General features: G+C 47.0%; 1 pseudogene; it reads left to right on the top strand.

Moving 5' to 3' along the window:
* The first annotated feature begins 14,083 nt into the window (after positions 1 to 14,083).
* Positions 14,084 to 63,393, top strand: LOC148136899 (uncharacterized; annotated as a pseudogene).
* The last annotated feature ends 8,696 nt before the right edge of the window (positions 63,394 to 72,089 follow it).

Here is a 72,089-nt window from a genome sequence, read left to right as displayed (position 1 = left end):
GATATCTGTGCACTCGCAGGTATCTCTCAGTCCCCTCTGACTCTGGGAGATATCTGTACACTGACTGGTATCTCTCAGTCCTCTCTCTCTAGGAGATATCTGTAGACTGACTGGTGTCTCTCAATCTCCTCTCTCTCAGGGAGATATCTGTACACTGACATACTGACTGGTACGACTCAGTCCCCTCTCTCTCAGGGAGATATCTGTGCACTGACCAGTGTCTCTCAGTCCCCTCTCTCTCAGGGAGATATCTGTGCACTGACTGGTGTCTCTCCGTCCCCTCTCTCTCAAGGAGATATCTGTGCACTGACTGGTAAGTGTCAGCCCCCTCTCTCTCTCACGGAGATATCTGTACACTGACTGGTGTCTCTCAGTCCGTTTTTATTAAGGAGATATCTGTGCACTGATTGGCGTCCCTCAGTCCCCCCTCTCTTAGGGAGATATCTGTGCACTGACTGATATCTCCCAGTCCCCTCTCTCTCTCAGGGTGATATCTGGAAAATGATTGGTGTCTCTCTATCCCCAGTCTCTCAGGGAGATATCTGTGCACTCGCAGGTATCTCTCAGTCCCCTCTGTCTCTGGGAGATATCTGTACACTGACTGGTATCTCTCAGTCCTCTCTCTCTCAGGGAGATATCTGTAGACTGACTGGTGTCTCTCAATCTCCTCTCTCTCAGGGAGATATCTGTACACTGACTGGTATCTCTCAGTCCGCTATCTCTCAGGGAGATATATGTACACTGACATACTGACTGGTACCTCTCAGTCCCCTCTCTCTCTCAGCGAGATATCTGTAAACTGATTGGTGTCTCTCTGTCCACAATCTCTCAGGGAGTTATCTGTGCACTGATTGGTTTCTCTCAGTCCCCGATCTCCCTTGGGGAGATATCTGTGCACTGACTGGTGTCTCTCAGTCCCCTTTCTCTCAGGGAGATATCGGTACACTGACTGGTGTCTCTCAGTGCCCTTTGTCTCAGAGAGATATCTGTGCAATGATTGGTGTCTGTCAGTCCCCTCTCATTCAACGAGATATCTGTACACACACTGCTGTCTCTCAGTCTCTGCGCTCTCAGGGAGATATGTCAACACTGACTGGTGTTACACAGTCCCCTCTCTCTCAGGGAGATATCTGTGCACTGACTGCAGTCTCTCAGCCCCTTAACTCTCAGGGAGATACCTGTACACTGACTGGTATCTCTCAGTACCCTCTCTCTCAGGGAGATATCTGTACACACACTGGTGTCTCTCAGTCCCCTCTCACCCTCTCAGGGAGCTATCTGTACACTGACTGGCGTCTCTCTCTGTCCCCTCTATGTGTTTGACCTCAATTAGCATTTTTACTCTTAATTCTCTTGATAATGTTTCTTTTTGTAAACCAGCTGTTTAAAATGTAAGAGAATACCTTTGCCATCATTGTCATATCCTGTGGGACATACAGATTAGTGTTAACAGTTTCAGGACAGTGTGAATTGATAATCTATATTTCCAACACAATCAGGTCAACAATTGTTATCTCCAGCCTTGCACTGATTAGGAACTGACTCTGATCTTTCCATCATTAACTGCATTTTACCTCCCCATATATGGTGAGGGTCATTTATCTCTCTTGCTTTTTCTGCTGAAGATAATTGTTATACCAAACTACAGGGGAAAATCTAAACATCTGTCTTTCAGAAGTTGTACATTCATTGTCATTTTGCATCGCAAGATAATGAAGAAGGCGTTTGGTACTCTTGCCTTTATTGGGCAGTGCACTGAGTACAGGAGTTGGGAGGTCACATTGCGGTTGTACAGGACATTGTTTAGGCCGCTTTAAAATACTGCGTGCAATTCTCATAACCCTGTTCTGGGAAAGGAGTTGTGAAATTCGAAAGGGCTCAGATAAGATTTACCAAGGATGTTGCCAGGGTTGGACGATTTGACTTATAGGGAGAGGCTGAATAGGCTGGGGCTGTTTTCCCTGGAGCATCGGTGTCTCTCAGTGCCCTCTCTCTCAGGGAGATATATGTTAACTGACTGGTATCTCTCAATCGCAAAATCATGAGGGGCATGGATAAGCTAAACAGACAAGGATTTTTTTTTCCCTGGGGTCAGAGAGTGCAAAACTAGAGGGCATAGGTTTAGGGTGAGAGGGGAAAGATATAACAGAGACCTAAGGGGCAACTTTTACGCGCAGAGTGTGGTACATGTATGGAATGAGCTGCCAGAGGATGTGGTGGAGGCTGGTACAATTACAGTCTTTAACAGGCATCTGGATGGGTATATGAATAGGATGGGTTTAGAGGGTTTTAGTGCTGGCAAATGGGGCTAGATTTATTCAGGATATCTGGTCAGCATGGACGAGTTGGACCGAAGGGTCTGTTTCCATGGTATCTGACTCATTAGAAGCAATTCCCTCGTCATTTCAAATCCTCTGAGTTAATTCTCGTCCTTGTTTCATTTGGAACGTAAGTTGCGAGGAGGGCGTGAGGAAGTTGACAAGGGGATGCAGCTGGATTAGGAGAGCACGGGGAAATCATGAGGCTATCCACTTTGACGGGTGGAGTGGAGATGCAGTATGGTACTGCCGTGGAGAGGGAGGTAAATATAGAGAGATCTGGACATCACTATATCATCACAATATCACAGAGGGTGAGCATGCAGATACAGCCAGTGATGAGGGAGGCAAATGGACCAATTCTTGCTCTTCTGTGAGCCGAGCAGAATATAAATATCAGGAATCTTTTTGGAGTTGTACTCAGCATTGGTGAGAGGGGAATACCATGTGTAGCTTTACCATCTTTATCTAATGAAGGATGCAAATACATTGGAATGGGTGCAGATAGATGTCATGCAGCCAATAGTCACAATGAAGAGGTCAGCTTGAGAGAAAGCATGTTGGGCTTTTGTTCAACAGAGTTTCAAAGCATGAGGTGTACTCTTACAGGCACAGAGCCCTATAGCACCAATGCAGACCCTTCGGCCCAACCAGTCCATGCTGACCATAATCCCAAACTAAACCAGTGCCACCAGCCTGTACCTGGCCTATATCCCTCCAAACCTTTCGAATTCATGTACTTATCCAAACATTGTCACTGAAGTTCATTCCACACACAAAAAAAAGGATTAGCTAAACCTCTCTCTGGTGAGGAGATTTGGCTGGGCGGAGTTTCGTGTTGTGGAATGATGGGAGGGGTTTAGTCTCTCACCTAAATCAACCTGGGTGTGCAGAATAGACAAGGTTTTCAGTTTTGGAGCATGTGAGACAGTGCCATTGACAGGGGGGATGGGGTGATGAGAACCATGGACAATTCCTCACACATTCTCTCTCTTTGTTTCTGGAAGCGAAATATCTGAGCAATCAAGAACAAATTTATCCAAATCAAAAATATTTCCCACGTACCGTAGTCCCCTGTGTGAGAGAGGAAACAGAATTGTGTTATTATTGTCTGCGGAGATTAAAGAGGGAGACCCACATGTTCCCCACAATGGGTTCAGGATGTGAAACACTGAGTGTGACAGTTGTTTGAGTTTGGTGTGGGCCTTTGAGACATGACGTGTCAAAGACATTGCATTTCAGCTTTGCACCGCCACACTCCGTCATGTCAACACTATCACCGCGCACCTTAAGGGGTCATTGAAATAGACACTCATTCCCACATTTAGCAATTATATCTTGATTTCATTGTTGGCATACACAACAAAGCTGACCATTATAATGCAGCTCAGTGAAATATTGTAACATGTCTGCCTTCATGTAGAATAAAGCCTTCAGTTTATTGGTGAGATACAAGTGTTGCGCCGACTTTTATCCAGATTTCTGCACAAACTCAACAATTAATAAGCTAGAACATGCCTCTTGCCGAGAGCAATAAGTTACCTTTACACTCAGGGAGATATCTGTGCACTGACTGGTGTCTCTCAGTGCACTCTCTCTCAGGGATATGTCTATACACTGACTGGTGTCTCTCAATCGCCTCTCTCTCAGGGAGATATCTGTTAACTGACTGGTATCTCTCAATCACCTCTCTCTCAGGGAGATATCTGTACACTGACTGGTGTCTCTCAGTTCCCTCGCTCTCAGGGAGATATCTGGACACTGACTGGTGTCTCTCAGTCCCCTCCTGTCAGGGAGATCTCTGTGCACTGACAAGTGTCTCTCAGACCCTCTCTCTTAGGGAGATATCTGTGCACTGACTGGAGTCTCCCTGTCCCTGCTCTCAGGGAGCTATCTGTACACTGACTGGTGTCTCTCAGTCCCCCCTCTCTCAGGGACATATCTGTACACTGATTGGTGTCTCTCAGTCTCCTCTATCTCTGGGAAATATCTCTGCACTGATTGGTATCTCTCAGTCCCCCTGTCCCAGGGAGATATTTGTGCACGGACTGGTAAGTGTCAGTCCCCTCTCTCTCTCACGGAGATATCTGTACACTGACTGGTAAGTGTCAGTCCCCTCTCTCTCTCACGGAGATATCTGTACACTGACTGGTGTCTCTCAGTCCGTTTTTATTAAGGATATATCTGTGCACTGATTGGCGTCCCTCAGTCCCCCCTCTCTCAGGGAGATATCTGTACACTGACTGGTATCTCTCAGTCCGCTCTCTCTCAGAGATATATCTGTACACTGACATACTGAGTGGTCCCTCTCAGTCCCCTCTCTCTCTCAGCGAGATATCTGTAAACTGATTGGTGTCTCTCTGTCCACAATCTCTCAGGGAGTTATCTGTACACTGACTGGTGTCTCTCAGTCCCCTATCTCTCTTGGGGAGATATCTGTGCCCTGATTGGTGTCTCTCAGTCCATTCTGTCTCGCAGGGAGATATCTGTGCACTGACTGGTGTCTCTCAGTCCCGTCTCCATCAGGGAGATATCTGTGCACTGACTGGTGTCTCTCAGTCCCCTCTATCTCTGGGAAATATCTCTGCACTGATTGGTGTCTGTCAGTCCCCTCTCTCTCAGGGAGATATCTATACACTGACTGGTGTCTCTCAGTCCCTTAACTCTCAGGGAGATACCTGTACACTGACTGGTATCTCTCAGTACCCTCTCTCTCAGGGAGATATCTGTGCACTGACTGGTGTCTCTCAGTCCCTTAACTCTCAGGGAGATACCTGTACACTGACTGGTATCTCTCAGTACCCTCTCTCTCAGGGAGATATCTGTACACACACTGGTGTCTCTCAGTCCCCTCTCACCCTCTCAGGGAGATATCTGTACGCTGACTGGCGTCTCTCTCTGTCCCCTCTATGTGTTTGACCTCAATTAGCATTTTTACTCTTAATTCTCTCGATATTGTTTCTTTTTGTAAACCAGCTGTTTAAAATGTAAGAGAATACCTTTGCCATCATTGTCGTATCCTGTGGGACATACAGATTAGTGTTAACAGTTTCAGGACAGTGTGAATTGACAATCTATATTTCCAACACAATCAGGTCAACAATTGTTATCTCCAGCCTTGCACTGATTAGGAACTGACTCTGATCTTTCCATCATTCACTGCATTTTACCTCCCCATATATGATGAGGGTCATTTATCTCTCTTGCTTTTTCTGCTGAAGATAATTGTTATACCAAACTACAGGGGAAAATCTAAACATCTGTCTTTCAGAAGTTGTACATTCATTGTCATTTTGCATCGCAAGATAATGAAGAAGGCGTTTGGTACTCTTGCCTTTATTGGGCAGTGCACTGAGTACAGGCGTTGGGAGGTCACGTTGCGGTTGTACAGGACATTGGTTCGGCCGCTTTAAAATACTGCGTGCAATTCTCATAACCCTGTTCTGGGAAAGGAGTTGTGAAATTCGAAAGAGCTCAGATAAGATTTACCAAGGATGTTGCCAGGGTTGGCCGATTTGACTTATAGGGAGAGGCTGAACAGGCTGGGGCTGTTTTCCCTGGAGCATCGGAGGCTGAGGGGTGACCTTATAGAGGTGCAAAATCATGAGGGGCATGGATAAGCTAAACAGACAAGGATTTTTTTTCCCTGGGGTCAGAGAGTGCACAACTAGAGGGCATAGGTTTAGGGTGAAAGGGGAAAGATATAACAGAGACCTAAGGGGCAACTTTTACACGCAGAGTGTGGTACATGTATGGAATGAGCTGCCAGAGGTTGTGGTGGAAGCTGGTACAATTACAGTATTTAACAGGCATCTGGATGGGTATATGAATAGGATGGGTTTAGAGGGTTTTAGTGCTGGCAAATGGGGCTAGATTTATTCAGGATATCTGGTCAGCATGGACGAGTTGGACCGAAGGCTCTGTTTCCGTGGTATCTGACTCAGTAGAAGCAATTCCCTCGTCATTTCAAATCCTCTGAGTTAATTCTCGTCCTTGTTTCATTTGGAAAGAAAGTTGCGAGGAGGGTGTGAGGAAGTTGACAAGGGGATGCAGCTGGGTTAGGAGAGCACGGGGAAATCATGAGGCTATCCACTTTGACGGGTGGAGTGGAGATGCAGTATGGTACTGCAGTGGAGAGGGAGGTAAATATAGAGAGATCTGGGCATCACTATATCATCCCAATATCACAGAGGGTGAGCATGCAGATACAGCCAGTGATGAGGGAGGCAAATGGACCATTTCTTGCTCTTCTGTGAGCCGAGCAGAATATAAATATCAGGAATCTTTTTGGAGTTGTACTCAGCATTGGTGAGAGGGGAATACCATGTGTAGCTTTACCATCTTTATCTAATGAAGGACACAAATACATTGGAATGGGTGCAGATAGAAGTCATGCAGCCCATAGTCACAATGAAGAGGTCAGCTTGAGAGAAAGCATGTTTGGCTTTTGTTCAACAGAGTTTCAAAGCATGAGGTGTACTCTTACAGGCACAGAGCCCTATAGCACCAATGCAGACCCATCGGCCCATCCCAGTCCATGCTGACCATAATCCCAAACTAAACCAGTGCCACCAGCCTGTACCTGGCCCATATCCCTCCAAACCTTTCGAATTCATGTACTTATCCAAACATTGTCACTGAAGTTCATTCCACACACAAAAAAAAGGATTAGCTAAACCTCTCTCTGGTGAGGAGATTTGGCTGGGCGGAGTTTCGTGTTGTGGAATGATGGGAGGGGTTTAGTCTCTCACCTAAATCAACCTGGGTGTGCAGAATAGACAAGGTTTTCAGTTTTGGAGCATGTGAGACAGTGCCATTGACAGGGGGGATGGGGTGATGAGAACCATGGACAATTCCTCACACATTCTCTCTCTTTGTCTCTGGAAGCGAAATATCTGAACAATCAAGAACAAATTTATCCAAATCAGAAATATTTCCCACGTACCGTAGTCCCCTGTGTGAGAGAGGAAACAGAATTGTGTTATTATGGTCTGCGGAGATTAAAGAGGGAGACCCACATGTTCCCCACAATGGGTTCAGGATGTGAAACACTGAGTGTGACAGTTGTTTGAGTTTGGTGTGGGCCTTTGAGACATGACGTGTCAAAGACATTGCATTTCAGCTTTGCACCGCCACACTCCGTCATGTCAACACTATCACCGCGCACCTTAAGGGGTCATTGAAATAGACACTCATTCCCACATTTAGCAATTATATCTTGATTTCATTGTTGGCATAAACAACAAAGCTGACCATTATAATGCAACTCAGTGAAATATTGTAACATGTCTGCCTTAATGTCGAAAAAAGCCTTCAGTTTATTGATGAGATACAAGTGTTGCGCCGTCTTCCATCCAGATTTCTGCACAAACTCAACAATTAATAAGCTAGAACATGCCTCTTGCCGAGAGCAATAAGTTACCTTTACACTCAGGGAGATATCTGTGCACTGACTGGTGTCTCTCAGTGCACTCTCTCTCAGGGATATGTCTGTACACTGACTGGTGTCTCTCAGTGCCCTCTCTCTCTCTCAGGGAGATATTTGTGCATTGACTGGTGTCTCTCTGTCCCCGCCCTGTCAGGGAGATATCTTTCCACTGACTGGTGTCTCTCAGTCCCCACCCTGTCAGGGAGATATCTGTACACTGACTGGTGTCTCTCAGTCCCCACTCTCTCAGGGATATATCTGTGCACTGACTGGTGTCTCTCAGTCCCCTCTGTCTCAGGGAGATATCTGTGCACTGGTTGGCGTCCCTCAGTCCCCCCTCTCAGGGAGATATCTGTGCACTGACTGGTGTCTCTCAGTCCCCTCTCTCTCAGGGAGATATCTGCACACTGACTGGTGTCTCTCAGTACCTTTGTCTCAGAAATATATCTGTGCACTGATTGGTGTCTGTCAGTCCCCTCTTATTCAAGGAGATATCTGTACACACACTGCTGTCTATCATTCTGTCCTCTCTCAGGGGGATATGTCAACACTGACTGGTGTTACACAGTCCCCTCTCTCTCAGGGAGATATCTGTAGACTGACTGGTGCCTCTCAGTCCCCTCTATCTCTGGGAAATATCTCTGCACTGACTGGTATCTCTCAGTCCCCCTGTCCCAGGGAGATATCTGTGCATTGACTGGTGTCTCTCAGTGTCCTTTGTCTCAGAGAGATATCTGTGCAATGATTGGTGTCTGTCAGTCCCCTCTCATTCAAGGAGATATCTGTACACACACTGCTGTCTCTCAGTCTCTCCGCTCTCAGGGAGATATGTCAACATTGACTGGTATTACACAGTCCCCTCTCTCTCAGGGAGATATCTGTGCACTGACTGGTGTCTCTCAGTCCCTTAACTCTCAGGGAGATACCTGTACACTGACTGGTATCTCTCAGTACCCTCTCTCTCAGGGAGATATCTGTACACACACTAGTGTCTCTCAGTCCCCTCTCACCCTCTCAGGGAGATATCTGTACGCTGACTGGCGTCTCTCTCTGTCCCCTCTATGTGTTTGACCTCAATTAGCATTTTTACTCTTAATTCTCTCGATATTGTTTCTTTTTGTAAACCAGCTGTTTAAAATGTAAGAGAATACCTTTGCCATCATCGTCATATCCTGTGGGACATACAGATTAGTGTTAACAGTTTCAGGACAGTGTGAATTGACAATCTATATTTCCAACACAATCAGGTCAACAATTGTTATCTCCAGCCTTGCACTGATTAGGAACTGACTCTGATCTTTCCATCATTAACTGCATTTTACCTCCCCATATATGGTGAGGGTCATTTATCTCTCTTGCTTTTTCTGCTGAAGATAATTGTTATACCAAACTACAGGGGAAAATCTAAACATCTGTCTTTCAGAAGTTGTACATTCATTGTCATTTTGCATCGCAAGATAATGAAGAAGGCGTTTGGTACTCTTGCCTTTATTGGGCAGTGCACTGAGTACAGGAGTTGGGAGGTCACGTTGCGGTTGTACAGGACATTGGTTCGGCCGCTTTAAAATACTGCGTGCAATTCTCATAACCCTGTTCTGGGAAAGGAGTTGTGAAATTCGAAAGGGCTCAGATAAGATTTACCAAGGATGTTGCCAGGGTTGGACGATTTGACTTATAGGGAGAGGCTGAATAGGCTGGGGCTGTTTTCCCTGGAGCATCGGAGGCTGAGGGGTGACTTTACAGAGGTACAAAATCATGAGGGGCATGGATAAGCTAAACAGACAAGGATTTTTTTTTCCCTGGGGTCAGAGAGTGCAAAACTAGAGGGCATAGGTTTAGGGTGAGAGGGGAAAGATATAAAAGAGACCTAAGGGGCAACTTTTACACGCAGAGTGTGGTACATGTATGGAATGAGCTGCCAGAGGATGTGGTGGAAGCTGGTACAATTACAGTATTTAACAGGCATCTGGATGGGTATATGAATAGGATGGGTTTAGAGGGTTTTAGTGCTGGCAAATGGGGCTAGATTTATTCAGGATATCTGGTCAGCATGGACGAGTTGGACCGAAGGGTCTGTTTCCATGGTATCTGACTCAGTAGAAGCAATTCCCTCGTCATTTCAAATCCTCTGAGTTAATTCTCGTCCTTGTTTCATTTGGAAAGAAAGTTGCGAGGAGGGTGTGAGGAAGTTGACAAGGGGATGCAGCTGGGTTAGGAGAGCACGGGGAAATCATGAGGCTATCCACGTTGACGGGTGGAGTGGAGATGCAGTATGGTACTGCAGTGGAGAGGGAGGTAAATATAGAGAGATCTGGGCATCACTATATCATCCCAATATCACAGAGGGTGAGCATGCAAATACAGCCAGTGATGAGGGAGGCAAATGGACCATTTCTTGCTCTTCTGTGAGCCGAGCAGAATATAAATATCAGGAATCTTTTTGGAGATGTACTCAGCATTGGTGAGAGGGGAATACCATGTGTAGCTTTACCATCTTTATCTAATGAAGGACGCAAATACATTGGAATGGGTGCAGATAGAAGTCATGCAGCCCATAGTCACAATGAAGAGGTCAGCTTGAGAGAAAGCATGTTGGGCTTTTGTTCAACAGAGTTTCAAAGCATGAGGTGTACCCTTACAGGCACAGAGCCCTATAGCACCAATGCAGACCCATCGGCCCATCCCAGTCCATGCTGACCATAATCCCAAACTAAACCAGTGCCACCAGCCTGTACCTGGCCCATATCCCTCCAAACCTTTCGAATTCATGTACTTATCCAAACATTGTCACTGAAGTTCATTCCACACACAAAAAAAAGGATTAGCTAAACCTCTCTCTGGTGAGGAGATTTGGCTGGGCGGAGTTTCGTGTTGTGGAATGATGGGAGGGGTTTAGTCTCTCACCTAAATCAACCTGGGTGTGCAGAATAGACAAGGTTTTCAGTTTTGGAGCATGTGAGACAGTGCCATTGACAGGGGGGATGGGGTGATGAGAACCATGGACAATTCCTCACACATTCTCTCTCTTTGTTTCTGGAAGCGAAATATCTGAGCAATCAAGAACAAATTTATCCAAATCAAAAATATTTCCCACGTACCGTAGTCCCCTGTGTGAGAGAGGAAACAGAATTGTGTTATTATGGTCTGCGGAGATTAAAGAGGGAGACCCACATGTTCCCCACAATGGGTTCAGGATGTGAAACACTGAGTGTGACAGTTGTTTGAGTTTGGTGTGGGCCTTTGAGACATGACGTGTCAAAGACATTGCATTTCAGCTTTGCACCGCCACACTCCGTCATGTCAACACTATCACCGCGCACCTTAAGGGGTCATTGAAATAGACACTCATTCCCACATTTAGCAATTATATCTTGATTTCATTGTTGGCATACACAACAAAGCTGACCATTATAATGCAGCTCAGTGAAATATTGTAACATGTCTGCCTTCATGTAGAATAAAGCCTTCAGTTTATTGGTGAGATACAAGTGTTGCGCCGACTTTTATCCAGATTTCTGCACAAACTCAACAATTAATAAGCTAAAACATGCCTCTTGCCAAGCGCAAGAAGTTACCTTTACACTCAGGGAGACATCTGTGCACTGACTGGTATCTCTCATTCCCCCTTCTCTCCAGGGGATATCTGTGCACTGATTCGTGTCTCTCAGTCCCCTCTCTCCAGGGGATATCTATACACTGACTGGTGTCTCTCAGACCACTCTCTCTCAAGGGCATATCTGTGCACTGACTGGTATCTCTCAGTCCTCTCCCAGGAAGACATCTGTGCACTGCCTGGTATCTCTCAGTCCCTCTCACTCGGGGAGATATCTGTGCACTGTCTGGTGTCTCTCAGTCCCCTTCTCTCCATGTGATATCTGTGCATTGACTGGTGTCTCTCGGTCCCTTCTCTCTCAGGGAGATACCTGTACACTGACTGGTGTCTCTCAGTCCCCTCTCTCCCAGGGAGATATCTGTGCACTGACTGGTGTCTCTCAGTCCCCTCTCTCTCAGGGAGATATCTGTGCACTGACTGGTGTCCCTCAGTCCCCTCTCTCTCTCCAGGAGATACCTGTACACTGTCTGGTGTCTCTCTATCCCCTCCATCTCAGGGAGATACCTGTACACTGACTGGTGTCTCTCAGTCCCCTCTCTCTCCAGGAGATATCTGTACACTGACTGGTGTCTCTCAGTCCCCTCTCTCTCTCCAGGAGATATCTGTGCACTGACTGGTGTCTCTCCGACCCTTCTCTCTCCAGGAGATATCTGTGTACTGATTGGAGTCTCTCAGTCTCCTCTCTCTCAGGGAGGTATCTGCGCACTGATTGGTGTCTCTCAGTGCCCTCTCTCTCCAGGATATATCTGTGTACTGATTGGAGTCTCTCAGTCCCCTCTCTCCCTGGGAAGTATCTGTACACTGATTAGCGTTTCTCAGTCCATCTCAGTCCCCTCCATCTCAGGGAGATATCTGTGCACTGACTAGTGTCTCTCAGTCCCCTCTCTCTCAGGGAGCTATCTGTACACTGAATGGTATCTCAGTCCCCTCTCTCTCAGGGAGATATCTGTGCACTGACTGATGTCTGTCAGTCCCCTCTCTCTCTTTATGAGATATCTGTGCACTGATTGGTGTCTTTCAGTCCCTTCTATCTCAAGGAGATATCTGTGCACTGATTAGTGTCTCTCAGTCCCTTCAATCGCAGGGAGATATCTGTGCACTGCTATCTCTCAGTCCAGTCTCTCTCAGGGAGATATCTGTCCACTGACTGGTGTCTCTCAGTCCCCCCTCTCTCTCAGGGATGTATCTGTGCACTGACTAGTGTCTCTCAGTCCCCCCTCTCTCTCAGGGATGTATCTGTGCACTGACTAGTGTCTCTCAGTCCCCCCTCTCTCTCAGGGATGTATCTGTGCACTGACTAGTGTCACTCAGTCCCCCCTCTCTCTCAGGGATATATCTGTGCACTGACTAGTGTCTCTCAGTCCCCCCTCTCTTAGGGAGATATCTGTGCACTGATTGGTATCTCTCACTCCCTTCTCTTTCAGGGATATATCTGTGCACTGACTGTGTCACTCAGTCCCCCCTCTCTCAGGGAGATACTGTGCACTGACTGTGTCACTCAGTCCCCTCTCTCTCAGGGAGATACTGTGCACTGACTGTGTCACTCAGTCCCCTCTCTCTCAGGGAGATATCTGTGCACTGACTGTGTCACTCAGTCCCCTCTCTCTCAGGGAGATACTGTGCACTGACTGGGGTCACTCAGTCCCCTCTCTCTCAGGGAGATACTGTGCACTGACTGGGGTCTGATAGTACAGTTAGGGAGAGTTATTTCATATTGTTACCCACAGGAAGTGAAGGAATGATGATGTATCCCGATGTCAGGATAGCATGTGGCTTGAATGGAAACCTGGAGAGATTGGAAGGTGCGAATGAAGGAAGGCTGATTAATGATGGGATTTCCCACTGTCACCTTGTCCCAATCGTCCCTGTGCCCTCCCAGTTACATTGCAGTCACAAAGTGAGAGGGTGGAGTTGCCAGGGCAGGATGTGAAATTTGCTTCCTTCTTTTTTCATTGAGTGAACTGAATGTCCAATCATAGACCAGGATTAGGGAATGCCGTTTCCTGTGGAGCCTCGTACTTCCGAAGGACACATTTCATGCTTGACCTGTAGTGACCTCCACAACAGGGAACTGTCTTTGTAAGCAGACAGTGACTCTCCTCGTGCTCAGTGTTGGTGTTGGATCACAGTTGGGTGACATTGAGAACTTCACAATTCCCTCCCTCTTTTAACCCTACTGTCCCGAAATGAGATCTCGAGAATTAAAGAGAATACCTTCGTTGTAATCATCGTATCCTGTGGGACAAACAGATTCAGTGTTAACAGTTTCAGGACAGTTTTGAGCTCAAAACTGCATGAATTCATGTAAAACTCTGTTATCTCACTTTTTAGATTAGAATCAATCTAAACATCAGGGCATAGAACACAGGGGGCTAACACCTTCAACATATTGTCTAGCTATCACCATTGTTAACAGCTAACCCGAGAATGCAACTTTAAAAAAAGGTTTTGTGATTTACACATGAAAGAAGTGAAACTATCACTGTATTCAAACAGATGAAAGACTTAACAGACAATCAATTTATCAATGTATAATTTCAGTTATATCACACTGTAAATTTTTGCTATAAATTCTGTGTTACGTTCGAGCCCTCTATTATCACCTGATGAAGGAGCGTCGCTCCGAAAGCTAGTGTGCTTCCAATTAAACCTGTTGGACTATAACCTGGTGTTGTGTGATTTTTAACTTTGTACACCCCAGTCCAACACCGGCATCTCCAAATCATGACGACTATCGACACCACTAACCGCCGGCTTAAAGTGGAGAGGATCTCCAAGAAGATCGCACATATCGACACAGACATCAAGTTTCTAAAGGAATGCAGGCAAGCGGGAAAGATCCCGAAAGGATTACGGATCACGAACCCACTTAGGTCGACCTACAACACAGACTACACAGAGAGACTTTGCCACCGCACCTCTCGTAAACTTCTCAATCATCTCGTGCACCAACACTACAGCAGGCGCCACAACCTTGAAATTCAGATGGAGTCCACACTCACAGCCTGCACACAGGATACATTAGCACAATTACGTGACATTGCCAAACAGACAAGGCAAGAAAACTACACCACGTACATGCACGCCAAGAACAAAAAACTGGAGAAACTTGGCATTCTCACCAGGAATAGCAAAGCCTGCCCTGGAACCACAGTAGATAACATTATCACTGCGGGGAAGTCTATTGTCAACTTATCGGACCACACCCTTCGACCGGAAGAGATTGAAGTCCTGAGTAGGGGTCTCAACTTCTGCCCCACCACCAAAATGGACCCTTTGGTTCTGGCAGCAGACACAGAGTTCATCAGACGAATGAGACTCTGGGAATTCTTTCAAGGTGCCGGCAGTGATCTTACTGAGCCCACCAATGAACTGGAACAGTCATCACAGGGATCTGTAGAGGAGCGACCAAAGAAGGTGTCAACATGGACCTCACCGGAGGGCCGCTGCCCTGGGCTTGACGTGGATGCTCAAACTGTCAGGAAATATATAAATGCCAAATTCATCAGCCGTACCCACAAGGTAGAGCAAAATATCACCAGTTCACCACGCAATGCCATCCAGGCTCTCAAAACCAATCACAACATTGTCATCAAACCAGCAGATAAAGGAGGAGCCATTGTCATTCAGAATAGAACAGATTACTGCAAGGAAGTGTACTGACAACTGAACAACCAGGAACACTACAGGCAACTACCAGCTGATCCGACCAAAGAACACACCCGAGAATTAAACACACCGATCAGAACTTTGGATCCAGTCCTTCAGAGTTCCCTACGTACCCTCAACCCACGTACTTTCCATGTAGGCGACTTCTACTGCCTTCCAAAGGTATACAAAGCCAACACACCGGGACGTCCCATCGTGTCGGGCAATGGGACCCTATGTAAGAATCTCTCTGGCTATGTGGAAGGCATCTTGAAACTTATTGTACAGGGGATCTCCAGCTTCTGTCGCGACACTACGGATTTCTTACAGAAACTCAGCACCCATGGACCACTCGAACCAGGAACATTCCTCGATACAATGGACATTTCCGCACTCTACGCCAGCATCCCCCACAATGATGGCATCGCGGCAACAGCCTCAATACTCAACACCAACAACTGCCAGTCTCCAAACACCATCCTACAACTCATCCGCTTTATCCTCGATCACAACGTCTTCACCTTTGACAACCAGTTCTTCATCCAGACACACGGAACAGCCATGGGGACCAAATTTGCACCCCAATATGCCAAAATGTTTATGCACAGGTTCGAACAAGACTTCTTCTCTCTGCAGGATCTCCAACCAACGTTGTACACCAGGTACATTGATAACATTTTCTTCCTCTGGACCCATGGCGAGGAGTCACTGATAAAACTACACAGTGACATCAACAAGTTTCATCCCACCATCAAACTCACTATGGACTACTTTCGACTATCTGTCTCATTCTTAGACACATGCGAGTCCATCAAGGATGGACACCTCAGCACCACACTCTACCGCAAACCCACAGACAACCTCACAATGCTACACTTCTCCAGCTTCCACCCAAAACATATTAAAACAGCCATCCCCTATGGACAAGCCCTACACATACACCGGATCTGCTCAGATGAGGAGGAACGTGACGGACACCTGGAAGTACTCAAGGATGCCCTCACAAGAATGGGGTACGATGCTCAACTCATCGACCTCCAGTTCCGACGTGCCACAGCAAGGAACCGTAATGACCTCCTCAGGAGACAGACACGTGCTGCAACTGACAGGGTACCCTTCGTTGTTCAGTACTTCCCAGGAGCTGAAAAATTACGCCATGTTCTTCGTGACGTGCAACACATTATCAATGAAGATGAGCACCTCACCAAGACCTTCCCCACGCTTCCACTACTTGCCTTTAAACAACCGCCAAACCTCAAACAGATCATTGTTCGTAGCAAACTGCCCGGCTCTCAGGACAACTCCATACAACCCTGTCACAGTGGAAGCTGCAAGACGTGTCAGAGTGTGGACATAGATACCACTATTTAGCGTGGGGACACCTCCCACCTTGTACATGGCAGGTACTCATGTGACTCAGCCAACGTTGTCTATCTTATACGTTGCAGGTAAGGATGCCTGGAGGCATGGTACATTGGGGAAACCGAGCAAAGGCTATGACAATGGATGAATGGGCACCGCACAACAATCAACAGACAGGAGAGTTCCCTCCCAGTTGGGGAACACTTCAGTGGTCCAGGACATTCAGCCTCGGACTTTCGGGTGACTATCCTCCAAGGTGGACTTCGGGACAGGCAGCAGCGAAGAGTGGCTGAGCAGAGGCTGATAGCTAAGTTCGGTACCCATAGGAAGGGCCTCAACCGGGACCTTGGGTTCATGTCACATTACAGGTGATCACAGTGCACTACACACACACACAGATATTCCTATACACACACACACACTCTCACATACACACGGACACAGGTACACACAGACGTGCACACAGACACCCACACACATCCTTATAGACACACACACTCCCACAATCACACATGCACCCCCTCACAGACTTAAGACACTCTGCACTCACCACACACACACACACACACATACTTTCTCACACTTACAACCCCCAACCCAGACAGACACACACAGACAGACAAAGACCCACATGCACACATATATTTTGTGGGGTGAATTTGTACTTGCAGAGTTACATTGTGCTTTGCTCAAAACCTGCATGCATTCATGTAGAACTCTGAGCTCAAAAACTGCATGAATTTATGTAAAACTCTGTTATCTCACTTTTTAGATTAGAATCAATCTAAACATCATGGCATAGACAGAGAACACAGGGGGCCAACACCTTCAACATATTGTCTAGCTATCACCCATTGTTAACAGCTAACCCGAGAATGCAACTTTAAAAAAAAGGGTTTTGTGATTTACACATGAAAGAAGTGAAACTATCACTGTATTCTAACAGATGAAAGGCTTAACAGACAATCAATTTTTCAATGTATAATTTCGCTTACATTACACTGTAAATTTTTGCTATAAATTCTGTGTTACAATCGAGCCCTCCACTATCACCTGATGAAGGAGCGTCGCTCTGAAAGCTAGTGTGCTTCCAATGAAACCTGTTGGACTATAACCTGGTGTTGTTTGATTTTTAATTCTTTGTAAGCAGACAGTGACTCTCCTAGTGCTCAGTGTTGGTGTTGGATCACAGTTGTCTTTGGGTGACATTGAGAACTTCACAATTCTCTCCCTCTTTTAACTCTACTGTCCCGAAATGAGATCTTGAGAATTAAAGAGAATACCTTTGTTGTAATCGCCGTAACCTGTGGGGCAAACAGATCAGTGTTAACAGTTTCAGGACAGTGTGAATTGTGAATCTACATTTACAACACAATCAGCATAACAATTGATATCGCCAAATTGCACTGATTAGGAACTGACTCTGATCTTTCCATCATTATCCCCCAGCCAATTCCAAACTGCCAAATTAGATTTTGCTTTAGCAATTCGCAAATTATATTGTGCAGTATCTTGGGGGATATCTGCACACTGTCTGGTGTCTCTCAGTCTCTTCTCTCACTCTCAGGGAGATATCTATACATTTACTGGTGTCCCTCAATCCCTTCCCACACGCTCAGGGAGATATCTGTTCTCTGACTGGTATCTCTTAGACAGCCCTCTCTCTGAGGTAGATTTCTGTACACTGACTGATGTCTCTCAATCCCCTTTCTCTCTCAGGGAGGTATCTGTACACTGACTGGTGTCTCTCAGTTCCCCCAGCTCTCTCTCTCTCTGAGGTATCTGTACACTGACTGGTTTCTCTCAGTTCCCTCTCTGTCTAGCATATATCTGTACACTGACTGGTGTCTCTCATACCCCCCTGTCTCTCAGGGATATATCTGTAACTGACTAGGAACTCTGAGCAGAGGCTGATAGCTAAGTTCGGTACCCATAGGGAGGGCCTCAACTGGGACCTTGGGTTCATGTCACATTACAGGTGATCACCAGTGCACTACACATACACACACAGATATTCCTACACACACACACTCTCACATACACACGGACACAGGTACACACAGACGCGCACACAGACACCCACACACACCCTTATAGACACGCACACTCCCACGTGCACCCCCTCACAGACTTAAGACACTCACTACACACACATACACACACATACACACTTTCTGACAGTACTGTTAGGGAGAGTTACTTCGTATTTTTACCCACAGGAAGTGAAGGAATGGTGATATATCGCGATGTCAGGATTGCGGGTGGCAAGAATGGAAACCTGGGGAGATTGGAAGGTGCTAATGAAGGAACGCTGATTAATGATGGGATTTCCCACTGTCACCTTGTCCCAATCCTCCCTGTGCCCTCCCAGATTGACAGGCAGTCATTGTCCTGGTACTCACTGTTGGTGTTCGATGGCAATTGTCTTTGGCTGACTTTGAGAACTTCACAATTCCCTCCCACCCTTTACCTGGCATTCCACAAATGAGATCTTGAAAATTAAACAGAATACCTCCATCATGATCACCAAATCAGGTGGGACAAACAGATCAGTGTTAACAGTTTCAGGACATTGAGAATTGTGAATCTACATTTCCAACACAATCAGGTTAACAATTGATATCTTCAGCCTTGCAAGGCTTTGAAACGGATGCAAATCTTTCCATCATTAAATGGACACTGTCAGTCCACTGATTCCAAAAGATCAAAAGAGATTTTAAATGAGCAATTTGAACCTGAAATTGACTAATATCTCAGGGAGATATTGGTATACTGACTGGCGTCTCTCAGTTGCCCCTCTCTCTCTCTCTCTCAGGGAGATATCTGTACACTGACTGGTGTCTCTCAGTCCCCTGTCTCTCTCTCTCTCTCTCTCTCAGGGAGATATCTGTACACTGACTGGTGTCTCTCAGTCCCCTCTCTCTCAGGGTGATATCTGCACACTGACTGGGGGGTGTCTGTCAGTTCCCTCTCTCTCTCAGGAGATATCTGAACACTGACTGGTGTCTCTCAGTCCCCTGTCTCTCTCTCTCTCTCTCAGAGAGATATCTGTACACTGACTGGTGTCTCTCAGTCCCCTCTCTCTCAGGGTGATATCTGCACACTGACTGGGGGGTGTCTGTCAGTTCCCTCTCTCTCTCAGGAGATATCTGAACACTGACTGGTGTCTCTCAGTCTCCTCTCCCTCTCAGAGAGATATCTGTACACTGACCGGTGTCTGTCAGTCCTCTCTTTCTCTCAGGGAGATATCTGTAGACTGACTGGTCTCTCTCATTCCCCTCTCTCTCTGTCAGGGAGCTATCTGAACATTGGCTGGTGTCTCTCAGTCCCGTCTCTCTCTCTCTCTCTCTCTCTCAGGGAGATATCTGTACCCTGAATGGTGTCTCTCAGTCCCCTCTCTCTCTGTGGGGGAGATATCTGTTTACTGACTAGTGTCTCTCAGTCCCCTCTCTCTCTCTTTCTCAGTCTCTCAGGGAGATATCTGTACCCTGACTGGTGCCTCTCAGTCTCTCCTGTCTCTCTCTGAGTGATATACCTGTACACTGACTGGTGTCTCTCAGTCCCGACTCTCTCTCTCTCTCTCTCTCTCTCTGGGAGATATCTGTACCCTGACTGGTGTCTCTCCCCTCTCTCTCTGAGTGAGATACCTGTACACTGACTGGTGCTGGATATGTGCTATTAGGGAGGGCTATTTACACAGTTTTACACACAGGCAGTGGTGGACAAACGACATATTTTAAACATAAAACCATTCACTTTCAGAGCATGTAATGTCAACGTTATCTGTCAATTCCCTCTCTGCTACTGATTGGGAAAAGAACAGTGAATTCTCAGTCAAATATTAAGACAGGCGAGGTATACAGTTAATGGCAGGCTCCTGAACAGCATTTCTTGGGGATCTTGGGGTTCAAGTCCAGAGCTTCCTGAAAGTCTACACAAGTAGACAGGGTGGTAAAGAAGTAATATGGCAGGCTTGCCATTATTGGTCAGGGAACTGAGGACACGGGTCAGCTTTATGAGACTTTGCTTGGGACACACTTAGACTATTGCCTTCAATTCTGGTCACTACATTACAGACAGGATGTGGAGGATTTGGAGAGGGTGCAGAGGAGGTTTACCAAGATGTTGCCTGGACTAGAGGGTATAATCTATAAGGAGAGGCTAGAAAAACTTGGGTTGTTTTAACTGGAGCTGAGGAGAGACTTGCGAGAAGGCTATAAAATTATGAGATGTATAGATGACATCCAGGATCATTTTCCCAGAGTTGCAACGAGGGGACATGCATTCAAGGTTAGAGGGGGACAGTCCAAAGGAGATGGGAGGGGGCAGACTTTTTTACCAGATTGTGGATTGTGAGTGGTGGTGGAAGTAGATATAATAGAGGTGTTTAAGGGACTTTCGGATAAGTGCAAGGAATATGGAAGGGAGGGAGGGATATGGACCAAGGATTTGTTTAATTTGGCTTCATGTTTGGCACAACATAGTGGGCTGAAGGGCCGGTTCCTGTGCTGTAATGTTCTGTGTTCTATATCTAAGTTTGATGACAAGGGCTCAGGGAATAATTAACAATGCTGTTGAAGTGTGAAGCTAAGAAAGATTTTGTTTTGCGGTCTGGTTAATGATCACATCTCAGAGCGGGGATACCACTTCTGGTCAGTGGAAATCTGTCCGCTGTAAATCCAAAACAATACCCAGCACCCACTCTGAGCGTGATCCCTGGATCCCAGTAATCCACTGTGGGATCTACATTCTCCACATCCTCCCTTTGTGAATTGGCCAACTCTGCCTCCTTCAGTCCCCAGCTTTCCTACCAGTGGGAACACTTTCCCCCCATTGACACCACCCTGGGAATTTTAAACGCCTCAATTAAATCTCCCCTTGACCCTCTGTGCTGTGAGAACAGCCCCAGGTTTACCATTCTCTCCTGGAACTGTTCGAGTAAACTTCCTTTACTCTGTCTCCAAGGTTTGGTTACCTTTCTGAGGTGACAGAGCTCTGTCCATGGTCTACACTGGACACTCGGGGCTCCGTCCAGAGGCTACGAGCTCTGTCTATGGTCTACACTGGACACTCGGAGCTCCGTCCAGAGGCTGTGAGCTCTGTCCATGGTCTACACTGGACACTCGGAGCTCCGTCCAGAGGCTGCGAGCTCTGTCCATGGTCTACACTGGACACTCGGAGCTCCGTCCAGAGGCTGCGAGCTCTGTCCATGGTCTACACCGGACACTTGGAACTCCATCCAGAGATCGCAATAGTAGGAATGACATTAAAAATCTGTTACCATCAGGGGGACAGCTACATACCTAATGTGCCCACTGCCATCAGGCTGACCAGGAGGAAGAGACACAGGTACTTCATGGTTGCGGGTGAGTTGTAAGTGTCTCAGAAGACGTGATTTGTGAGCTGCAAATTTTGGGTTTATATATGCTTGCTGGCTAGGTCCCTGAAATTACTGAGCAACACCTGGCTCCTGTCAGAGCAACTGCCACTCTGCGCCGCCCATGAATCAGCCAAGGGTCAATCAACAGGCGAGGAAATGTCAGCCAAAAGATAAGGCATTGGCTGCAGAGCGGAGGATCCTGGGAAACTTTACCCAGGCCAGCAATCCCGGGCTGTCCATCCTTTACAATGCCGGGAGCTAACCTCTGAAACCAGGCTCCTGTGGAAGGTGGGGAACAGCAGAGCGTCTCTGGGGGCAGGATGGTTGGTTATCACAGTCATGGAGAGGGCCAGAGATTTGACAGAACCTTGTTTATGTGTTGGGGGGGGGGGGGGGGCGCAGTTTACCTATTTATCAGCTCCTCTGGAGTCAACAATCTTCTGCGTGAACATCATTTGCTCACCCTGGTTTCAGTTCTTCACCTCTGCCCCAACCATTTCAAAAGGCATTTGGATGGGTATATGAATAGGAAGGGTTTGGATGGATATGAGCCAGGTACTGGTAGGTGGGACTAGGTTGGGTTGGGATATCTGGTCGGCATGGATGGGTTGGACCGAAGGGTCTGTTTCCGTGCTGTACATCTCTATGACTATGACTCTCACTTCTCGTGCATCCCAACTCAAGCCAAAAGCCCGTTCTGTGAACACATGGGCTCCCACAGATTGAAACATTGGCATTTATCATATCAGTGACTGGGCCCAGCATTTATTGCCCTGTCCCTAATGGCCCCCACTACCCGGAGAAGGTGGGCGTGAGCTGCCTCCTTGAACTGCCGCAGTCCAGTGTGGTGTAGGGACACCCACGTAGCACCGTTAGGGAGGGGGTCCCGAGATTCTGAAAGAACAGCTGAAGTATTTCCGTGTCAGGATGGTGAATGGCTCAGAAGGGAGCTTGCAGGGAATGGTGTTCCCATGTATCTGCTGCCCTCGTCCTTCCAGATGGAAGTGGTTTAGAAGGCATTGCCTGAGGATCTTTGGTGAATTGCTGTAGTGCCTCTAGTAGATGGTACACACTGTTGCTACTGAGCGTCGGTGGGGGAGGGAATGGACAAACAGGGGACTAATTTGTCCCTGCAGTGAATAACTCACCTCCTGACTCCCCAAAGCCTGTCCACCATCTACAAGGCACAAGTCAGGAGTGGGAGGGAAGACTCCCCACTTGCCCCTGGATGGTGTCGAGCCTCTCGAGAATTGTTGGAGGTGCCCCCATCCAGGGGCAAGTGGGGAGTCTTCCCTCCCACTCCTGACTTGTGCCTTGTAGATGGTGGACAGGCTTTGAGGAGTCAGGAGGTGAGTCACCCGCTGCAGGATTCCACAGCTCTGACCTGCTCTTGTAGCCACTGTGTTAACGTGGTGAGTCCAATTGAGTTTGTGGTCAATGGTAACTCCCAGGATATGAATAGTGGGAGATTCAGCAATAGTAAACATGAAGGGAGCGAGAGTTAGATCATATCTTGTTGGAGATATTCATTAACTGGTTCTTCTTGTCACTTGTCAGCCCAAGCCTGGATATTGTCCAGATCTTGTTACATTTGAACACAGACTGCTTCAGTATCTGGGGAGTGGCGAATGGTGCTGAACGTTGTGCAATTATCGGCGAACATCCCCACTTTTGAGCTTATGATGGAGGGAAGGGCATTGATGAAGGAGCTGAAGATGGTTGGGCCTAGGACACTCCGCTGAGGGATTCCTGCTGAGATGTCCTGGAGCTGAGATGACTGACCTCCAACAACCACAACCATCTCCCTAGGTGTCAGGTATGAGTCTAACCAGTGGTGAGTTTGCCCCTAATATTCATGGGCTCCAGTTTCTCCAGGTCAACCTCACCCTACCTCTTGAGTTCAACCCAACAGAAGACAAGTGGACTTGGTGGTAGCTAAATGGGGACTCAGTGAGAGGGTCATTTTATGGCAAATGATGATGACACATTCCATTTTGCTCAAAGTTTTGATTAAAAGGATGGGGTGGTCATTGGTTGAATTCGGTTTTGCTTGGACTTACTGCTCAGGACATACCCAGATGATGTTCAATACAGTCCATGTTGAAGCTAAACACTTTGCTAAGAGTCTAATCCCCCAGGACAGGGAGAGCATGGGGCGAGATACAGAGTAAAGCTCCCTTTACACTATCCCCCATCAAGCACTTGCAGGACAGGGACATACAGGGTTAGGTACAGAGTAAAGCTCCCTCTACACTGTCCCCCACCAAACACTCCCAGGATAGGGACATCAAGAGGTTAGATACAGAGTAAAGCTCCCTCTACACTGTCCCCCATCAAACACTCCCAGGACAGGGACATCAAGAGGTTAGATACAGAGTAAAGCTCCCTCTGCACTGTCCCAGCATCAAACACTCCCAGGACAGGGACAGCATGGGGTGAGATACAGAGTAAAACCCACCTCTACACTGAAGGGATTTTCTTTCCCTTACTGGTGGCATATTGGCCCCAGTGCTGAGACACGCTCTCCCAGAGTTTGTGTGATTGGTTTCAGGGCTAAATTTTACAAAGTGTGTTCCTCGATGGAATTCCTGTCTTTACTTGGAAGCCAAGCCTAATTATATTATTATCTCTATTATAGTGCAATACAGGCGGTGCTGTTACGTCTCCACGTGACCTACTTCATAGTTGATAACGAGATCTGGTAACACCTCTAGGCACGGTGGCTCAGTGGTGCCTCACAGCACCAGGCACCTGGGTTCGATTCCAGCCTTGGGCGACTGTCTGTCTGCACATTCTCCCCGTGTCTGCATGGGTTTCCTCCGGGTGTTCCGGTTTCCTCCTAGAGCCCAAAGATGTGCAGATTAGGTGGATTGGCCGTGCTAAATTGTCCCATAGTGTCCAGGGATGTGAAGGTTAGGTGCATTAATCAGGGGCAAATATAGAGTAATAGGGTAGGGGAATGGGTCTGGGTGGGTTACTCTTCAGAGGGTCAGTGCAGGCTAGTTGGGCCAAAGGGCCTGTTTCCACACTGCAGGGAATCTAATTCTAATACCGTTTGTCCTCACTCTCCCGGGAGATTGTGAGTCTGGTGGGGGGCTGGGGCAGGAGGGGACATGGAGGAGTGCGCTGATGGGCAGGCAACTCCAAGTGAGACAGGTTCAAAGCTCCAGTGTCCTTTTCCCATCCTCTGTCCTCTCGTTAGCGCTACGATCTGTCCTTTCAGAGACATCACTCCCCTTCACCCCACAATGTGATTTTGTTAAATGACTCGTCATTGGCTTCAGTTCCCAGAATGCTCGCTGTCCCTGCTAGCTCTCACTCTTCAAGGATGCCACGTCAGACGTTGGTGAGTCTGCCCACTCCCCCCCCCCCCCCACCCCCCCCCACCCCCCACATTCGCCCACGTATGGCCCAATAAAGACTCACTGGGGCCATTGTGACATTTGAGATAAATCTCCCAAAGAACATGATGGAAAGGGATAAGATGTTCTCTGATCATCTCTGAGATAACAATGAACATTAATGGGTTTTATGGCATACAGTCAAATGTATCCATCTTCGCCAAAGTACAAAGTGGCCCATTGGCAGTGCCAGTTGGCAGCGTGGCAGAGGGGGAATGTGTGGGGAGTTGGTAAGTTTGAGCACCTGGTTCCCAACACCCTCCACCGCTGAGGGCCTCCCCCACCCCATGTCTGGCTCAGTGGGAGATTCGTCATTGGCTGTGATTGGTGAACACCTCCTCGCCCAACACCAAGGCCAGGGTGGCAGATGGTGAAGCAGGTAGAGCTTGGCTGTTTTCTATCCAGTCATTCCCCTGGGAAAGGAGGGCAGGAGAACCAGTCCAGATCCTGCAGAGTGGAACAGCAGAAGGTCTGTTTCTGTGGTGGTGGGGAGGCAGGATGATGGCTTTTCACAGTGCCACACTGAGTCAGAGATTTGACAGAACCCTTGTGGACATTGTTTATCCCCCAAACAAGGATGACAGGGCAGAAAAACCCATCTCCCAAAAGCAGCAGATTTCTCTCTCTCTTAGGGGGCTATCAGGGCGCTCTCTCTCTTAGGGTGCTGAGTTCAAGGGATTTGACTGACTGGTGTCTCTCAGTCCCTTTCTCTCTCTCAGGGAGATATCTGTACACTGACTGGTGTCACTCAGTCCCCTCTCTCCCAGGGAGATATCTGTGCACTGACTGGTGTCTCTCAGTCTCCTCTCTCCCAAGGAGATATCTGTGTACTGACTGGTGTCTCTCAGTCCCCTCTATCTCAGGGAGATATCTGTACACTGACTGGTGTCTCTCAGTCCCCTCTCTCCCAAGGAGGTATCTGTACACTGACTGGTGTCTCTCAGTCCCTCTCTCTCTCTCAGGGAGATATCTGTGTACTGACTGGTGTCTCTCAGTCCCCTCTATCTCAGGGAGATATCTGTACACTGAAGAGTGTCTCTCAGTCCCCTCTCTCCCAAGGAGATATCTGTACACTGACTGGTGTCTCTCAGTCCCCTCTATCTCAGGGGGATATCTGTGTACTGACTGGTGTCTCTCAGTCCCCTCTATCTCAGGGAGATATCTGTACACTGACTGGTGTCTCTCAGTCCCCTCTCTCTCAGGGAGATATCTGTGTACTGACTGGTGTTTCTCAGTCCCCTCTATCTCAGGGAGATATCTGTGTACTGACTGGTGTCTCTCAGTCCCCTCTATCTCAGGGAGATATCTGTACACTGACTGGTGTCTCTCAGTCCCCTCTCTCTCAGGGAGATATCTGTGTACTGACTGGTGTTTCTCAGTCCCCTCTCTCTCAGGGAGATATCTGTGTACTGACTGGTGTCTCTCAGTTCCCTCTCTGTCAGGGAGATATCTGTACACTGAAGAGTGTCTCTCAGTCCCCTCTCTCTCTCTCTCTCTCAGCTGATACTTGTACACTGACTGGTGTCTCTCAGTCCCCACTCTCTCAGGGAGATATCTGTGTACTGACTGGTGTCTTCGAGGAGAAAGTGAGGACTGCAGATGCTGGAGATCAGAGCTGAAAATGTGTTGCTGGAAAAGCGCAGCAGGTCAGGCAGCACCTAAGGAGCAGGAAAATTGACGTTTCAGGCATGAGCCCTTCTTCAGGAATGAGGAAAGTGTGTCCAGCAGGCTAAAATAAAAGGTAGACTAGATTATTTACAGTGTGGAAACAGGCCCTTCGCCCAACAAGTCCACACCGATGTGCAACCCACCCATACCCCTACCTTTACCCCTTATTACCTAACACTATGGGCAATTTAGCATGGCCAATTCACCTGACCTGCACATCTTTGGACTGTGGGAGGAAACCCACGCAGACACGGGGAGAACGTGCAAACTCCACACAGTCAGTCGCCTGAGTCGGGAATTGAACCCAGGTCTCTGGCGCTGCGAGGCAGCAGTGCTAACCACTGTGCCACCGTGCCGTCCACGCAAGTTGGTGGCCTGTCTTTCCATATCTGCCACAAATTCACCAGCACCTCCACACACATTCATTTATTGCATCTGGTGCACCTCTATATCGGGGAGACAGGCCACCTACTTGCGTAACGTTTCAGAGAACACCTCTGGGACACCCGGACCAACCAACCCAACCACCCCGTGGCTCAACACTTCAACTCCCCCTCCCACTCGAACAAGGACTTGCAGGTGTCTCTCAGTGCCCTCTGAGTACTTTGTCGAGTCTTAAAGGTAGTGCCAGGGAGGTAAATATACTCACGGAAGCATCTCTTGTCTCTGATCCCTTTCTCCCCAACCACCTCTCTCTCTTCGCCCAATATGACCAAGACCTTATGGCTGAATTGTTAAACAGGGTCTCTCTGTTTATAGGAAGAAAGACTCTAAAGCTGAACTCTTCAGCTTTCCCTTATCTTTCTGCTTTGTGACAAGATTCTCAGTCTAGGTACCCAAGATGGTGCCTGCTCTCTCACCTACCCTCTCTCGCTCACTCTCTCCCACCTTATTCTCTCTCAGCTCGTTCCCTCATAGGACCGCAGCGTTACCGCACAGAAAGAGGCCATTTGGCCAATTTTATCCTCACTGGTTTGCTAAGCTCAGTGCCAATCTCTTGCTTTTTACCCACTTCCCATTTGCCTGACCCAGACCCTCACCGCCCTGATGCCCCTCTGGATTACTTCCACCACAGTGTATTCAGGACCCTACCCACCTCCCCCCGCATCCCCCCCCCCCACCACCACCACCACCCTCTATCTCTCTCTCTCTGTCTCTCACTCACACACAATCTATACCTCACACATCAATCTCCCTCTCAATTATTTTGTGACTCCCTCCCTCTCTCACTCAATTTTCACTTACCCCCACCCCCCCCCTCGTGCTGTCACATTCATTCGCTCATATCAAACAGCAGAATGAGGGGCTGGGCCATTCTGCCCCTTGAGTCTATCCCACCATTCAGTACAATCATATTAGCCTCGATGTCACTCCCCCATTAGTTCCCCACAACCCCTAGGCTAGTTAAACTTTCCTCCTTATATTTACTCAAAGTTTCACATTCTCATTTAGAGTCACAGTTTGAAAGAGAACTACAGAACAGGAAATGGCCCTTTGGCCCATCCACTCTGTACTGGCCAACAATGCCCCTCTCACTGTTCTGATCCCGTTTACTCGCATTTTGGCTCCTTATGCCACATCGAAATGCTTCCTCCCCGTGCTGAGGGGTTTCTGTCGCGACCACTCTTGCAGTCAGCGACTTCCAGAGTCCCACCACCCTCTGAGTGCAAACATTTTTCTGTCGTCCCCTCCAAACTGTGGGCGGCACGGTGGCACAGTGGTTAGCACTGCTGCCTCACAGCGCCTGAGACCCGGGTTCAATTCCCGACTCAGGCGACTGACTGTGTGGAGTTTGCACGTTCTCCCCGTGTCTGCGTGGGTTTCCTCCGGGTGCTCCGGTTTCCTCCCACAGTCCCAAGATGTGCAGGGTCAGGTGAATTGGCCATACTAAATTGCCTGTAGTGCTAGGTAAGGGGTAAATGTAGGGGTATGGATGGGTTTCGCTTCGGCGGGTCGGTGTGGACTTGTTGGGCCGAAGGGCCTGTTTCCACACTGTAATGTAATCTAAAATCTAAAATCAAACCCTTACCTTCAATCGATGGCCCACGGTCATTGCTTGCTCTCCCAAACTGGGCAGCCTCCAGTTCCTCCTGAGGATCGATGATGCAAACATTGGGAGAGTTCACCAAAAGCCAAGGAAGGATCAATCCAAACACACCCCCACACACAGTCATACACGCACACAGACACGCACACACACACACCCCCAAACACACACCCACACACAGTCATACACACACACAGAGCCCCACACAAAAGACACAAACACACACACAGACCCACACACACAGACACACACACCCCCAAACACACTCCCACACACAGTCATACACATACAGAGCCACGCACACACACACACATACACACACACCCACACACACACAGACCCACACACACAGACCCACTGACACAGACCCACTGACACACACACGCAGACACACACACTGACCCACACACACATAGACCCACACACACAGACACACACACAGACACATACACATAGACCTCCCACACACAGACCCCCCCCATCCACACACACATACACAGACACACACACACACTCACAGATACCCACCAACACCCACAGACGTTTAGAGAGACACACCCAGAGACAGACATACACACAGACACACACACCACACAGACACACCCAGGAGCGTGCTTGACAACAACTACTCGGACTCCTGGAGAGGGATTTCTGGCCAGTCGCTCGCTGTCACGCCTTCATAGAAGACAGAGTTGGCATGGCCAATCTGGCATTTGGATTGTCAAATGGCGGCCTTCTTATTTTATCGAGAGTGCTGTCAAAAGGAGCGACTCCATGCCAGGGCTTCGTCTCCACACAGTGACATATTGAAATATTCCTCTCAACCAAGTCCGGCCTGACCACAGCAGTTGGCAACGGTGGAAGCACCGGAATGGAAGAGATGGTTGGCAGAGAGTTGGACAGGAACTGGTCACCTTCATCGTGGCAGGGAGACAGTGGAGGTCAAAGGGTGCTATCCATCTTGTCTCCGTCGCTTCAGGGGCTAGGATAGAATCCTAGCACCCATGACCCGATTGGACGTTGGGCAGACCCCTTGACGTGCCAACTGTCCTTCATTGAGTGGACACCCTGTGCCATGATTGGCGCACCTCACCACAGCCAGCTTCTTCAAACAGGGTGAGACTGCTTCATTGTCGGGGTAGTTGGTATGGCAACTCCTACCATCCCTGCAAGAGACGTGCACCCCTGCCAAGGGCAAAGAGCTCCCCATGGCACTACCTAAGAGACCAGAGGATGCAAAGTGCCCAGCTGGCAAAAGAGCCTCATTATCAAGTTCTTGATTCTTGTTCAGAAGGGTAGTATCCCCATGGAGCATGACAAGATCAGTGAGATGGAGATATTGGTACTCTATCTGTCTATTGGCCCACTATGCTGTCCCAGAATCCAACACTCCCAGGACAGGGACAGCACAGGGTTAGATACAGAGTAAAGCTCCCTCCACACTGTCCCAGCATCAAACACCCCCAGGACAGGGGCACCAGGGGGTTAGATACAGAGTAAAGCTTCCTCTACACTGTACCCCATCAAACACTCTCAGGATAGGGACAGCACGGGGTTAGATACAGAGTAAAGCTCCCTCTACACTGTACCCCATCAAACACTCCCAGGACAGGGACAGTGCAGGGTTAGTTACAGCGTAAAGCTCCTTCTATACTGTCCCCCATCAAACACTCCCAGGACAGGGACAGCACGGGGTTAGATACAGAGTAAAGTTCCCTCTACCCTGTTCCCCCATCAAACATTCCCAGGACAGGGACAGCACAGTTCCCCATCAAACACTCACAGGACATGGACAGCACGGGGTTAGATACAGAGTAAAGTTCCCCCTACACTGTCCCCCATCAAACACTCCCAGGACAGGGACAGCACGGGGTTAGATACAGAGTAAAGCTCCCTCTACACAGAGCAAAAAGTGTTTTCATTAATGGTGCCTCATTGGCCCCATTGCTCAGATACAGTCTCCCAGAATTTGTGTGATTGGTTTCAGGGCTGAGTTTTGCAAAGTTTTACGATTCCTCAATGGCATTCCCATCTTTACTGTTTGTCCTCAATCTCCCGGGAGATTGTGAGTCTGGTGGGGGCCTGGGGCTGGTGGGGACATGGGGGAGAGCGCTGATGGGCCGGCAACTCTGGGTGGGACAGGTTCAATGCCCCAGTGTCCTTTTCCCCATCCTCTCACCTCTCATTAGCGCTCCGATCTGTTCTTTCAGAGACACCGTTCCCCTTCACTCCACAAAACGATTTTGTTAAACTGCTCATCATTGACTTCATGTCCCAGAATGCTCGCTGTCCCTGCTTGATCTCCGTCTTCAAGGATGCCACATCAAATGTTGGTGAGTCTGTCCCGCCCCAACCCCCCCCCTCTCACCCACACCTGGCCCAATAAATATTCACAGGGATCATTGTGACATTCGAGATAAATCTCCCAGAGGGCGCGATGGAAAGGGATAAGATGTTCTCTGATAATCTCCGGGATAACGAGGGAAAATGTCCGCGGCTCATGGCATTCACTCAGCTCCTTCATGCCAAGGTACATCTCCGACAATGTGGCCCATTGGCAGTGCCAACTGGCAGCGTGGGCAGAGGGGAAATGTGTGGGGAATTGGAGAGGAACAGGTATGTTTGAGCATCTGGTTCCCAACACCCTCCACCACTGAGGGTTTCCCCCACCCCATGTCTGGTCCGTGGGGAGATTCATCGATGTCCATGCTTGGCCAACTGGACCTATCGGAACAAACAACAGACATTTGTTTCTCAGTCATGGTGGCAGTGCATCACTGGCCAGGTGCAGCTTTATCACCCCGTCCCTAGTTGCCCCCTTGAGAAGGTGGGGGTGAGCTGCCTTCTTGAACTACCGCAGTCCCGTGTGGTGTAGGGCCACCCACACAGCGCTGTTCGGGAGGGTGACCCTGTGACACCGAAGGAATGGCCGATATATTTCTGTGTCTGGATGGGGAGTGGAGGGGAACTTGTGGGGTGGGGGGGGGGGGGGGGGGGGGGGGGAGGGGCGGCTTTCCTATGTATTTGCTGCCCTTGTCCATCCAAATCATGAAGGTCATGGGTTTGAAAGGTGCTGCCTGAGGAGCCCCCCTGCCTGGTGGCTCAGTGGTTAGCAGCACTGTCTCAGGGGGCAGAGGACTCAGGTTGTCTTTGTCTGTGTGGGTGTGCTCCAATTTCATCACATCATCCCTTATAGTGTGGAAACAGGCCCTTCGGCCCAACAAGTCCACACCAACCCTCCAAAGAGTAACCCACCCAGACCCATTCCCCTGAACTGATTAGGAGGAGAAAGTGAGGACTGCAGATACTGGAGATCAGAGCTGAAAATGTGTTGCTGGAAAAGCACAGCAGGTCAGGTAGCATCCAAGGAGCAGGAGAATCGACGTTTCGGGCATGAGCTGCTGTGCTTTTCCAGCAACACATTTTCAGCCCCGAACCTATTACACTACATTTACCCCTGACTAATGCACCTAACCTGCATATCCCTGGGCACAGCCAATCCACCCTGACCTGCACATCTTTGCACTGTGGGAGGAAACCGGAACACCCAGAGGAAACCCATGCAGACACGGGGAGAATGTGCAAACTCCACACAGACTGTCTCCCGAGGTTGGAATCGAACCCGTGTCCCTTGGGCCGTGAGGCAGCGATGCTAACTACTGAGCCACCATGCCACTATGTTTCCTTCCCCAGTCCAAAGGAGTGCAGGTAGGGTGGATTGGCCATGGGAAATTGCCCATAATGTGCAGGCTGGATGGGTTAACCATGGGGAATGCAGGGTTGGGGGCGAGATCTAGTGGGATACTCCTGGTGGGAGTCGGCGGGGGGGATGGTAGTCAGCATAAGCCAGATAGGCTGAATGGCTGTGGGAATTCTATCCTACGATAACTGATTGTCGGCGGTGGAGAGATTGACTGTTGATTTGTGGAAGTCTGTCTGTGTTTTATAGCCACCATTGTGATCTGGGTAACAGAGCAGCTTGTGTAGGCACGGCAAGGGGAAAGGCTGAATAGGCCGGGGCTGTTTTCCCTGGAGCATCGGAGGTTGAGGGGTGACCTTGTTGAGATTTATAAAATCATGAGGGGCATGGATAGGGTAAATAGACAAGGTCTTTTTTCTGGAGTGGGGGTGTCCAAAACTAGAGGGCATAGGTTTAAGGTGAAAGGGGAAAGATATAAAAGAGACGTAAGGGGCAACGTTTTCATGCAGAGGGTGGAACGTGTATGGAATGAGCTGCCAGAGGATGTGGTGGAGTCTGGTACAATTGCAACATTTAAAAGGCATCTGGATGGGAATATGAATAGGAAGGGTTTGGAGGGATATGGGCCGGGTGCTGGCAAATAGGACTAGATGAGGTTGGGATATCGGGTTGGCATGGACGAATTGGGCCGAAGGGTCTGTTTCTGTGCTGTACATCTCTATGACTCTAAGATTGCAAACACAGGAGTCCACTGACCACCAAGAAAACAATTGTCATCTTCTCATTGATGCAAACGGAGGGATCTACATCCGCCAGGGATAGAGGGATCTGTAGTGAGCCCGGACCCACCCTGACCTGCCTCCCTTAAGCCCTAGGTCTGTGGGAGTTACTTAGTTTCCATGGTCCTCCCATTCCAGAGCAGGGATTAGATTAGATTAGATTAGATTACATTACAGTGTGGAAACAGGCCCTTCGGTCCAACAAGTCCACACCGACCCGCCGAAGCGCAAACCACCCATACCCCTACATTTACCCCTTACCTAACACTACGGACAATTTAACATGGCCAATTCACCTGACCCTGCACATCTTTGGACTGTGGGAGGAAACCGGAGCACCCGGAGGAAACCCACGCAGACACGGGGAGAATGTGCAAACTCCACACAGTCAGTCACCCGAGTCGGGAATTGAACCCGGGTCTCTGACGCTGCGAGGCAGCAGTGCTAACCACTGTGCCACCGTGCCACCCACAACTAGGATAACTAGGGTATGCAACAGAACCCAGTCCTAGCAGGCTAGCTTACGTAGGCTGACATGTAGAAAGCCATACATCACCCAACGCACACTGAAAAGTAGATGTGACAACTGGTCAGTGACAACGAGTGAACAGAAAAGGTAAAAAAAACAATTGGCAGCCCTTGAAAAGTCCTTTTCTTAATGCTGATCCATCAGTTTCAGAGTTAAGTTACATTTACCAATGAGACCAAGGTGTGACAACCAAAACCAAAGCCGATAAATCTGTCCCCAAGCCCTCAGCCTCTCTTAACACTTTAAAAACTAAAACTAAAGTCCCAGGACAGACCCATTTTTAAAAACAAATGGAACTTTAAAAGCGTTCAAGGACAGCTGTCGCTCTGCGAAAGTGCTCTTGAGGGCAAATTGAAAAAAAAAACGCAATATTAAAGTGGTGCTGGAAAAGCACAACAGGTCAGGCAGCATCCGAGGAGCAGGAAAATCGACGTTTCCTTCATCAGGAATAACAGTTTTCCTGCTCCTCGGATGCTGCCCGACCTGTTGTGCTTTTCCAGCACCACTCTAACCTTGACTCTAATCTCCTGAATCTGCAGTACTGACTTACACCCAGAAACAAAGAAAGACAAGCTGAGACAAAATGATTTGTAAATCAGAAAACCTTTGGTCAGTTGCAACATTTCCGTTTATTGAGTTGAATTGATTTTATTGTCACGTGCACTGAGGCAAGAAGATGAAAGGAAAGGTCCTAAAACTACCACAACAGAAAAAAACAGAGAAGTCTGTGCGAAACAGAAAATAACACTGCCCTTCGACATTGACTTTCGCTTGCAGTTAATAAAGAGAAGGGATTTGGAAAGCAAGCATCTCGTCATAGACTGGAAATCCACTGACACACTGTCATAGTTTCAACTGTTTAAAGACAGAGACTTTAGAATGTTTTTTAAGAATCCTTATTGTATGGAAATAGACCCTTCAGCCCTTCTGTCTTTTTTTTAACCCAGTTAAAAAGGCTGTTTCTGTGGAATGGTACAGAAGGAGGGGGGGGGGGGGGGGGAGGCGGCATTTAGCCCATTGTGCCAATGCTGGGAGTTATAGGAGCTATCCAGTTTGCTTCTTCTTCCTCTCTGCCCCCTCCCACTCTTGAACTCTTTCTTTCTCTCTCCATCCCCTTCCTCCCCCTCCCCCTCCCTCTTCCTTACAAACTTGATTGAGTTTTTTGAAGAAGTAACAAAAAGGATTGATGAGGGCAGAATGGTAGATGTGATCTATATGGACTTTAGTAAGGCATTTGACAAGTTTCCCCATGGGAGACTGGTTAGCAAGGTCAGATCTCATGGAATACAGGGAGAACTAGCCATTTGGATACAGAACTGGCTTAAAGGTAGAAGACAGAGGGTGGTGATGGAGGGTTGTTTTCCAGACTGGAGGCCTGTGACCAGTGGAGTGCCGCAAGAATCGGTGCTGGGTCCACTACTTTTCATCATTTATATAAATGATTTGGATGTGAGCACAAGAGGTATAGCTAGTAAGTTTGCAGATGACACCAAAATTGGAGGTGTAGTGAACAGCGAGGAAGGTTACCTCAGATTACTGCAGGATCTTGATCAAACAGTCCAATGGGCTGAAGAGTGGCTGATGGAGTTTAATTCTGATAAATGCTACATTTTGGAAAAGCAAATCTTAGCAGGACTTACACACTTAATGGTAAGGTGCTGGGGAGTGTTGCTGAACAAAGAGATCTTGGAGTGCAGGTTCATAGCTCCTTGAAAGTAGAGTCGCAGGTAGATAGGATAGTGAAGAAGGCGTTTGGTATGCTTTCCTTTATTGGTGGAGGCTAGTACAATTGCAACATGTAAAAAGCATTGGATGGGTATATGAATGGGAAGGGTTTGGAATGATATGAGCAGGGAGCTGGCAGGTGGGACGAGATTTGGGTTGGGACATCTGGTCGGCATGGACGGGTTGGACCGAAGGGTCTGTTTCCATGCTGTACATCTCTATGATTCAAAGTCCACACTGACCCTCCAAAGAGTATCTCACCCAAACTCAATCCCCAACATTAACCCCAGACTAATGCACCTAGCCTCTACATCCCTAAACAATTTAGCATGGCCAATTTACCCTAACCTGCACACCTTTGGATTGTGGGAGGAAACCCACACAGGTACGGGGTGGGGAGGAGGGGGGGGGGGGGAAATATGCAAACTCCACACAGACAATCACCCGAGGTTGGAATCAAACCCAGGTCCCTGGAGCTGTGAAGCAGTAGTGTTAATCACTGAGCCATCGTGCCACATCGTGCCAGTGGGCGGCACGGTGGCACAGTGGTTAGCACTGCTGCCTCACAGCGCCTGAGACCCGGGTTCAATTCCCGCCTCAGGCGACTGACTGTGTGGAGTTTGCACGTTCTCCCCGTGTCTGCGTGGGTTTCCTCCGGGTGCTCCGATTTCCTCCCACAGTCCAAAAGATGTGCAGGGTCAGGTGAATTGGCCATGCTAAATTGCCCGTAGTGTTAGGTAAGGGGTAAATGTAGGAGTATGGGTGGGTTTCGCTTCGGCGGGTCGGTGTGGACTTGTTGGGCCGAAGGGCCTGTTTCCACACTGTAATGTAATCTAATCTAATGTAATCTAATCTAATCTAATCTAACCCAAGTTTAAGTGATGAACTGACAAGAGAGCAACAGGTAATCCAATTTATTCTTGCTTCCGGGACTGAAAGATTAAGAAGGATACCAGAAAGAGCTTGACCAAAAAGATTGAAACAAAATTCTTGCTCTTGAGGTTCACCAGACGGATTCCCAGTATGGCAGGACTGACATATGAGGAAAGACTGGATTGACTGGGCTTGTACTCACTGGAACTTAGAAGAATGAAGGGGGATGTCATAGAAAGATATAAAATCCTGATAGGACTGGACAGGCTAAGATCCAGGAAGAATGTTTCTGATGTTGGCGAAATCCAGAACGAGGAGTCACACTCTAAGAATAACGGGTAAGTCATTCAGGACTGAGACGAGGAAGAATTTCTTCACTCGGAGAGTTGGGAACCTGTGGGATTCTCTCCCATAGGAAGCAGTTCATTCCATATATTCAAGAGGGAGCTGGGCGTGGCTCTTGCAGCTGAAGAGTTCAAGGGGTAATGGAGGGAAAGCGGGAATGGGATACTGCGATTGCATGGTCAGCTGTGATCGTATTGAATGGTGGGGCAGGGTCAAAGGGATGAATGGCCTACTCCTGCAACTATTTCCTATGTAAAAGTTTTCATACTTTGGACAGTCTTCATGACGCCCAAGTTAATTTCGGCAAACGCAGGGTTGTGTTCATGTCATGCTGATACCAGCCAGTCAAATGATTGACCACAACTTAAGCAAGTCGTGTGGAATGTGGGATCACTGAAGCAGACTTTAGCTGAAACACTCATGGAGCTGGTGATTGGTTGAACCCCCATCCAATCCTTCGCTGTCAGAGAGAGACGCTCAGTATAGAATCCACCCTTCAATGACAGGGAACGAAATGAGATACTTCCATTCAAATCATCTCATTAAATATAAAATGTCTTGCCCCAAAGATTTCCTTTGCAATTCATTCACAGAGCTCTCTGGCTAGGCCAGCACTTATTACCCAACACTAATTGCCCTGAGGGCGGATAAGATTCAACCCCATTGCTGGAGTGGCATATAGGCCAGACCAGGTAAGGAAGGCAATTTCGTTCCCTAAAGGACATTGAATGGTTCTTACCCACATCAACTGGTTTCACGATCATCATTAGACCCTTCACTCCAGATTTGTATTGAATTCATGTTCCACCATCAGCCATTGCAGGATTTGAACCTGGGTCCCTGAACGTTACTTGGGTTTCCAAATCTAGCTCACCCCTCAGCTTCCGACGCTCCAGGGAAAGCAGCCCCAGCTTATTCAGCCTCTCCCTACAGCTCAAACTTTCCGACATCCTTTTCTGCACCTTTTCAAGTTTCACACCATCCTTCCCATAGCAGGGAGACCGGAATTGCATGCGACATTCTAAAAGTGGCCTGAGCAATGTGCTGTACAGCTGTGAGATAACGTCCGAACCCCTACACTCAATGCACTGACCAATGAAAGCAAGCCCATGAGGTTTGTCCCTTTCTTGTCCCCTCTGCATCCTCCCTCCAATCCCCGAATCTGAGTCCCCTAACATCCCTCTCATAGTAATGGCCCCTGAGAGTCTCTCCTCTATGTCCCAAAGGACTTCCATGACACTGGCTGCCTGACTGTTCCAAGTGGCTGACTGACCATGCCCCTAGCTCCTGTGTTGATAGTAGACCATCCCCTTGCCTTGCTGTGGCCTGACTGGAAGCACCAACCCTTAGCTTGGCTGAGGACTGCTCCCCTCAGATGTTGAGGCCTAGTTGTGTGGTTGATGTTCATATTGCAGCCTGGGGCAATGCAGCACCACCATCTCCACTCTTTGACCGCTCCCCACGCCGAACCAGGGCAAACTGCTCGGGTTGAGACCCGCTCTAAAAGGCAAGGTGAGGCAGGAGACCCACGAGGGCTTTTAACTCTAGGTTAGCAGCCAAATCCCCAAAGTAAGGCAAAGTTTTCTCACACACCTCCCTCTTCATTCCATTTTCATTCATCCACCAGATGTGAGCATCAATGTCTAGCCAACATTTATTGCCCATCCTGCATTATAAGAAGGATTTGGTTGCACAGGAGACGATGTGAAAGAGATTTACTGGGATGTTGCCAAATCTGAATAGATTTACCAGGGTATTTCTTGGGATGGAGAGATTTACCAGGACTTTCCCAAGTCTGGAGAGATTTATCAGGATGTTAACTTGGGCTTGAGAAATTTACCAGGCTGTTGCCATGTCTAGTGAGATTTATCAGGATTTTGCCTGGGCTGGAAAGGTTTACCAGGATGTTTCATGGACTGGAGAAATTTACCGGGATGCTGCCCAGTCTGGAGAGATTTATCAAGAGAAAATGCTGGAAAATCTCAGCAGGTCTGGCAGCATCTGTAAGGAGAGAAAAGAACTGACATTTCGAGTCTAACTGACCCTTTGTCAAAGCTTTGCTTTTATCCAGATTTACCAAGATGTTGCCCAGTCTGGAGGGATTTATCAGAGTGTTGCCTGGCTGGAGAGTTTCATTTATGAAGAGAGATTGGACAGACTGGGGTTGCTTCCCTTAGCTCAGAGGAGATTGAGAGGGGACATGATTTAATGGATAATGAGGGGCATTGACAGGAAGAAAACATTTCCCCTTGACAGAGGGCTCAATGATACGGGGGGTGGGGGTGCGGGGATACAGATTGAAGGGAAGGGACAGGACGTTTAATAGGGATGCGAGGAACCTTGTCACTGAGAAGGTGCTGGGATATTGGAACTCACATCCTTATAACATTGTATTTAGATGTGCAATAAATCTATGGGCCAAGTGCTGGGAAACAGAAATAGAATAGAAATGTGTTTGCGTTTTGTTATAGTCATAATGAGTTGAAGGGCTTTTTTTCCTGTGCTATTGACGTCTCTGATTCTATAATCACCCATGTGGACAGTTGATAGTCAACTATTTTGCTGTGGGTCTGGAGTCACGTATAAGCCAGACTGAGTAGGGAGAGTCGATTCACTCTCTGAGTGGGCCAGATGGGTATTTCCAACAACCACTAGTGGCTAACTTGTTGACATTAGGCCAGCGTTTCTTAATCTTAAACCGAATTCCAAATTCCACCACCCGCCAGGATTCAAACCCACAGCCCCAAGAATTACCTGGATTTACAAGTACATCTGTGGTTAACTGTCGAGGTTCAGGAATCCATTATAGCAAAAGGAAAAATACATGTCAATGAGCAAAGGTGAGTGCCAGGTCAGAGGTAAGGGTGAAATGTAAATATTGGCAGAGAGTGGCTGAAAGGTTAATCAGTACAAATAAAGTGGTGTGAGAGAAAGCTGGCTAGCAATGTCAAAAGCGACAGCGCAAGTTTCTACAGGCATGCTTTAGAGAGGGTACAGAAAAGATTTACCAGGATTTTAGCTATGGAGAAAGGTCAGATAGACTGGGTGTTGTCCAGTCTGGAGAGATTTACCAGGATATTGCCAAGCCTGAATAGATTTATCAGGATGTCACCCAAGCTGGTGAGATTTACCAGGATGTTGCCCAGTCTGGAGAGATTTACCAGGATGTTGCCCAGTCTGGTGAGATTTACCAGGATGTTGCCCGTTCTGCAGAGATTTACCAAGATGTTGCCCAGCCTGGTGAGATTTACCAGGATGTTGCCCGGTCTGGAGAGATTTACCAAGATGTTGCCTGGTCTGGAGAGATTTAGCAAGATGTTGCCCAGTCTGGTGAGATTTACCAGGATGTTGCCCGGTCTGGAGAGATTTACCAGGATGTTGCCTGGTCTGGAGAGATTTAGCAAGATGTTGCCTGGTCTGGAGAGATTTACCAAGATGTTGCCCAGTCTGGAATGCAGGAGCTTGAGGGGCAACCTGATAGAGGTTTATAAGATTGTGAATGATGTGCATAGAGTGGTAAGCATGAGGCTTTTTCCCAGGGTGGAGGGGTCAGTTCCTAGGGGACACAGGGTCAAGGTGCAGAGGAGGGGATGTTCAAAAGAGATGTGCGAGGCAGGTTTTTCACACAAAGGACAGTGAGGAGGTGGCAGAAGCAGACACAATAGCAGCATTCAAAAAACACCCAGACTAATACATGAACAGGAAGGGAATAGAGAGATACGGATCCTGTAAGAGAAGATAGTTTTCATGCAGAAGGGCAAACTGTGTTGGCACAGGTGTGGAGGGCCAATGGGCCCGTTCCTGTGCTGTATTGCTCTCTGTTCTTTGTATAAAAGGGTAAGTCAAGTGAGTGTTAGCCCTTTGGAGGGAGAGAGTAGGGAAAGAGTGGTGATTAAGTAAGAAATGACTGAAGAGGTGAACAAATATTTCTCTCTTCTGTTTTCGTTACAGACAATGCAAAAGTAAATAGCTCTAAATCAAGCAGCTGAAAGGAGCAAGGGGTTTATGGTGTGAAATATTACCTTAAAGCAGGAAATTATAATCACTGGGGCAATGGTGCTGATAGAGTTAGAGGTTAATAAGTCCTAGGGTCTTAAAAAAGGTGGCTAATGATTTGATTTGATTTACTATTGTCACATGTACCTAAATACAGGCAGATCATACCATAGTAAAGGAACAGAGTGAGGAATACAATGTTACAGTTGCAGAGACCAAGATTAAATTTAAAATTTGACAGATCCATTCAGAAGTCTAATAACAGTGGGGAAGAAGCTGTTCTTGAATCTGTCGGTATAGGTGTTTAAACTTCTGTATATTCTGCCTGACAGAAGAGGGTAGAAGAGACTATAACTGGCATGGGAGGGGTCTTTGATGATGTTAGCTCTCTTCCCAAAGGCCGTGTAAAGTGTAGATGGAGTCAATGGCTGGAAGGTTGGTTTGCCTGACGGACTGGGCTGAGTTCACAACTCTCTCTAGTTTCTTACAGTCCCGGGGAAGAACAGTTTCCGTACCAAGCTGTGATGCATCAGGATAGAATGCTTTCTATGGTGCATCTATTAAAAACTGGTAAGAGACGTGCCGAATTTCCTTGGTCTCTCAGGAAGAAGAGGCCTTGTGTTTTCTAGTTGATGGTAATTTTCCAAAACCTGTTTGATTCTGGACAGGTTCCATCTGGACTGGAAAGCAACAAGCAAGGAAAGGGGGCTGTGAGATTAAAACCTGTCAAGGGGAATCTGTTCGAATTGAACGTTAATCAGATCAAAGCCTGGTAGATAGGTAAGCTCGAGGTAGGGATAGTGTAGAGGGAGCTTTACTCTGTCTGTAACCCCATGCTGTCCCTCTCCTGGGAGTGTTTGATGGGGAACAGTGTAGAGGGAGCTTTACTCTGTCTGTAACCCCATGCTGTCCCTCTCCTGGGAGTGTTTCATGGGGAACAGTGTAGAGGGAGCTTTACTCTGTATCTAACCCTGTACTATACCTGTCCTGGGAGTGTTTGATCGGGGACAGTGTAGAGGGAGCTTTACTCTGTATCTAACCCTGTGCTGTCCCTGTCCCTGGGAGTGTTTGATGGGGATAGTGTAGAGGGAGCTTTACTCTGTATCTAACCCTGTGCTGTCCCTGTCCCTGGGAGTGTTTGATGGGGATGGTGTAGAGGGAGCTTTACTCTGTATCTAACCCTGTGCTGTCCCTCTCCTGGGAGTGTTTGATGGGGATAGTGTAGAGTGAGCTTTATTCTGTATCTAACCCTGTGCTGTCCCTGTCCCTGGGAGTGTTTGATGGGGATAGTGTAGAGGGAGCTTTACTCTGTATCTAACCCCGTGCTGTCCCTGTCCCTGGGAGTGTTTGATGGGGACAGTGTAGAGAGAGCTTTACTCTGTATCCAACCCTGTGCTGTCCCTGTCCCTGGGAGTGTTTGATGGGGATAGTGTAGAGGGAGCTTTACTCGAACGCAGATCCCTTTTGGTTCCAGTGGGTTGATGATACTGTCAATGCTGAAACCAACGGACTGTTATTGTATCACATCATTAAGACATGGACACAGATCCTGTTGGGAGTTCCCTGAAAATGCCTTTGTTATCCCAATCCCATTGGATGTTGCTGCTTGGTTTATGACAGTATTCAGGAATAAAGAGAGTGAAGCACAAATATGTTTGTAATTCTAAAAACCATCAACGAGTCGCTTGAGATTCAGGAATAGTTTATTAAATAAGCAAGATGCAATTACATCATCCATCATCGATACAGAAACCAATTGGAGTCCACCTTCACTCAACCCAACCCAACTAACTCCTTCCCCCACCCTGGTGTTCACCTCCGCCTATCCCACAGAAACACGAAGGACTTTAAGTCAATTCAGGCCCAACACCCAACTGACCTCAACCCAACCCAGTAGAGATAAACCCCAGCCCAACCTCACTGACATTTACAGATGAAGCGAACGGTGAAGACCCCAACTCCCCAGCTGCCTTCCTCGTTTGAAACTCGCTCAGAGAAGGGCTGGACCGAGGTCCTGACCAACTCTTCATCAATGTCCTCAGCGGCCAGTTTGCACCTTCACTCTCACCGTTCGGAAGAGAAGCAGAAAGTGGGGCCTGGTTTGTGTTTGCAGCATCTGGTGTATGAGGAAGAGATCACAGTGACCTTTAGGGCCCGTCTCCAATTCTAATTTGGAGCAACTGGTTTCATAAAGTTATTGACGCACTCCAGGCCGAAAAAGACTAACGTCCCTCGATACAAAACGCAAGATCTGTCACTTGAATAGGCAGAGTTGAATACTGTCACACGATTGAACCTATGTCCATGTTTAATTTAATCTCGACTCAAGCTGATTGGAAACAATCATGTGAACCTTCACCTGAATCCATTTGAATTAATCAACAAGAGAATTGACAGGCAGCAACTATTCTCCCAAGGTTCTTTAGTCCGAGAGGCGACAGAACCCTTCTCCCAAGGGACAGTATCGTTTGTGGTTCTTGTGAATGGTCACCGATAGGGTGGTCAGGTGCGATGGGGTTCCAGTGTTACTCAGGCAGCACCCATTGGTCCGGGCGGGTGAAGGGAGCGCTCTTGGGAAACGGCTCCCTCGACAAACAAGCGAAGCAAGCTGAAAGTAGGTCAACAACAATCACATTGTTTCAGGGGTTCCAGTCCAGACAGGGTTTCCTGAAAATCGGGAGAGGAAATGTTAGCACCGCCGTTGGACAGATGTCAACCTGCGAGGGGAGACATGAGGCCTGCTTTCGGACAAGAATGGAACCGAGTTCTAATCGGAAAACAGACTTCAGTCTGGAATGCAGGGATAGAAATATGCTGTGTTTATATTGCAGACAAAGAACAGAATTGAAACAGACCCTTCGACCCATTAAGCCTGTGCCTGTCCAAACTAAAGCCCGTTTGCCTCTTTGTGCCCCATATCCCTCTATTCCCTGCTTGTTCATATTTCTGTCAAGTTGTCTCTGAAATGTATCTATTGTAGCTGCCTTCACCTCCTGTTCTGGCAGTGTACTCCAGGCACTTACCATTCTCTGTGTAAAAACGCCAACATCTCCTGTAAACTTAACCCTTTCACCTTAAGAACAAAGAACAAAGAAAACTTACAGCCCAGGTACAGGCCTTTTGGCCCTCCAAGCCTGAGCTGATCCAAATGTACTGTCTAAACCTGTCGGTCAATTCCTAAGCACCTATATCCCTCTGCTCCCCCCCCCCCCACTCATGCATCTGTCCAGACGCATCTTAAATGAATCTCCCGTGCCTGCCTCTACCACCTCTGCTGGCAACACGTTCCAAACGCCCACCACCCTCAATTACCTTAGTAATTGACATTTCAACCCCCTGGAAAAAGACTCGGAGTATCCATTCTACCCAGGCCTCTTATAATGTTGGAAACTTCTATTAGGTCACCCCCTCAGTGTCCAACATTCAAGTACAAACATGCCAATTTTATCCAACTTATCCTCATAGTTAGCAGACTTTAAGCCAGACTGATAAACCTTTTCTGCACTCTCTCTAAAGCCTCCATATCCTCGTGGTATTGTGGCGACCAGAACTCTGTGCAATGTTCCAAATGCGGCCTCAGTGAATATCTTGTATAGAGATATATTCGAAAGTTCAAGGGATATCTAGGGGTTAGTGCTAACAAGGGTCCCAGTATTCACTAGTTTTGGAAATCTTGCCTTGATCTTTTAAGGGATTCAGTTCTCATCCCAGAACAAACCTCCAGTTCACACTGATGGTTATGGGATTGGATATGGTTGACAGCAGGGAATTATGGGCTGGAAATGATGGGGATGAAAAATTGGCTATGAACTGGTGAACCAAAACCTATGGTGGTGGGCATAGAGGGCCCTTCCTCTCTGTTTGTATGGGATGCCTTTGATGCTAATGTGCAAAGGGCTTCCTCGACAAACCCAGCAATCTCTTTCCTCCCTGGCAGCCTATAAATATCTGTCAGAAAGAGAGTATCTCATTCCTGTCTGCCCACCCATGCCAACTGTTCACAGGATGGGCTGAGCATCAGCCAGAGGAAATGTGAGCTGTTGCATTTTGGGAACGCAATCAGGGCAGGATGGAGACACTTCATAGTAACCCCTGGGGAGTGTTGCTGAGCAAAGAGACCTTGGAGTACAGGTTCATAGCTCCTTGAAAGCGGAGTCGCAGGTATATAGGAAAGTGAAGAAGGTGTTTGGTACTCTTGCCTTTATTGGGCAGTGCATTGAGTATAGGAGTTGAGAGGTCATGTTGCGGTTGTACAGGACATTGGTGAGGCCACGTTCTGGACTCCCTGCTGTAGGAAGGACGTTGTGAAACTTGAAAGGGTGCAGAAAAGATTTACAAGGATGTTGCCGGGATTGGAGGGTTTGAGCTACAGGGTGAGACTGAATGAGCTGGGGCTGTTTTCCCTGGCGCGTCAGAGGCTGAGGGCTGACCTTATAGAGGTTTGCAAAATCATGAGGGGCCTGGATAGGGTGAATAACCAAGATCTTTTTCCTGGGGTTGGAGCAGTGCAAAACTAGAGGGGCACAGGTTTAAGGTGAGGGGGAAAGATTTAAGTACGACCAGAGAGGCACCTTTTTAACGCAGACGGTGGTGTGTGTACGGAATGAGCTGCCAAAGGAAGTGGTGGAGGCTGGTACAATTACAGCACATAAAAGGCATCTGGATGGGTATATGAATAGGAAGGGTTTAGAGGGATATGGGCCACGTGCTGGCAAATGGGACTAGATTAGGTTGGGATATCTGGTCAGCATGGACGAGTTGAACTGAAGGGTCTGTTTCCATGCTGTACAGCTCTTTGACTCCATGTTATCAGCCTTCAACTGGCACTTATTTACTTCATTAGGGCTAATGGGACAGCAGATGACTTTGGTAGCCATGTTATGGGAGTGACTTTGCCCAACTTGACCTCCACTACCTCCTGCCGGGCCAAAAGAATACCAGAGAAAATGCCTTCATCCAGAAATGCCTGCCATCGAAAACAATTGAGGCCAAAACATTGAACGCTTTTGGGAAGGAGTCAGTTATCCTTCTTGGGGGCTGAAGGGGATCGAGGGTGTGGAGATCAAAGTGAGAACAGGATTTGGATGATCTACCCGTGAGCTTCTTGAATAGCGGAGCAGACACGAGCAGCTAATTGGTCTGCTCCTGTCATTATTTTCAATGTTGCTATATTAAGGATCCACTTACCAAGGGGGATGACAGATGACAACTATCGCTGAGTTATTTGAAACAGCAAATGCCATTGGAGCACACCAAAGGATAATTGCAGTCACCATTACATTTGCAGTAACACCCTGTGATGGTGAAGCAAGGAAACATTGGTTAAATTGGCGATATAATGGTGAAAACAAAACTCTGGCATGTAAATTCTCAGTGTGGCTTCCAAATTGCTCCATTATCTCACCTTCCACCGCCTCTGTCATTCACCGATTCTTTCGGGTGATCCCGGGGATGGAGGGATTGTGTTAAAAGGCTAAACAGGCCGGGAGCTTAGAAGAATAAGAGGCGATCTGATTGAAACATGCTGAGAGGGGGAGTCTAGGACCAGAGGGGCACAGTCTCAGAATAAAGAGGTCTCAATTTCAGATTGAAATGAGGAGGAATTTCTTCTCTCAGTCTTTAGAACCCCTCGCTGTGGTTTTTTAAAGCGGTGGGAGCAGAGTTGATTGAAGGCCGAGACAGATTCTACATCGGTCGGAGAATCAAGAGTTACAGAGAAAGGGGAATGTCACATCAGCCATGGTACTATCGACGATGCTTGAGGGGCCTGTTCCCATGTCCCGCGGTCTGAATTGAACTGTACCAAGTGCAAACAGCAAACACAGGGTGGCGCCCTTATACACTGACCCTCCCTGTGATAGGTTTAGTGCTTCTTGCATTGAACTAATTAGTTACCTCACCAACCACTACACCTGAGTGGTTAGAAGTCATCCCTTAACCTGAGGGACTGCCACTCAGAATTCACTAAGCTCCCAGGTTTAAACTTGCACAGCGATCTGATTAATGGTCACACCTCAGGCCAGAAAGTAGTTGATATATTTACCAGCCAAATAACAGTTCAAGTTCAACATCAGGTAGTAAATATTTCTCATTCTACACCAATCATATATTGACAGTCTTTCTTTGTTTACAAACTATATCAATGTTACACTTTGCACTCACTTTATTTGAACATACTTATGGTATTTCTGTCTGCATTTTTTGGCGTGAACATTTCAGGTCTGGTTAGTCAGGAATCCCATTGTATATTCACATTCTACCCAGAATTTGACCTGTTCAGTAGGTTAAATGGATGAGCATAGCCAGCCATCAGAGCGATTTTTGCTATTTTGACAATTTCCCTGCTCACTGACCGCAGGATTGTTTGGGAGTGAGAAGCTGTTTCCCCTGGGACTTTTAAAATTCTGTTTGGGTTTGCACAGGCACCATCTTCAAATATACTGATGATGTCCTCCATTTCTTAGTGAAGCTACAGCTGGTGGTTTGAGTGACCGGGCAGCTCAGTGTTTATCACTGCTGCCCTGTGGTGCCAGGGATATGGGTTTGATTCCAACACCAGGTGAGTGTCTGTCTGTGTGGAGCATGCATGTTCTTTCTGTGTGGGTTTCCTCCTGCAGTCCAAAAGTATGCAGATTGGGTGGATTTGTAGATTCATAGAACCCCGACAAAATGCTAGATCGTCCCAACAGTATCCAGGAACAGGCAGGCTAATAGGGTTCACTATAGGAGATGCAGGGATGGAGTGGGGTGCTCGTTCGAGGGTCAATGTGGTTGAATGGCCTGCTTCATTGTTAGATTCCTGCTATCTGAGGTTTATCTTTGTAATGGTAGACATTGTGTTTTCTGTATTATCTATATCTTGTAATTACAGAAGCTGTGCCTTGGTACGTTTGTATCTAAGTTGGCGCTGTCATTGGTGAAGTATAAACGTTTGACTGTACTCGTTGCGTAGATGTGACAATAAAGGCTACTCTATTCTACATCCTCTGGTAACATGATGTGGAGGTGCCAGCGTTGGATTGGGGTAGGTAAGGTCAGAAGTCACACAACAATAGGTTATAACCCAACAGGTTTATTTGAAATCACAAGCTTTCAGAATGCTGTCTGGTGAAGTGAGCTCTTCTGATGAAGGAGCAGAATTCCCATGAGTTGTGATTTCAAGTAAACCTATTGGACTATAACCTGGTGTTGTGTGATTTCTGACACTGTTAACACACATACTTATTGCTTGACAAGTAACTTCATAGACAAGGTCTTTACTTCAATAATTTTGAAGAGCTAATGGGAGGAAATTAGAGAAAACTTTACCATAATCGCCATAACCTCCGTAACCTGAGGAGACAAGAGAGATTTGAGTTAATGTTGTCATGGAGATTGCAGCCTCACAGCGCCAGAGACCCGAGTTCAATTCCCGCCTCAGGCGACTGACTGTGTGGAGTTTGCACATTCTCCCTGTGACTGCGTGGGTTTCCTCCAGGTGCTCCGGTTTCCTCCCACAATCCAAAAATGTGCAGGTTAGGTGAATTGGCCACGCTAAATTGCCCGTAGTGTTAGGTAAGGGGTAAATGTAGGAGAATGGGTCTGGGTGGGTTACGCTTCTGCAGGTCGGTGTGGACTTGTTGGGCCGAAGGGCCTGTTTCCACACTGTAGGTAATCTAATTCAAATCTAATTGGTTTTGGAATCTACATGTTCAGCCACACAATCAGTTTGACAATGGGTCATGTCCAAAGATTTCAAGTTGACGTTGCTCATTCAAAATTCAAATGGACTCCACCTTTCAAAATTAGTTTCTTTCAGTTTATTGATCCTTCCCCTTCGCTCAGATAAATATCACACTTTTGAGGGAAATGGTATTCTGGATTGTACTATCTCCCTCAAATCGTGGGGGAGGTCACGGAAGAGTGATTGGAGAGACAGGTGCGATTTTCCCTCCCCTCCACCTATCCCTAAAGGCAGGAATGGTGGGAGATCAATTCTTCCTGTGGTCGGTACCTAATTTACTCAATTTAATGGCCAATTTGCAGTCGTTTCCCGCTCCCCCTTCAACCCAAAACCTCCACTGCCAGCATTTCATCAGCATCAGGATGATCCCCAAAATCTTTATACCCAATGTCGATGGGGTGGCATGGTGGCTCAGTGGTTAGTGCTGCTGCCTCACAGTGCCAGGGTCTGAGGTTTGACTCCTGTCTCAGGTGACTGTCTGTGTGGAGTTTGTGCATTTTTCCTGTGTCTGTGTGGTTTCCCTCCCACAGTCCAAAGCTGTGCATGTTAGTGTGGATTGGCCGTGTTAAATTGTTCCATATAATCCAGGGACATGCAGGCTAATAGGGTTAACCATGGGAGTTACAGGGTTGGAGGGGGATGATCTTTGGAGGGATATGTTGACTGAATGGCCTGTTTCCATATTTTATTGATTCTATGATCTCCCAGACAGAATCTGTTATTGCTATTTTCCTGCCACTGGAATTTTATCTTTGTAATGGTGGACATTGTGTTTTCTGTATTATCTAAATCTTGTAACTACAGACGTTGTGCCTGGGTACTTTTGCATCTAAGCTGGCACTGTCATTGGTGAAGTATAAACATTTGACTGTACTCGTTGCGTAGATTGACAATAAAAGCTACTCTACTCTATTCTACATCCTCTGATAACATGACGTGGAGGTGCCAGCGTTGGATCGGGGTAGGTAAGGTCAGAAGTCACATGACACCAGATTATATCCCAACAAGTTTATTTTGAAATCACAAGCTTTCAGAGTGTTGTCAGACGAAGTGAGTTCTCCTGATGAAGGAGCAGCGCTCCAATGAGTTGTGATTTCAAATAAACGTGTTGGAAAATTACCTGCTATCGTATACCCTCTGATTCTGATAACAGGCATAATTATTCCTTGACCAGTAACGTCATAGACAAGGGCTTTACTTCACTAATTTTGAAGAGCTAATGGTAAGAAATCAAAGAGAAAACTTTACCATAACCACCATAACCTTTGTAACCTGAGGAGACAAGGGAGATTTGAGTTAATGTTGTCATGGAGATTGGTTTTGGAATCTACATGTTCAGCCACACAATCAGTTTGACAACGGTTCATGTCCAAAGATTTCAACTTGACGTTGCACATTCAAAATTCAAATGGACTCCACCTTTCGAAATTAGTTTCTTTCAGTTTATCAATCTTTCCCCTTCATTCAGATAAGTATCACATTCTTGAAGGAAATGATTTTGTGGATTGTACTATCTCCTTCAAATCATGGGGTGAGTCACGGGAGGGTAACAGCAGAGACAGGTGTGATTTTCCTTCCCCTCCACCTATTCTCAAAAACAGGAATGGTAAAAGCTCAATTCTTTCTGTGGTCAGTAGCTAATTCACACAATTTAACAGGAGAAAGTGAGGTCTGCAGATGCTGGAGATCAGAGCTGAAAATGCGTTGCTGGAAAAGCGCAGCAGGTCAGGCAGCATCCAGGGAACAGGAGAATCGACGTTTCGGGCATAAGCCCTTCCTGTTGCTGCGCTTTTCCAGCAACACATTTTCAGCACACAATTTAATAGCCAATTTGCAGTGGCTTCCACCCCATAGCCCACCTCTACTGCCAGCATTTCATCAGCATCAGAATGATCCCCAAATTCGTTACACCCGATGTCAATGGGGTGGCATGGTGGCTCAGTGGTTAGTGCTGCTGCCTCACAGTGCTAGGAACCCAGGTTTGATTCCAGCCTTCGGTGACTGGCTACGTGGAGTTTGTGCATTTTCGTCGTGTCTGTGTGGGTTTCCTTATACAGTCCAAAGATGTGTAGGTTTGTGTGCTTTGGCCATGTCAAATTATCCCGTATTATCCAGGGACATGCAGGCTAATAGGATTAGCCATGGGAGTTGCAGGGTTGGAGGGGGATTGTCTTTGGAAGGAGATGTGGGCTAAATGGTGTGCTTCCACAGTATGATTTTTCTATGATTTCCCAGACAGAATCTATCATTGCTACATTCCTGCTATTGGAGTTTTGTCTTTGTAATGGTGGGCATTGTGTTTTCTGTATTATCTAAATCTTGTCACTATAGAAGCTGTGCCTGGGTACGTTTGTATCTAAGCTGGCGCTGTCATTGGTGAAGTATAAATGATTCACTGTACTCGTTGAGTAGATGTGACAATAAAGGCTACTCTACTCTATTCTCCATCCTCTGGTAACATGATGTGGAGGTGCCAGTGTTGGATTGGGGTAGGTAAGGTCAAACGTCACACGACACCAGGTTATAACCCAACAGGTTTATTTGAAATCACAAGCTTTCAGAGCATTGTCTGGTGAAGTGAGTTCTCCTGATAAAGGATCAGCGCTCCAATAGGTTGTGATTTCAAATAAACCTGATGGACTATTACCTGGTGTCGTGTAACCTCTTACTCACATACTTATTCCTTGACCAGTAGCTTCATAGACAAGGGCTTTATTTCATTAATTTTGAAGAGCTAATGGGATGAAATTAAACAGAAAACTTTACCATAACCGCGTCCGTGACCTGAGGAGACAAGAGAGATTTGAGTTAATGTTGTCATGGAGATTGGAATCTACATGTTCAGCCACACAATCAGTTTGACAATGGTTCATGTCCAAAGATTTCAACTTGACGTTGCTCATTCAAAATTCAAAATGGACTCCACCTTTCGAAATTAGTTTCTTTCAATTTATTGATCCTTCCCCTTCGCTCAGATAAATATCGAACTCTTGAGGGAAGTGATATTCTGGATTGTTGTATCTCCCTCAAATCATGGGGGAGTCACGGAAGGGTGATGGGAGGGACAGCTATCCCCAAAAGCAGGAATGGTAAAAGCTCAATTCTTCCTGTGGTCGGTAGCTAATTCACTCAATTTAATCGCCAATTTGCAGTTGTTTCCCGCTCCACCTTCACCCCCAAACCTCTACGGCCAGCATTTCCCTAAACCCCCAAACTCTACTGCCAGCATTTCATCAGCATCAGGATGATCCCCAAAATCTTTTTACCCAATGTTGATGCAGTGGCATGGTGGCTCCGTGGTTAGTGCTGCTGCCTCATAGTGCCTGGGACCCAGGTTTGATTCCAACCTCAGGTGAATGTCTGTGTGACACTTGTGCATTTTCCCTGTGTCTGCGTGTGTTTCCTCCCACCGTCCAAAGATGGACAGCCTAGTGTACCTTGACCATTTTAAATTGTCCCATAGTACCCAAGGATATGCAGGCTAATAGCGTTAACCATGGGAGTTGCAGGGATGGATTGGGACGCTCTTTTAGGGTCAATGTGGGCTGAATAGCCTGCTTCTACACTGTGAATATTCCATGAATTCCAAGACAGAATCTGTCATTGCTATATTCCTGCTATTGGAGTTTTGTCTTTGTAATGGTGGGCATTGTGTTTTCTGTATTATCTAAATCTTGTCACTACAGAAGCTGCGCCTGGGTACGTTTGTATCTAATTTGGCGCTGTCATTGGTGAAGTGTAAATGATTCACTATACTCGTTGAGTAGATGTGTCAATAAAGGCTACTCTACTCTATTCTCCATCCTCTGGTAACATGATGTGGAGGTGCCAGCGTTGGATTGGGGTAGGTAAGGTCAGAAATCACACGACACCAGGTTATAACCCAACAGGTTTATTTCAAATCGCAAGCTTTCAGAGCGTTATCTGGTAAAGTGAGTTCTGCTGATAAAGGAGCAGCGCTCCAATGGGTTGTGATTTCAAATAAAGTGATGGACTATTACCTGGTGTCGTGTAACCTCTTACTCACATACTTATTCCTTGACCAGTAGCTTCATAGACAAGGGCTTTATTTCATTAATTTTGAAGAGCTAATGGGATGAAATTAAACAGAAAACTTTACCATAACCGCGTCCGTGACCTGAGGAGACAAGAGAGATTTGAGTTAATGTTGTCATGGAGATTGGAATCTACATGTTCAGCCACACAATCAGTTTGACAATGGTTCATGTCCAAAGATTTCAACTTGACGTTGCTCATTCAAAATTCAAAATGGACTCCACCTTTCGAAATTAGTTTCTTTCAATTTATTGATCCTTCCCCTTCGCTCAGATAAATATCGAACTCTTGAGGGAAGTGATATTCTGGATTGTGGTATCTCCCTCAAATCATGGGGGAGTCACGGAAGGGTGATGGGAGAGACAGCTATCCCCAAAAGCAGGAATGGTAAAAGCTCAATTCTTCCTGTGGTCGGTAGCTAATTCACTCAATTTAATTGCCAATTTGCAGTTGTTTCCCGCTCCACCTTCACCCCCAAACCTCTACGGCCAGCATTTCCCTAAACCCCCAAACTCTACTGCCAGCATTTCATCAGCATCAGGATGAGTCCTAAAATCTTTTTACCCAATGTTGATGCAGTGGCATGATGGCTCCATGGTTAGTGCTGCTGCCTCATAGTGCCTGGAACCCAGGTTTGATTCCAACCTCAGGTGAATGTCTGTGTGACACTTGTGCATTTTCCCTGTGTCTGCGTGTGTTTCCTCCCACCGTCCAAAGATGGACAGCCTAGTGTACCTTGACCATTTTAAATTGTCCCATAGTACCCAAGGATATGCAGGCTAATAGCGTTAACCATGGGAGTTGCAGGGATGGATTGGGATGCTCTTTTAGGGTCAATGTGGGCTGAATGGCCTGCTTCTACACTGTGAATATTCCATGAATTCCCAGACAGAATGTGTCATTGCTATATTCCTGCTATTGGAGTTTTGTCTTTGTAATGGTGGACATTGTGTTTTCTGTATTATCTAAATCTTGTAACTACAGAAGCTGCGCCTGGGTACGTTTTGTATCTAATTTGGCGCTGTCATTGGTGAAGTGTAAATGATTCACTGTACTCGTTGAGTAGATGTGTCAATAAAGGCTACTCTACTCTATTCTCCATCCTCTGGTAACATGATGTGGAGGTGCCAGCGTTGGATTGGGGTAGGTAATGTCAAACGTCACACGACACCAGGTTATAACCCAACAGGTTTATTTGAAATCACAAGCTTTCAGAGCGTTATCTGGTGAAGTGAGTTCTGCTGATAAAGGATCAGCGCTCCAATGGGTTGTGATTTCAAATAAACCTGATGGACTATTACCTGGTGTCGTGTAACCACTTACTCACATACTTATTCCTTGACCAGTAACTTCATAGACAAGGGCTTTATTTCATTAATTTTGAAGAGCTAATGGGATGAAATTAAAGAGAAAATTTTACCATAACCGCCGCGGCCTTTTTTACCTGAGGAGACAAGAGAGATTTGAATTAATGTTGTCATGGAGATTGGTTTTGGAATCTACATGTTCAGCCACACAATCAGTTTGACAATGGTTCATGTCCAAAGATTTCAACTTGACGTTGCTCATTCAAAATTCAAAATGGACTCCACCTTTTGAAATTAGTTTCTTTCAATTTATTGATCCTTCCCCTTCGCTCAGATAAATATCGAACTCTTGAGGGAAGTGATATTCTGGATTGTAGTATCTCCCTCAAATCATGGGGGAGTCACGGAAGGGTGATGGGAGAGACAGCTATCCCCAAAAGCAGGAATGGTAAAAGCTCAATTCTTCCTGTGGTTAGGAGCTAGTTCACTCAATTTAATGGCCAATTTGCAGTCGTTTCCCACTCCACCTTCACCCCCATACCACGGCAGCCAGCATTTCCCTAAACCCCCAAACTCTACTGCCAGAATTTCATCAGCATCAGGATGATCCCCAAAATCTTTATACCCAATGTTGATGCAGTGGCATGATGGCTCCGTGGTTAGTGCTGCTGCCTCATAGTGCCTGGAACCCAGGTTTGATTCCAACCTCAGGTAAATGTCTGTGTGACGCTTGTGTCTGCGTGTGTTTCCTCCCACCGTCCAAAGATGGACAGCCTAGTGTACCGTGACCATTTTAAATTGTCCCATCGTACCCAAGGATATGCAGGCTAATAGCATTAACCATGGGAGTTGCAGGGATGGATTGGGATGCTCTTTTAGGGTCAATGTGGGCTGAATGGCCTGCTTCTACACTGTGAATATTCCATGAATTCCCAGACAGAATCTGTCATTGCTATATTCCTGCTATTGGAGTTTTGTCTTTGTAATGGTGGGCATTGTGTTTTCTGTATTATCTAAATCTTGTGACTACCAAAGCTGTGCCTGGGTACGTTTGTTGGCGCTGTCATTGGTGAAGTATAAACGTTTCACTGTACTCGTTGAGTAGATGTGACAATAAAGGCTATTCTCCATCCTCTGGTAACATGATGTGGAGCTGTCAGCGTTAGATTGGGGTAGGTAAGGTCAGAAGTCACATGACACCTGGTTATAACCCAACAGGTTTATTTGAAATCACAAGCTTTCAGAGTGCTGTCTGGTGAAGTGAGTTCTCCTGATGCTTAGGTTGTGATTTCAAATAAACCTGTCGGAATGTAGGCTGGTGTTGTGTGATTTCTGAGTCTGATAACACACATACTTATTCCTTGACCAGTAGCTTCATAGACAAGGGCTTTATTTCATTAATTTTGAAGAACTAATGGGATGAAATTAAACAGAAAACTTTACCAAAACCGCCTCCGTGACCTGAGGAGACAAGAGAGATTTGAGTTAATGTTGTCATGGAGATTGGTTTTGGAATCTACATGTTCAGCCACACAATCAGTTTGACAATGGTTCATGTCCAAAGATTTCAACTTGACGTTGCTCATTCAAAATTCAAATGGACTCCACCTTTCGAAATTAGTTTCTTTCAATTTATTGATCCTTCCCCTTCGCTCAGATAAATATCGAACTCTTGAGGGAAGTGATATTCTGGATTGTAGTATCTCCCTCAAATCATGGGGGAGTCACGGAAGGGTGATGGGAGAGACAGCTATCCCCAAAAGCAGGAATGGTAAAAGCTCAATTCTTCCTGTGGTCAGGAGCTAATTCACTCAATTTAATTGTCAATTTGCAGTCGTTTCCCACTCCACCTTCACCCCCAAACCTCTACTGCCAGCATTTCCCTAAACCCCCAAACTCTACTACCAGCATTTCATCAGCATCAGGATGATCCCCAAAATCTTTTTACCCAATGTTGATGCAGTGGCATGGTGGCTCCATGGTTAGTGCTGCTGCCTCATAGTGCCTGGAACCCATGTGTGATTCCAGCCTCAGGTGAATGTCTGTGTGACGCTTATGCATTTTCCCTGTGTCTGCGTGTGTTTCCTCCCACTGTCTAAAGATGGGCAGCCTAGTGTACCTTGACCATTTTAAATTGTCCCATAGTACCCAAGGATATGCAGGCTAATAGTGTTAACCATGGGAGTTGCAGGGATGGATTGGGTTGCTCTTTTAGGGTCAATGTGGGCTGAATGGCCTGCTTCCACACTGTGAATATTCCATGAATTCCCAGACAGAATCTGTCTTTGCTATATTCCTGCTATTGGAGTTTTGTCTTTGTAATGGTGGACATTGTGTTTTCTGTATTATCTAAATCTTGTGGAGAAAGTGAGGTCTGCAGATGCTGGAGATCAGAGATGGAAATGTGTTGCTGGAAAAGCGCAGCAGGTCAGGCAGCATCCAGGGAACAGGAGAATCGACGTTTCGGGCATTAGCCCTTCCTGAAGAAGGGCTGATGCCCGAAACGTCGATTCTCCTGTTCCCTAGATGCTGCCTGACCTGCTGCACTTTTCCAGCAACACATTTCCATATCTAAATCTTGTGACTACAGAAGCTGTGCCTGGGTATGTTTGTATCTAAGTTGACGCTGTCATTGGTGAAGTATAAACGTTTCACTGTACTCATTGAGTAGATGTGACAATAAAGGCTATTCTCCATCCTCTGGTAACATGTTGTGTAGCTGTCAGCGTTGGATTGGGGTAGATAAGGTCAGAAAGCACACGACACCTGGTTATAACCCAACAGGTTTACTTGAAATCACAAGCTTTCAGAGTGCTGTCTGGTGAAGTGAGTTCTCCTGATGCTTAGGTTGTGATTTCAAATAAACCTGTCGGAATGTAAGCTGGTGTTGTGTGATTTCTGACTCTGATAACACACATACTTATTCCTTGACCAGTAGCTTCATAGACAAGGGCTTTATTTCATTAATTTTGAAGAACTAATGGGAGGAAATTAAACAGAAAACTTTACCATAACCGCCATAATCTCCGGGACCTGAGGAGCCAAGAGAGATTTGAGTTAATGTTGTCATGGAGATTGGTTTTGGAATCTACATGTTCAGCCACACAATCAGTTTGACAATGGTTCATGTCCAAAGATTTCAACTTGACGTTGCTCATTCAAAATTCAAATGGACTCCACCTTTTGAAATTAGTTTCTTTCAATTTATTGATCCTTCCCCTTCGCTCAGATAAATATCAAACTCTTGAGGGAAGTGATATTCTGGATTGTGGTATCTCCCTCAAATCATGGGGGAGTCACGGAAGGGTGATGGGAGAGACAGCTATCCCCAAAAGCAGGAATGGTAAAAGCTCAATTCTTCCTGTGGTCGGTAGCTAATTCACTCAATTTAATTGCCAGTTTGCAGTCGTTTCCCACTCCACCTTCTCCCCCAAACCTCTACTGCCAGCATTTCCCTAAACCCCCAAAGTATACTGCCAGCATTTCATCAGCATCAGGATGATCCCCAAAATCTTTATACCCAATGTTGATGCAGTGGCATGGTGGCTCAGTGGTTAGTGCTGCTGCCTCATAGTGCCTGGGACCCAGGTTTGATTCCAGCCTCAGGTAGATGTCTGTGTGACACTTGTGCATTTTCTCTGTGTCTGCGTGTGTTTCCTCCCACACTCTAAAGATGGGCAGCCTAGTGTAGCTTGACCATTTTAAATTGTCCCATAGTACCCAAGGATATGCAGGCTAATAGTGTTAACCATGGGAGTTGCAGGGATGGATTGGGTTGCTCTTTTAGGGTCAATGTGGGCTGAATGGCCTGCTTCTACACTGTGAATATTCCATAAATTTTCAGACAGAATCTGTCATTGCTATATTCCTGCTATTGAAGTTTTGTCTTTGTAATGGTGGGCATTGTGTTTTCTGTATTATCTAAATCTTGTGACTACAGAAGCTGTGCCTGGGTACGTTTGTATCTAATTTGGCGCTGTCATTGGTGAAGTATAAACGTTTCACTGTACTCGTTGAGTAGATGTGACAATAAAGGCTATTCTCCATCCTCTGGTAACATGATGTGGAGCTGTCAGCATTGGATTGGGGTAGATAAGGTCAGAAATCACACGACACCAGGGTTATAACCCAACAGGTTTATTTGAACTCACAAGCTTTCAGAGTGCTGTCTGGTGAAGTGAGTTCTCCTGATGCTTAGGTTGTGATTTCAAATAAACCTGTCGGAATGTAAGCTGGTGTTGTGTGATTTCTGACTCTGATAACACACATACTTATTCCTTGACCAGTAGCTTCATAGACAAGGGCTTTATTTCATTAATTTTGAAGAACTAATGGGAGGAAATTAAACAGAAAACTTTACCATAACCGCCATAATCTCCGGGATCTGAGGAGACAAGAGAGATTTGAGTTAATGTTGTCATGGAGATTGGTTTTGGAATCTACATGTTCAGCCACACAATCAGTTTGACAATGGTTCATGTCCAAAGATTTCAACTTGACGTTGCTCATTCAAAATTCAAATGGACTCCACCTTTCGAAATTAGTTTCTTTCAATTTATTGATCCTTCCCCTTCGCTCAGATAAATATCGAACTCTTGAGGGAAGTGATATTCTGGATTGTGGTATCTCCCTCAAATCATGGGGGAGTCACGGAAGGGTGATGGGAGAGACAGCTATCCCCAAAAGCAGGAATGATCAAAGCTCAATTCTTCCTGTGGTCGGTAGCTAATTCACTCAATTTAATTGTCAATTTGCAGTCGGTTCCCACTCCACCTTCACCCTCAAACCTCTACTGCCAGCATTTCCCTAAACCCCCAAACTCTACTGCCAGCATTTCATCAGCATCAGAATGATCCCCAAAATCTTTATACCCAATGTTGATGCAGTGGCATGGTGGCTCCATGGTTAGTGCTGCTGCCTCATAGTGCCTGGAACCCATGTGTGATTCCAACCTCAGGTGAATGTCTGTGTGATGCTTGTGCATTTTCCCTGTGTCTGCGTGTGTTTCCTCCCACTGTCCAAAGATGGACAGCCTAGTGAACCTTGACCATTTTAAATTGTCCCGTAGTACCCAAGGGTATGCAGGCTAATAGCGTTAACCATGGGAGTTGCAGGGATGGATTGGGACGCTCTTTTAGGGTCAATGTGGGCTGAATGGCCTGCTTCCTCACATTGAATATTCCATGAATTCCCAGACAGAATCTGTCATTGCTATATTCCTGCTATTGGAGTTTTGTCTTTGTAATGGTGGGCATTGTGTTTTCTGTATTATCTAAATCTTGTCACTACAGAAGCTGTGCCTGGGTACGTTTGTATCTACAAAGGAGACCCTGACCACGCCTGACCCCGTCCCCACGCCTACTTCTTCAACACGACACCAGGTTATAACCCAACAGGTTTATTTGAAATCACAGTCTTTCAGAGCGCTGTCTGGTGAAGTGAGTTCTCCTGATGCTTAGGTTGTGATTTCAAATAAACCTGTCGGAATGTAAGCTCGTGTTGTGTGATTTCTGACTCTGATAACACACATACTTATTCCTTGACCATTAGCTTCATGGACAAGGGCTTTATTTCATTAATTTTGAAGAGCTAATGGGATGAAATTAAATAGAAAACTTTACCATAACCGCCTCCGTGACCTGAGGAGACAAGAGAGATTTGAGTTAATGTTGTCATGGAGTTTGGTTTTGGAATCTACATGTTCAGCCACACAATCAGTTTGACAATGGTTCATGTCCAAAGGTTTCAACTTGACGTTGCTCATTCAAAATTCAAATGGACTCCACCTTTCGAAATTAGTTTCTTTCAATTTATTGATCCTTCCCCTTCGCTCAGATAAATATCGAACTCTTGAGGGAAGTGATAGTCTGGATTGTAGTATCTCCCTCAAATCATGGGGGAGTCACGGAAGGGTAACGGGATAGACAGGTGCGATTTTTCCTCCCCTCCGCCTTTCCCTAAAAGCAGGAATGGTGGAACATCAATGCTTCCTGAGGTTGGTAGCTAATTCACTCAATTTAATGGCCAATTTGCAGTCATTTCCACCCCTTGTGATGGGAGAGACAGCTATCCCCAAAAGCAGGAATGGTAAAAGCTCAATTCTTCCTGTGGTCGGTCGCTAATTCACTCAGTTTAACGGCCAATTTGCAATCGTTTCCCGCTCCCCCTTCACCCCCAAACCTCTATTGCCAACATTTCATCAGCATCAGGATGATCCCCAATATCTTTACACCCAGAGTCAATGGGGTGGCATGGTGGTTAGCACTGCTACCACCCAGTGCCAGGGGCCTGGGTTCTATTCCAGCCTTGGGCAACTGTCTGTGTGGAGTATGCGCATTCTGCCCATGAACGGGGAGAATCTGGCCCTATGGGTTTCCTCCTGTAGTGCAGAGATGTACAGGTTAGTGTGTACTGGCCATGTTATAGAGTCCAGCGATGTGCGGGCTAGGTTGGGTTAGCCATGGGAAATACAGAGTAGGGGAGAGGGATGCTCTACAAAGGGTTGGTATGGACTGAATGGCCTGCTTCCACATTGTAGGCATTCTAAGTGGCAGTTTGTTGCAAAATTGTAGTCTGTTGCAATCCTCAGATCTCAAGAAAACAATACTGACCCTGGTGGAACATCCTGCACATTCATGCTGTTGTATAAGGTTAAGAATTTATCTGTCAACAGCATCTTTTATTTCATTTATCTATCTGCACTCATTCCTTATAGAAAAACCAAGTCTCTTAGATGAAAAACACAATACGTTTGCACATTCCTGATGAAGAGCTTATGCTCGAAACATCGATTCTCCTGCTCCTCGAATGCTGCCTGACTGGCTGTGCTTTTCCAGCACCACGATCTTTGACACAGTTAAGAATCAACCAGACTGCTATAGATCTGGAGTCACATGTAGACTAGATAAGGATGATGGTTTCCTTCCCTAAAGGACATGAGTAAACCAGATGGGATTTTTCCTCCCGACAACGGATTCATTGTCATTAATGTTCTTTTAAAAATTATTGAATTCAAATCTCCATGGTGGGATTCAAACCCGGGTACCCAGAACAACATCTGGATCTCTTTACTAGGATGTTGCCAGGGTTGGAGCGTTTGAGCTGAAGGGAGAGGCTGAACAGGCTGGGGCTGTTTTCCCTGGAATGTCGGAGGCTGAGGGGTGACCTTATCGTGGTTTATAAAATCATGAGGGGCATGGATAGAATAAATAGACAAAGTCTTTTCCCTGCGGTGCAGGAGTCCAATACTAGAGGGCATAGGTTTAGGGTGAGAGGGGAAAGATTTTAAAACGATCTAAGGGTTTAACTTTTTCATGCAGAGGGTGGTGCGTGTATGGAATGAGTCACCAGAGGAAGTAGTGGAGGCTGGTGCAATTGCAGCATTTTAAAAGGCATCTGGATGGATACATGAATAGGATGCATTTGGAGGGATATTGGCCGGGTGCTGGCAAATGATACTAGATTAGGTTCGGATATCTGATCGTCATGGATGAGTTGGACTGAGGGCTCTATGACTTTATTCACTGCATGAACACTGTAACTAGGAGATCAAACTCCATGTGTAGGGTCTTGGTGTCCTGTAAGGGTTTGTGTCAATCTGAAACCAAATCTTTGATTGCTGAGTCTCTCTATCCTTATTCCTTCTGAAGAGAAAGGTCTTTTAGATTAAAGACAATACCTTTATAACCATCGCCATGACATGAGGAAGAGACATATTGGGTGTTAACATTGACCAGAGAGAATGAATTGGAAAACTACATTGTCAAGTATATTCGATTAAACAACTGTTCCATTTAGAATTATAAGGATTATGAGATAGTATTATTCTTCCAACGCCTGAGTAAACAATCCTGTCCAAGTTCATTCCAGTTCAGTTCATTTATGTTTCCTCCATTTTGCAACAAATATCAAACTATCTTACACCAAGATAGGACTGACAGTTATAGTTATACAGCCATAGAAATGGACAGCACGGAAACAGACCCTCCAGTGCAACTTGGCCATGCCTAACCTAATCTAGTCCCATTCCTAGCATTTGACCCATTTCCCTCTGAACCCTTCCTATTCATGTACCCATCCAGATGCCTTTTAAATGTTGTAATTGCACCAGCCTCCACCACTTCCTCTGGCAGCTCATTCCATACACGTATCACCCTCTGTGTGAAAATGTTGCCCCTGAGGTCTCTTTTATATCTTTCCCCTTTCACCCTAAACCTATGCCCTCTAGTTCTGGACTCCACTGGCCCAGGGAAAAGACCTTGTCTGTTAATCTTATCCATGCCCCTCATGATTTTATAAACCTCTATAAGGTCACCCCTCGGTGTCCGTACTGCAGGGAAAACAGCCCCAGTCTGTTTGTTCGGTCCATGTCCATGTATTTTACAGTTTACTGGGATAAACACAATCAAAAGCAGTTGGGATATGATTACCTATCAGCTATGTCACCCCAAATTAGAAATGTACAGCCATCTGGACTGGTACTGATTGGCTGAACACCCAAAGCAGTTGGCAGTTTTGAAGATTACCCATGTTCAGTTGAGTGATTAACATGCTTGGGCAATAGCTATACCAGGTGACAAACTTGGATAGCCAAGGCAAAAGGTACCCTGTCTGCTTGTGCCCCCAAGGATACCCACTGCCGTGGTTTTACAGCAGTGTTACATAACAGAGTAGACTCCCCACATACAGAGAACCCACCGGACTGTTCGGAGAGATTGAAACATACCAATATTGAACAGATAGTTCCAATGTTAAAATACTTACCAAATGGTTCAGGGTCTGTGGAAGAAACAGATATCTGTGTTAACATCGGCTGCAGAAAAACGAGTGATGATTCACATTCTCAACACAATTGGTTCAGGAATTCAAATATCTCCTGTTCAGAGATCACTGTAAAAACTCAGTGGGAACCTCTCCGAAACAACACGGGTCTGCCTCCATCACCCACTCTGAGCGTGATCCCTGGATCCCAGTAATCCACTGTGGGATCGACATTCTCCACATCCTCCCTTTGTGAATTGGCCAACTCTGCCTCCTTCAGTCCCCAGCTTTCCTCCCAGTGGGAACACTTCCCCCCATTGACACCACCCTGGGAATTTTAAACACCTCAATTAAATCTCCCCTTGACCCTCTGTGCTGTGAGAACAGCCCCAGGTTTACCATTCCCTCCTGGAACTGTTCGAGTAAACTTCCTTTACTCTGTCTCCAAGGTTTGGTTACCTTTCTGAGGTGACAGAGCTCTGTCCATGGTCTACACTGGACACTCGGAGCTCCGTCCAGAGGCTGCGAGCTCTGTCCATGGTCTACACTGGACACTCGGAGCTCCGTCCAGAGGCTGCGAGCTCTGTCCATGGTCTACACTGGACACTCGGAGCTCCGTCCAGAGGCTACGAGCTCTGTCCATGGTCTACAATGGACACTCAGAGCTCCATCCAGTGGCTGCGAGCTCTGTCCATGGTCTACACTAGACAGTCGGAGCTCCGTCTAGAGGACTGACATTAAAAAGCTGACCACTACCAGGGGGTGAGTGGGACAGCACACTTCTACGTACCTGCCATGACCACTGCCATCAGGCTGACCAGGAGGAACAGACACAGGTACTTCATGGTTGTAGTGAGTCGGGAGTCTCACGGTAAGTTGTCTGTTTGCCTCTAGCTGAGGTGATTTGTACACGGTGCACCCTGGGTTTATGTACACTGTCAGACCAGCCTCCTGACACCCAGCCAAGCAACACTTGGCTCCTGTCAGAGCAGCTGCCACTCTGCCCTGCCCATGAATCAGCTTCTCTGGCAGATTGGTTACGGGTCAATCAACAAATGTCAGCCAAAAGATAAGGCATTGGCCGCAGAGCAGAGGATCCTGGAAACCTTTTCCCAGCCAGCAATCCCAGGCTGTCCACCCCTCACAATACCTGGAGCTAACCCCTGAAACCAGGCTCCTGTGGAAGGTGGGGAACAGCAGTGGGTCTGTATCTGTGGTTGACTGGGACAGGACGATGGGTCTGCATAGTCAGGGAGTTGGTCAGAGCTTTGGGAGGACCTTGTTTAAATGGGGGGATTGCCTCATCATTGATGGCCTTACCTCAATCCCACCCTTTCCCAGGAATGCTTCCTTTCCCTTCAACCCAAATTCCCATTCCTACATAGTCATTCGAAATTTAAAACAGCCCTCAAAGATTTGACACATTCACTGCCTTGATTTTGATAAGGGATCTTCTGACTAAGGAAACAATTATACCCAGTTGCAAAACCAATTCACTCCAGAGTGTGCCCCCTCTACGCTATTTAAACAGAAAGTTAAGTTCCCTCTACACTGTCCCCCATCGAACACTCCCAGGACAGGGACAGTATAGGGTTAAAAACAGAGTAAAGCTCCATCTACGCTGTCCTCCATCAAACACTTCCAGCCCAGATTAGATACAGAGTAAAGCTTCCTCTACACCGTCCCCCATCAAACAATCCCAGGACATCAACAGCATGGGATTAGATACAGAGTAAAGCTTCCTCTACACTGTCCCCCATCAAACAATCCCAGACCAGGGACAGCACCAGATTAGATACAGAGTAAAGCTTCCTCTACATTGTTCCCCATCAAACACTCTCAGGACAGGAACAGCATGGGGTTAGATAGAGAGTAAAGCCTCCTCTACATTGTTCCCCCATGAAACACTCCCAAGACAGACACAGCACGTAGATAGATATAGAGTAAAGCTCCCTCGACACTGACCCCCATCAAAAATCAGTGTGCATTGGGATTCGATCCTTTCTGAATTGAAAACAATATGTCTGTCTACTCTGTCCAGTCTCCTCTTGAATGTGAAATTATTTTGTAAAATCTCCTCCCAGATGATGATCATCAGCTTGCCAATAAAATGCAACCTAAATCCCTGAATCAAATTTCCATTCGATTTTTTAAATGAACCTATGTTTTCGACCCACCTGGTCTGAGATATTATGCCACACCTCCGGAACAAGAATGATTTGAAACCAGGCCTCCTGGTCCATGGGGTGAGGACATTACCACTGTATCACAAGAGGGCCCCCAATTTCCTTTTTTTCTCCTTCAGTGTTCTTGAGTGCATCTGATTTGGGGTCTTAACAGCTGATGATGACAGCCGGGATGTGATAGCACTGCAGAGGGGGCAGAGGAAATTTACCAGGATGTTGCCTGGGCTGGAGAGATTTACCAGAATGTTGCCCAGTCATAGAATCTTAGAGTCACAGAATCATAGAGATGTACACCATGAAAATAGACCCTTCGGTCCAACTCGTCCATGCTAACCAGATACCCTAAATTAATCTAGTTCCATTGGCCAGCACTTGGCCCATATCCCTCTCAACCCTTCCTATTCATGTACACATCCTGATGCCTTTTAAATATTGTAATTGTACCAGCCTCCACCACTTCCTCTGGCAGCTCATTCCATACACGCACCACCCTCTGTGTGAAAAAGTTGCCCCTGAGGTCCCTTTTAAGTTTTACCCCTCTCACCCTAAGCCTATGCCCTCTACTTCTGGTCATCCTTACCTTGGAAAAGACTTCGTTTATTTATCCTGTCCCTCATAATTTTGTAAACCTCTATAAGGTCACCCCTCAGCCTCCGACGCTCCAGGGAAAACAGCCCCAGCCTATTCAACCTCTCCCTATAGCTCAAATCCTCCAACCCTGGCAACATCCTTGTAAATCTTTTCTGAACCCTTTCACAACATCCTTCTGATAGGAAGGAGACCAGAATTTTTTGCAATATTCCAAACATATCCTTACTAATGTCCTGTACAGCTGCAACATAGCCTCCCAATGCCTGTACTCAATGCTCTGATCAGTAAAGGAAAGCATTCCAAACGCCTTCTTCACGATCTTATCTACCTGTGACTCCACTTTCAAGGAACTATGAACCTACACTCCAAGGTCTCTTTGTTCAGCAACTCTCCCTAGGACCTTCCCATTAAGTGTATAAGTCCTGCCCTGATTTGCCTTTCCAAAATGCAGCACCTCGCATTTATCTAAATTCAATTCCATCTGCCACTCCTCAGCCCATTGGCCCATCTGATCAAGATCCAGTTGTAATCCAAGGTAACTTTCTTTGCTGTCCACTACACCTCCAATTTTGGTGTCATCTGCAAAATTACGAACTATACCTTTTATGTTCACATCCAAATCATTTATATAAATGATGAGAAGTAGTGAACTCAGCACCGATCCTTGTGGCATTCCACTGGTCACAGACCTCCAGTCTGAAAAACAACCCTCCACCACCACCCTCTGTTTTCTACCTTCGAGCCAGTTCTTATCCGAGTTTTCCCTGTACTCCATGTGATCTAACCTTGCTAACCAGTCTCCCATGGGGAACCTTGTTGAACACCTTACTGAAGTCCATATAGATCATGCCTGGACAGATTTGCTGGGATGTTGCCTGGCCTGGAGAGTTTCAGAGCTGAAAATGTGTTGCTGGAAAGGCGCAGCAGGTCAGGCAGCATCCAAGGAGCAGGGGAATCGACGTTTCGGGCATGAGCCTTCTTCAGGAATGAGGAAAATGTGTCCAGCAGGCTAAGATAAAAGGTAGGGAGGAGGGACTTGGGGGAGGGGCGTTGGAAATGCGATAAGTGGAAGGAGGTCAAGGTGAGGGTGATAGGTAGCTGTGGGAGTCGGTTGGTTTATAGTAAATGTCCGTGTTGTTTCGGTCGCCCGAGATAGAAATGGAAAGGTCTAGGAAGGAGAGGGAGGAGTCTGAGACGGTCCAGGTGAATTTGAGGTCGGGGTGGAAGGTGTTGGTAAAGTGCATGAACTGTTCAACTTCCTCGTGGGAGCACGAGGCGGCGCCGATACAGTCATCGATGTAGCGGAGGAAAAGGTGGGGGGTGGTGCCAGTGTAGCTACGGAAGATGGACTGTTCCACATATCTGACGAAGAGGCAGGCATAGCTGGGGCCCATGCGGGTGCCCATGGCTACTCCTTTGGTTTGGAGGAAGTGGGAGGATTGGAAAGAGAAGTTGTTCAGAGTGAGGACCAGTTCAGTCAGTCGAAGGAGGGGGTCAGTGGAAGGGTACTGGTTGGTACGGCAGGAAAGGAAGAAGCGGAAGGCTTTGAGTCCTTCGTGATGGGGGATGGAGGTGTACAGGGACTGGACGTGATGGGGGATGGAGATGTACACTGTACACCTCCATCCCCCATCACGAAGGACGCAAAGCCCTCCGTTTCTTCCTTTCCCGCCGTACCAATCAGTACCCTTCCACTGACCCCCTCCTTCGACTGACTGAACTGGTCCTCACTCTGAACAACTTCTCTTTCCAATCCTCCCACTTCCTCCAAACTTCCTTGAGCCCCGCCCCTCCAACCGCCACCAGGACAGAACCCCATTGGTCCTCACCTACCACCCCACCAACCTCCATATACAGCGTATCATCCGCCGTCATTTCCGCCACCTCCAAACGGACCCCACCACCAGGGATATATTTCCCTCCCCTCCCCTATCAGTGTTCCGAAAAGACTACTCCCTCCGTGACTCCCTTGTCAGGTCCACACCCCCCACCAACCCAACCTCCACTCCTGGCACCTTCCCCTGCAACCGCAAGAAATGTAAAACTTGCGCCCATACCTCCCCCCTTACTTCCCTCCAAGGCCCCAAGGGATCCTTCCATATCTGCCACAAATTCACCTGCACCTCCACACACATCATTTATTGCATCTGCTGCACCCGATGTGGCCTCCTCTATATTGGGGAGACAGGCCGCCTACTTGCGGAACGTTTCAGAGAACACCTCTGGGACACCCGGACCAACCAACCCAACCACCCCGTGGCTCAACACTTCAACTCCCCCTCCCACTCCACCAAGGACATGCAGGTCCTTGGACTCCTCCATCGCCAGACCATAGCAACACGATGGCTGGAGGAAGAATGCCTCATCTTGCGCCTAGGAACCCTCCAACCACAAGGGATGAACTCGGATTTCACCAGTTTCCTCATTTCCCCTCCCCCCACCTTGTCTCAGTCAAATCCCTCGAACTCAGCACCGCCTTCCTAACCTGCAATCTTCTTCCTGACCTCTCCACCCCCACCCCAACTCCGGCCTATCACCCTCACCCTGACCTCCTTCCACTTATCGCATTTCCAATGCCCCTCCCCCAAGTCCCTCCTCCCTACCTTTTATCTTAGCCTGCTGGACACATTTTCCTCATTCCTGAAGAAGGCTCTTGCCCGAAACTTCGATTCTCCTGCTCCTTGGATGCTGCCTGACATGCTGCGCTTTCCCAGCAACACATTTTCAGCTCTGATCTCCAGCATCTGCAGTCCTCACTTTCTCCTGGAGAGTTTCAGCCATGAAGAGAGATTGGACAGACTGGGGTTGTTTCCCTGACAGCAGAAGAGATTGAGAGGGGGCATGAATGAGGTGGATAAAATGGTGAGGAGCATTGACAGGAAGAAACATTTCCCCTTGATGGAGGATTAAATGATCAGGGACATAGATTGAAGGCGAGAGGCAGAAGGTTTAGAGGGGATGTGAGGAATGTTTCATCACCCAGAGGATGGTGGGAATCTGGGACTGTGAGGGTGGGAGAGGCAGAACCCATTGTTATGGGCTAAGTGCTGGTGAATGGAATCAAAATAGTTAGGTGGCTGTTTTTGACCAACATAGACTCGATGGGCTGAAGAGCCTTTTTCTGATTCTGTGACACTAACTTCAAATTTGTTCAGGCCATCTAATCTGTCCTCTTTCTCTGCTTTTAAATCATCCGTCATTGAAAAGCTCTCACTACTCCATCTTACTCTCCGTCTCTTCTACAGTCAGTGGGAGGGCTGAGTCCAGGATTGGTTCATTTGGAAAGGAGTTGGATAGTTTCCTGAGATTGACCAATGTGACAGTACGGAGAGAGAGAAATAGTGGCTCATTGGCCCCATTACTCAGACACGCTCTCCCAGAGTTTGTGTGATTGGTTTGTGTGAATTTTACAAAGTTTTACAATTCCTCAATGGAATTCTCATCTTTACTGTTTGTCCTCACTCTCCCGGAAGATTGTGAGTCTGGTGGGGGCCTGGTGCAGGAGGGGACAAAGACGAGTGCATTGATGGGCAGGCAACTCTGGATGAGACAGGTTCAATGCTCCAGTCTCCTTTTCCCCATCCTCTCTCCTCTTTTCAGTGCTCTGATCAGTACTTTTGGAGACTTTGCTCCCCTTCACCCCACTATGTGACTTTGTTAAATGATTCGCCATTGGCTTCATGTCCCAGAATGCTCGCTGTCCCTGCTTGATCTCCTTCTTCAAGGATGCCACGTCAGACATTGGTGGGTCTGCCCCCCACCTCCCCCCACCTTGCCCACACCTGGCCAAATAAATATTCACGTGGACCTTTGTAACGTTCAAGATAAATTTCCCAAAGAACGCGATGGAAAGGGATAAGATGTTCTCTGATAATCTCCGGGATAACGAGGGAAAATGTACATGGGTCATGGCATTCACTCAGCTCCTTCATGCCAAGCTACATCCGACAATGTGGCCCATTGGCAGTGCCAACTGGCAGCGTGGGCAGAGGGGGAATGTGTGGGGAGTTGGAGAGGAACAGGTAAGTTTGAGCATCTGGTTCCCAACACCCTCCACCACTGAGGGCCTCCCCCACCCCATGTCTGGCTCAGTGGGGGATTTATCAATGGCGATAGTTTGGTTTCTCTCAGTCACCTCTCTCTTAGGGAGATATCTGTACACTGGCTGGTGTCTCTCAGTCCTCTCTCTCACGGAGATATCTATACACTGCCTCATGCCTCTCAGTCCCCTCTGTCTCTCTGAGTGAGATATTTGTACACTGACTGGTGTCTCTCAGTCCTCCCCCTCTCTCAGAGAAATAGCTGGACACTTCCTCATGACTCTCAGTCCCCTCTCTCTCTTTTTCTCTCACTGGGATATCTGTGTACTGACTGGTGTCTCTCAGTCCCATCTCTCTCTGAGAGATATCTGTTCACTGACTGGTGTCTCCTAGTCCCTACTCTTTTAGGGAGATATCTGTACACTGACTGGTATCTCTCAGTCCCCTCTCTCTCTGTAAGAGAAATCTGTGCACTGACTGGTGTCTCTCAGTCCCCTCTCTCTCTGTAAGAGAAATCTGTGCACTGATTGGTGTCTCTCAGTCCCCTCTCTTTCTCTCAGGGAGATATCTGTGCACTGACTGGTGTCTCTCAGTCCCCTCTCTTTCTCTCAGGGAGATATCTGTGCACTGACTGGTGTCTCTCAGTCAGTTGAAACTTTATTGCTGGAACAGCACAGCAGGTCAGGCAGCATCCAGGGAACAGGAGATTCGACGTTTCGGGCACAGGCCCTTCTTCAGGAATTCCTGAAGAAGGGCCTGTGCCCGAAACGTCGAATCTCCTGTTCCCTGGATGCTGCCTGACCTGCTGTGCTGTTCCAGCAATAAAGTTTCAACTTTGATCTCCAGCATCTGCAGACCTCACTTTCTCCTCTCTCAGTCAGTGCATTTTCACAGGTACAGACCATGAGAAATAAGAACAGGATGAGGCCATTTAGCCCTTCCTGTCTGATCCATTCTTTCGGAAGTTCATTATTCATTTCCTTGTGACCTCAGCATCTTTCGAAACCCCGATCTGTGCTATCACTCAGCATTCTGTCGATGTCAGCCTTGGGGAATGTTCAGTGACACAGATTGTCTTCTGGGCAGGACTAGTCAAAAAGTCATGATTTGGAAATGGACAACAATCTCCTTATCCCTATCTTTAATTGGTGAGCTGTTTTAAAATCACATCTGCCTCGTTACAAGCACCTCTGAGCCGTCCATGCCTTTTCCAAGCCCCCTCCAGTTCTGATAGGCTTCAATCCTCTCGCCGCAGTTTCTATGCAGTTATGTCTTTATCCTCTGGCTGAGGAAGGAGAGTAAAGGTGCTCTCAGTCCTCCAGACCTGATCTCAAAAGGGACCCTGTGAACGATGCAGCAACGATGCCCTTTTACACTGCCCAGTCTCCCTCACAATAAAATTCCATCTGCCTTCCCAAATCACCTCTGGTGCCCGCACACTGACATTTCCTGATCCATGTTGCCGGTCCCCCAGATCCCACTGCACAAATTCGTGGTGAGGTTCATTTCCAGTGAAGCATAAGTGGATGAGGAATCAAGGGAAAGCCATGTGGCTCCTTGCTCTACCAGTTCATAAAAGGCTCTGATTGTAACCCATTTCTGCCCTCGCCCACTAACCTTGCCACTCCTGCCCTCATGAAGACTTGATCTACCTTTGTCTTAAAAAAATCCTACTTTCAATGCCTTTTCAGTAAGAACTCACTGTGAGGAAACAAACCCACAAAGCCTCTGCTTACTATCAGGTGTTGGGAATGGCTCAGTGGTTAGCACTGCTGTCTCACAGCGTCAGGGACCTGGGTTGGATCGCACCCTGTCCATGTTGAGTTTATACATTCTCCCTGTGTCTCTGTGTGGGCTTGCTCTGGTTTCATCCCACAATCCAAAGCTGTGCAGGTCAGGGTGGATTGGCCATACTAAATTGTCCATTGTGGCCAGGGATGTACAGGTTAGGTGGATGGGCCATGCCAGGGATTCTGGGTAATCCAAGATGGAGGATGGGAAACATTTCTGGCTGTAACAGGCTGCTCCTTTTTTGAGGTATTTTTTTAGGTGTTGGAGGTGATTTCCTCGAATTCTAGGGGCGGCAATTGCTGTTTTATATGCTGTTGCATTGTTTTGAAACTTTGGAGGATAAAAAAGTCAAAACAACAGCACTTTTAAAAGGGAGAGGAACAGACAAAGGCAGCACATGGTGAGGACAGTGCAAGGGAGAGAGAGAGAAAGAAACTCACACGGCTAACTGATACGGCAGCGAACCTGCATAGTTACTGCTTTCGCTGTTTGAATTCATGCATCATTGGACATCGGAGTGTGTCTAGGAAAGCAGTGGAATTCACAATTGATCTTGAAGGAAACTATTTGGGAGAAGTCACACTACAGAAACAGACAAGTGAATAGATTTAAGTGTGTCTTCAAAGCCTTGCTGTAGTCTGCGGTAGTGAATAGAGTGGGTTCTTCCTTGATTATATGTTTTATTGAGATATGTCTCTTGATTAAACTTAAAAATATAAGTCATAATTTTAAGTTAGCTTGGCGCAGTGTTTTGTAAAGGAATAGGATGGTGTTACTTTCTGGGTCTGTAGATTGTATCATCGATAGTCACAGGTAAGGAGCT

This window comes from Chiloscyllium plagiosum, unplaced genomic scaffold, assembly GCF_037043375.1.
Source record: "Chiloscyllium plagiosum isolate Xiang-an unplaced genomic scaffold, Cpla_swu_hap1 HiC_scaffold_44, whole genome shotgun sequence".
Classification (NCBI taxonomy): Eukaryota; Metazoa; Chordata; class Chondrichthyes; order Orectolobiformes; family Hemiscylliidae; genus Chiloscyllium; species Chiloscyllium plagiosum.
The sequence above is the reverse complement of the archived record's forward strand: the minus strand, read 5'-3'. Positions and strand labels throughout refer to the sequence as shown.